Raw genomic sequence first — 72,089 nt, forward strand, 5'->3', positions numbered from 1 at the left:
AATCTTAAAAAAAAAAAAAAAGGCAAAACAAAAGTATAACACCATGAGGTTTGATTTCCTTCATTCTATCTCTATTTAATTCTAAATCTTCCCAGGACTGAGAGATATGTATTCACTAAGAAAACAATTATGTCATCCCAAGCAAATCTAGGAACACCTTCCCAAGAAATGTCTGGGTTTGCCTTCTTAGCTAGGGGGTTTCTGTATGATCAGAGTGTCTCTTGGCCTCTGGGTCTTCAATTCTTGCCTTTTCTCTAGTGGTGCTCAAAAGGCAGGGTTCGACTTTGTCTCTGGGATGGTAGCCAGCCAGATTTCCAGTTCTATGCTTTCTTCTTGCCACCTGCCTAAAAGCTGGTGGCTTCCCTCTCTCAAGATTCCTGTGTACTCAGGGAGCCTCTGGAGGCCCTAATCTCCTGCCTATAGGCCTGGACCAGACTGGGTCTCCTTGATAGCCCACTGCAGTCCGAACCTCTTTGATCCTTCATCATCCTGCAGTGGGAAGAAAAAAATACATAGTTAAGATTAAAAGCAGTCAACAAAACATCTTCTAGGAGAAAAAACAAACAAACATGTCTAGCTAAAGAACTAGACCTAGCACAGCACTTTCTCAGGCCGCTTTGTTTGTCAAAAGGTAGTCCTGAGGGGATGGCAAGAATGAGTTGGGAGTCAAATGGCTTGACGTGGCTGATGAAGAACTTTTGAGTTCCAGAGAGCAGCCTGAGAGGGAAGAGGAGAAAAATCAGAGCAAATGGGGAGAGAGGAGCTGAGCTCAAGGGTAAGGACAAGGTGGGTGGGTGGACCCTGTGCGGAGGGGCCTGTGAAAACTTCCTGTTGTTGGGAATGGCGCCTGGATCAGTGGAACAGGGAGATGGGATGTTCGGGGGAGTTCGTCCTGCAGTGTTCCCCTCTCTATCAGCACCATCATGCTGTCCTAGGAAAATGGACCTGAGCTGTGGTTTAGGTCCTACCTGAGGTGGGAGAGACCGAGGGAGGGAAGAGTTGGGCGCCAGGCACAACTGCCCAGGAATTGAGCCGTTCAAAGCGAGTGAGGTGTTGACTGGAACCGAGAGGAGGCAACAGGTTCAAGAGACTCGGGGCATCAGGGCCAGTCGGAGTGGGAGCCAAGTGGAGGGAGGGCGCGACCTTCACAGGAGGAACGAGGTCAGACAGCTGGGGAGGCGCCGGGCAGGAGGGAGTGAAGGGGGTGGAGAGAATGAGACGCTGGAGCTTCCTTCAGGGTGAGTACCGCCGCCGGGGGCGGAGGCGGGGGCGGAGGCGGAGGCGGTGGGCGAGGGCGGTGTGAACGCTTCCGACGGCCTGAGCCTCCGGGGGAAAGAGCAGACTGTCCCACAGGACTTCGCTCGGCAGAAGAGCGGGACGGGCGAGGGAGAGGGAACCTCTGGGCAGAACGGAGAGAATTGCTTGAAAGAGACAGGAGATCTTGGCCATTGCTAAGCCGCAGAGACCTGAGAATAAATGAAATGGTCCTGGCGCACCTGATCCGGCGTGTGCGGTCCAGTTCAGCCCCCGGCCACGTGGCAAGCACCCTCGGTGTGCTAGACCCGCAGCACACGGACCGCCCGAGGCTGTCCCAGGTATAAAGCTACTTCCTAAAGTTTGGGAACCCACCCGGGAACCGAGCGGATGGGGTGGGGAGTGGCTGCTGGCGAGAGGGCCGCAGGGCCATATTCTCAAATTCTTTTTTTTTTTTTTTAAGTCCCAGCTCCTCCGCGAGGGCTCTGGGGCTCAGAACCGAGGATGGACTCAGCTCCTTCTTTTTTTTTTTATTTTTTTATTTTTTTATTTTTATTTATTTATGATAGTCGAGAGAGAGAGAGAGAGAGAGAGAGAGAGGCAGAGACACAGGCAGAGGGAGAAGCAGGCTCCATGCACCGGGAGCCCGACGTGGGATTTGATCCCGGGTCTCCAGGATCGCGCCCTGGGTCAAAGGCAGGCGCCAAACCGCTGCGCCACCCAGGGATCCCATATTCTCAAATTCTGAGGGCTTGTCCCGCCCCTTGAATTTGATTTAGCAGGTCAGGGCCGGGCCTGAGAATCCCCATTTCTGAGGAGCTCCAGGAGCTGTTGCTGCTGCTGGTTCCGGGACTGCAGCGAGAACTGCCTGAGGCGATGCTGTGGGGCTGGGAGTGAGCCCATGGGAGAGCCCGGGCTCCCCTCCGCCTTCCTGCTCCATGAGTCTCCAGGTCTGACCGCGGGGCTTCCGTCAGTTGCTCTCTGGCCTTCTCACCATAACGTTAACCACCCCTTGCAGCTTCTGACTCTTAAGGCAGGGTCTGAAAGGCTGCTGCTTCTGAAGGGAGGTAGAGGAGGGGAGCCCTCTTCCACCTGTTCCCAGTCTCCCCGTCCCCTCAGCCTGCCTCCTGTGCCAGGCCCTGGGTCCCTGCTTCTCATAATAACAGAAAAAGGTTCCTAGTTTCTACTTGGCTGCTACAGAGAGGCCTCCCTCAAGTACCTGGAGATAGGGTCGAGTTCTGAAACTCTGAAATCCACCCTTAAAGGATCAACTCGGAAGCTGAAAGGATGGCCTTTGCTAACAGACCTCTTCAGTAACTTCATTAAAAGATTAATGAGAGAGAGAACACCCAGACCTGGAGGCAGTGGGGTTTGGTCAGTCAGAAAAGTCAAAAGGGAGTTACAGGAGCTAGCTGGGACAGAGAGTATCCCGGCTTTGGCCAGGGGCACATCAAGGAACAGACTTCTAAAAGTATGGTTTCATTGGCAAGCCCATTCCTGATGTGGCGATAGAGGCATCACATTTTTTTAGCCCAATTTTATAAGTTGCTTGATTCATCTACCTGTCGTTGTTCTGACTCTCATTTACCTCCTGGGGTAGTCTCTGCAGGGAAAGAAGACACTGGGTCTCTCACACTCTGGGAAAACAGTCCTTAGGAAAGTTCTAGTTCTTACTGTAGGTAATCTGTGGATATTTTGACTTTATACGTGTAAATTGCCCTGGGTAACATTGACATTTTCACAATATTAATTCTGCCAATCCATGAGCATGGAATATTTTTCCATCTCTTTGTGTCTTCCTCAATTTCTTTCAGAAGTGTTCTATAGTTTTTAGGGTATATTTTGAGAACCATTTGAATGGTAAATGGTTCTCCAACCTTTTATTTTCAGGTTGTAGGTGTCCTTCTGTCTAAAATGAGTCTCTTGTAGACAGCAAATAGATGGGTCCTGCTTTTTTATCCAGTCTGAAACCCTGCGCCTTTTGATGGGGTCATTAAGCCCATTCACGTTCAGAGTTACTATTGACAGATATGAGTTTAGTGTCATCATGATATCTATTTAGTCCTTGTTTTTGTGGATTGTTCCACTGAACTTCTTCTTAAAGGGGAGTTTTAAGAGTCCCCCTTAAAATTTCTTGCAGAGCTGGTTTGGAGGTCACATATTCTTTCAGTTCCTGCCTGTCTTGGAAGCTCTTTATCTCTCCTTCCATTTTGAATGAGAGCCTTGCTGGATAAAGTATTCTTGGTTGCATGTTCTTCTCATTTAGGACCCTGAATATATCCTGCCAGCCCTTTCTGGCCTGCCAGGTCTCTGTGGAGAGGTCTGCTGTTACCCTAATATTCCTCCCCATGAAAGTCAGGGACTTCTTGTCTCTTGCTGCTTTAAGGATCTTCTCTTTATCTTTGGAATTTGCAAGCTTCACTATTAAATGTCGAGGTGTTGAACGGTTTTTATTGATTTTAGGGGGGGAATCTCTCTATTTCCTGGATCTGAATGCCTGTTTCCCTTCCCAGATTGGGAAAGTTTTCAGCTAGGATTTGTTCAAATACATATTCTGGCCTTTATACATTTTTCAGGAAGTCCATTTGAGTCAGCCGCTAAGAGATGGCTCTGTTCTCAACATGCTGATGAAATAAGGTTTCTGAATCTGCCGGGTTGAATACTCCTACCAGAGCCCAGACTGGGACATTCACTCAGGAGACTGCCTAGTCTTCCCTACTATTTCCCAGGACATGTGGTAACAGGGTATGATGATAGGGAGCTGCAACCCACCTGAGGGTCTAGAGGAGGGTACTCGGAGATGATAACATATGAGTTGTATCTTAAAAGGCTGAGTAAAGGTTTGTAGATAAACAGAGATGGGCAAAGCATTCCCAGTGTGATCCAGGGAACAGAGAAGAGAATTAGCGATGGTGAGTTGTGGGAATAACAAATTTAAGTTGAAGAATGGGTGGAGAAATAGGTAGGGGTTAAATCAAGGAGAGTCTTGAATCTCACAGGTTAAAAAAAAAATGGGGGGGGTCATTTGAGTTCTTTAAGCAAGAGAATGACAGGGCAAATTTGGTTTTACCACTCCAGCTCTAGGGTTCAGTATGATTTCAAGGAGTGAATCCAGAGGCTGTTAGGAGGTTATAGTCCAAAAGAAAAGATAGCTACAAATTATTATAGTGCAGAAGAAACATTTCAGAAGCAAATACCAGCAGGATTTCATGTTTGGACACATAGTATCAAAGGAAGCTTCGATTAGGGACATAGAAGGTGAGGAGGGACACCCAGATTCTGGTTTGGGTGTCCAAGTAGATGGCAGTGCCATGAATTCACATATGAAACTGAGGGGAGAGCATCCCGGGGTTTGTTTTATAGACTCTAAGGGATATGGAATTAAGTAGAATGAAAGTAATAACGCTAGTTTTGAAAGTGCTAATTTTGAGGTATGTGTGAGATTTCCCAGTGGAGATGTTCAGCATTTGGTTTTATATAGTTTCTAGGTTCTCAAGAGGAAAAGTCAGTGCTAGACTTAAAGATTCGTAAGTTCTCCACATAGATGTGGTAAAGTCTGAGACTGAATGAGCTTGCCCAGGCAAGACAGAGGACAGTGGTCCAAGGAAAAATTTCTAGGCAGCAACTTTTAGTGGGTAGGTAGGCAAAACCCATGAGGTGGACCTAAAGTCCCACCATCAGAAAAGAGAAGCGGAATGGAAAGGCTTCAAGAGCCAAGGGAGCAGTTTCAAGGAGGGGGGCAACTCCCAAAAGAGATCCAGGAAATAAAGACTTGAAAATATCCATAGGATTCTGCACAAAGGTAGTCTTCGGCAGCCCTGGGAATGATGGTCCATGGGGTGTGGCAGGAGTGAATAAATGGGGAAGAAGAGAAGACAGAGTCTGGATCATTCTTTCACATGGCTTGCAGAGCTTCTCCATCCTGAGATGCTGGTGTAGACCACAGTCATTTCAGGGGGCCACTTTTTCTTTCTGCCTCCCCTCTTGCCTGGGAGTAACATGATTGAAAGCAAAAGCCCTAAAGTAGACAGGAGAACCTCCAAAACTGATACGGGTAGAGGATTCAGGGGTGTTCCTTTCCCCAATGTCACTCCACTTGCCCTACTGCTAACCCTTTGCATCTTTTTGCTTCCCTCCGTTTGTGGATGATAGATTCCAGTCTCTCATTTCAGCAGAGATCCCTTCCCATGGCGGAAGCAACAACCCAGGGGGCGCCACAGAAATGATGATAGCTTTCATTGATGCAACCTAGCTGGGGAACAGGAGTGAGACCATGTGTTAACCCTCTGAATCTGTGTGCTTTCCTGAGCCCCTTCCCCTTTAGTTAGTGGCTCTGTTCTGATTTCCTCATACTTGGTCTAGCCCCCCAATATTATTAAATATGAGATTCCTCAATACTCCCAGGGGCCCAGGCTTGTTCCTGATGCACCCCCACTGGACAATGGGGGGCTTTCTGGACAACAGACTGAGCATGTGACTTCAGACTTCTCTCAAGTACAGTCCTTTGACTTCAGAGTGAAGGGAAGCCCCAAGATGTCCTTCCCTCCTCAATCAAATTTGAACTCAATTAAAATATGTCCAATTCTTCTAAAGGAAGGCTCGTCTTTCATCCAGAATCTCCCCGGGCTCTTAAAAGCAGGGAAGAATGAATAAGAAGTGGGCCCCTTCCCTTCATAGCTCCCCACGCTGCACCAGGTCTCAGCCGGGATCCAGAGTCTTCCCCATTTACCACCACCCCAGAAGGAAAAGGGAGTTCTACTTAGCCTCTAGCCTTGAGCAGATTCTGCAAGTTCTGTCCCAGCCCACAGGGTGTGACCTCTTACCCAGGCTCTTTAAGCTTGTTAGAAGAGAAGACAAAAGAGCAGGAGGTGGTAGAGAACACTAGATTTACTGGTGGACCTTTTGTTTGTTGTATGAAAGATTTGAACAAACCCGAAAGCAAAGGGCCAATGGACTAGAGAGACTCAAGACACAGGGGAGAAAAAGTTAATGACAGAAGTAGGTCCTGGAGGAGAGAAGGGATGGGATCACTCACAGAGGGGCTGGCTCCAAACAGGAAGAGTAGACTCATTCTTGAAGAAACCAGCAATGCTGATGTAACAGAGAATCTGATGGGCCCAAGCACATCTGAATTTTAAATGGATCCTCAGTTCTTTAAGAAACTAGGGAATGTCTACATGGTGAGAGCCACTCATACATACTACATTTAACCCTTACAACAACCCTATGAGGTAGATATTGTTCTGATTTTACATTGGAGGAAGGAGCCTCAGAGAAGTCAAGCAACATGTCCTAGGATACACAGTTTACAAGCAGACCTGGGCTCTGAATCCAGGCCTGTTTTAGCACATGCTCTTTATATGAATGACCTTATGTTGCCCCATGGTGCCTTAGAGAAAAGTAGAAGGAGTTGTGTCTATTGGAGAAAGCCCATGTGGGTGGTATTAGGGTACAGTGAATTTTAAAATTTCTGAAATCACCACAGGGGTGTTATCTGCGTGGTATAAGCTTGTTCTGGAATCTAGTTCTGGATCCTGTTCTGGATTCTAATTTGTCTAGAAATTTGTCCAACTGCAGCAAATAGCATAGGCCCACGTAGGGCCTCAAAGAGTCAGGGAAGAGCCTGGTTAGAATTTGAATTAAAAATCCACAAACAGGGGTACCTGGGTGGCTCAGTTGGCTAAGTGTCTGCCTTCTGCTCAGGTCATGATCCTGGGGTCCTGGGATAAAGCCCTGCATCGTGCTCCCTGCTCAGCAAAGAGTCTGCTTTTCTCTGTCTTTCTCCCCTTCTCCACTGCTTGTGCTCTCTCACTTTCTCTCAAATAAATAAATAAAATCTTTTTTTAAAAGTTGGCAAACAATCTCCAGATTTTGTACCTTACATTCATTACAGAGAGTCTTTGTGATGGTCAAAAATATGGGAAGGCTAAAGAAAATATTTGCAGTCCTGGAAGTTCTTTTTATTTTATTTTATTTTAATTTATTTTATTTTATTTTATTTATTCATGAGAGACAGAGAGAAAGAGAGAGGCAGAGACACAAGCAGGCTCCATGCAGGGAGCTCGACGTGGGACTCCATCCCAGGACTCCAGGATCACACCCTGGGCCGAAGGCAGGCGCTAAACCACTGAGCCACCGAGGGATCCCCTATAGTCCTGGAGATTCTTAACCAGTAACCATAACTAAATCCCATGAATTAAATGATCATCTCTCAAACTGGTAATAGTGGCTGCATCTAGGAAAAAGGACCTAGGGGAGCATCCAGGGGATATTGGTTTATGTACATATTGCATCAAATACATTTAACATTGTATGTCTACATGATGGCAGACTTAGTTATTAAATGCAAAGTCCTCAGGTAACACCACCAAAAGGCAGGACTTTCATCTGCCACAGTTCTCCTTACACACAGTTTCTAGAAGAGCAGTCAGACACCAAGAGCAGTCAGACACCAACAACCCTAAGTGCAACGATCTTTGCGCTGCCGTTCAGAGATGCCCACCTCAGCATTGCTCTGTGGAACAGCAAGGAAAGATGCTCCAGGGAAGAAATCTCAGTTTTCTTTTGGAACCATGAATGTTCCAGGACTGAATGTGGGAAAGGGAAGCAGGTTTATGGGCTCACATGGCTGTTATATAGGCTTGCTGCTGAAGTTAGACCAGAGATCAAGAGATCAAAGGGTCAATGATGCGAATGCAGGAATTTAGTGATAAGTAAAAGAGAGAGTAAGGACACTCCAGGGAAAGGTTTTAAAGAAAGTGTCTGGAAATATTGGAAAAGACGGCTAAAAGGGTATGTTGGAGCCACTTTGTGGGAATTATGTACCTCCTCATATATTCTACCTTTTCCACAAAGCCACTTGGAATTGTCCCAGAAGAAAGAATTTTGCTTTCCTTTGCCTTGATGAGCTTAGACTTGGAATTCCATTAGCTACCCCTCCCCACCTCTTAATTTATTCTAAAATATTGCACACCTCCTGTGTGTTGAGCTTTGTTCTAGGTTCTTAGGAATATAGGGGTGAATAAGAAGGATAAGACCATTCTTTGCTTTCTGATGCAAGCAGTTAGAAAATAGAAAATATTAGGTATTACAAAAGATGAAATCAAAACCAGAGTGTTGAGTTAGAATGTGCAGGCTACTTTAGATTAGGGTGGTTAGCAAAGGCCTCTCTGAGGAGGTATGTTTAAGCAGAGACCTAATTGAGGAGAAGGAAACAGCATTTGAAGGCCTGGGGATGAGCATTCTAAGGCAAAGGGAACAGCAAATGCAAGCTCTTCCTAAACTAAGAAACAAGGACAATGGCTTGAGTGAAGTGAGCAAGGGGAGGGAGGCATGGAGGGAAAAGGCTGGAGAGATGGGCTCTGATGAGGGTGAGGAGCCTGATTTTACTGTAAGGGCAATAGAGAGCCTCTGAAGGTTCTAGACAGAAGACAGACGTGATGCTATTTATGGGTCAATAATTCTCTGTCTATGATGTGGAGAAGAGATTATAGAGGGCAGAGAATGAAATCAGAGACATCAAGAGGTTATTGCAGTATAATTCAGGGGCTAGGCTTGAGTTAGGTGGAGCTAGAGGTAGAAGGGGAGAAATGGTGAGATTCAGGATATGTTTTGGAGACACAGTTAACACAGCTTGCTGATAAATTAGGCACAAGATGTAAAAGAGAAAGGAATCAGGGATCATTTTGAGGTTTAGAACTGGGCAACACGAAATTTCTTTATTTGCTGCTGCTATTATATACCTTAAGAAAACTTAAAATTTTATTTTTTTTATTTTTAAAATATTTATTTATTTATTTATTTATTTATTTATTTGTTTGTTTATTTATGAATGAGAGAGAGAGAGAGAGAGAGAGAGGCAGAGACACAGGCAGAGGGAGAAGCAGGCTCCATGCTGGGAGCCCGACGTGGGACTCAATCCCGGGACTCCAGGATTGCGACCTGGGCCAAAGACAGGCCCTAAACCACTGAGCCACCCAGGGATCCCCAAAAACTTAAAAATTTAAATTATAAAAGGCAATATGTATTCATGTAGAACACCTAGAATACAAAAAGTAAAATTGAGAAATATAAAATATTTGTGACCCCATAATTCACAATTACTACTAATTTTTTGGTACATTCATTTTTTTCTAATCTTTTTATTTTGGAGGAAAACATTTTCCCATGTAATAAAATAATACATATTAATTAGGAAAAATACAGAAAAAATACACATGAAAATTAAAATCACCCAAGTATAACCAGAATTAATATTTTTATGAATGATAGATACATATGTAGTCAACTTACTTTGTTTTTTTTTTTTTTTTTTTTTTTTTTTTTTTAAAGGAGACAGAACATGAAGACTCCTTTTTTTTTTAAATTTTTATTTATTTATGATAGTCACACACAGAGAGAGAGAGAGAGAGAGAGAGAGAGAGAGAGAGAGAGAGGCAGAGGGAGAAGCAGGCTCCATGCACCGGGAGCCCGACGTGGGATTCGATTCCGGGTCTCCAGGATCGCGCCCTGGGCCAAAGGCAGGCGCTAAACCGCAGCGCCACCCAGGGATCCCTAGTCAACTTACTTTGAACACTCTTAATATATTGGTTTGTTTTTGGGTTTCTTAAAATTTTTATTTGCTATGAATTTTTTCTTGTTATCACCACAATTATTTTTAAAATATTATTTTATTGGTGTGTAGGCGCTTATTCTTGATCTCTGTGATATTGTCACATGAGCCACACTTTGCTAAAGGTACCCAGGTTGCTGAATTTTAGGAAGTTTGCCTTCACATTAACCTTCTTCCCCTCCCACTCCTCTTTAGAAATAATTGACTTGAATCTTATACTTGCCCAGAGAAACCTAAGCATTATATGGGGTCTTCTCATCCAAGCCTCCCTGTGCCACCCCTCTACCATCACCACCACCCATCCACCCCCATGAAGGAGCAGGGGCCAGCCTGGCACAGCCCTTGGTGGTGACCTGCCTGACATCATTATTTGCAACGCAAAAGAAGACATACGTGGATATGTTGCAGATGAATCGTTGCATGAGCTTTCAAGTATAACTTTTTTTCCAGGAATGAGTTCCATCCAAGTGACTAGTTTTAAAGCACATGCCCTCCCAATATTCCTGGAACCATCTGCTAACAGCACAGGCAGGGTCTTGGCCACTCACCATGGAAAGCCACTTGGAAGACCCTACCTCATAGCCCAGGCCCCTCCTGGAAAGGGACGTGGGGGTTTTCCTCCAGTCTCCAGCCTGGTTCTGAACTGCCCTCCCATCAACCCCACTCCTGACCTCATCTTCCTCCATCAGTCTCCCCACCTTTAAACAGACATGAGATAAGGCTGATTGATATTACTTGCTCATTTCAAGGAGGTAGATAAGAAAGCCCAGTGCTACCTGGAGAGAGATACTTGGTGCCTGCTTCATGATTAATCGACTGATTGATTGATGAAAGATACGTTCTTTTCATTTACATCATTATAATTACGTTCTTACCATAGGTGAAGAGTGCTGTGGTTGTTAGCCAGAAGAGAATTTGATTTATTTTTAAACTACAGATGAATCTGAGTTTTTATAATCATCAGAGCCTGAGCAACTGCCACAGCAAACATGCTTCAGCTGCATGAGTCTGAACTGCTGCAGAGTAGAAAGCTGACGGATAATAATACTTTATATTTGCACCATATGATATGTTTCCATGCACTCTCTCTCCCAAATTATCACATTTGCTCATGACAACAACTTGTTGAGACAGGCAGAGATGATATTTTTATTTCCAATTTATGGGCTTAGTTCATCAAACATTTATTGATCCCTTTTTATATACCAGGTCCAATGCAGGGCACTGATGCTATTGAGGGAAGGATTATATAGTTTCTACCCTCAAATTGCTCACAGTCTAGTGGGAGCCACAGAGATAGCAGCTAACTAAAGTATGATGTGGGGAGGAGTGTGCAAATGGCATGAAGCAAAATGTTATTGGCACCCAGAGGGAAGAGTAGGGAGGGCAAGGAGAAATAAATGTCACTTAGTACCACTAAGGGCCAGGTCCTGGGCTAGGGTTTTGATAGTCAGGTGTAGTCCATAGACTACTCACACTTAGGTTACCTGGGAGTTTGGTAGAAATAGAGAATCTCAGGCCCCACTCTAGACCCACCGGTTCAGAGTCTGCATTTTCACAAGACATTTGAGACATCTCTATGCCCATTAAAGGTTGAGGTGGGGCCTGAGATTCTGTAGGCTAGGTGATTTACAGATTTTATTTCATTCACCACCCAGCAAAATAGATATTATTAGCTCCATATTATAGATAGGAGATGGAGTTACATAATTCTGTCCATGTTGCACAGCTATGTCATGGAGCTGGAATTTGAACTCAGGCCTCAAGGGCTCCAGGCTACATTCACTACTCTGTACTGTTTGTTACTCTCTAGGAGTCTCAGAGAGGCTCCACAGAGGAGGTGATGTCTGTGCTAAACTTAGGAGGACCTCTTCAGGAGGAGAGAGGCATTCCAGTCAAAATACCACTTGAGCGAATGCTTGGTATAATGCCAGAACAGGGCCTGTTGCCAAGTAAGGTGAGCAAAGATGATTGGAATCAAATTCTAAAGGGCCTTGAATGCTACCCTAAGGAAACTGAATGCATCCTGTGAGCAGATTTGGCGGCCTGCTGTGAATTGTGATTATGGGCAGGTTGCCTGTGTCAGGAGCACAGCTCTACCACTTGCCAGCAGGTTGTAGGCTGAGTTCTCTGGAAGCAGACACCTAGATAGAATTTGGAACACAAGATGGAATCAATGTCTATGAGGGGAAGAGGGAAGAAGCAGAGCTGGCCAGAGGAAGAAGTCAAAATCTCAGGGAAGCTCTGAGTGAGGACGGCCTCTCCCAGCTGTCCTGTTTTGGGCTGAAAAGGGCAGGCCTTTATCCCACCTTGCCTGGCCACCAGCTGCCCAGGCAGGACATGACCTTGGATGATGTGGGGTCTCTGCAGCCGGGCAGACCCCAAGAGAGGAAGCTGTCTGTTGATGGTGGAGTGACAAGTCCTTGTCTCTGTCTGCCACAGGCAGTTCCCTTATTTCTGCATTTCTGTTCCTTTGCTGGCAAAATGGAAATATTAGTTGTAGACTCCTCATGGGGTAACTGGGGGATTATATGCCTGGCATATAACTCAGGATGCTAGTTATTATTATCTGCCCTGATGAGATATTCGCTGTATGCTTTCTCCTTTGGGAGGACTCAGATTTTTAAAATCTGAGGAATATAAGAGGGTCATGCCCAATTCCCAGCTTGCCACTGAGAATTCTTACTCTTTCCCCCAGTGTTCCAGGTCTTACCGTTTCTCAGGACATCCTGGTTGAGTTAAGTTGTGTGAGGCAAAAGGAAAGATTTGGGCAATTTAAAGCAGGGGAGCACCATGTCAGACTTGAAGTTTGAAAAGATCTTGTGAGTTGAATCATGGAGGATGGACTAGAGGGTATATTACCTGGGTATACACTATGTTTCTGTGACACAGAACTCAAAATAAGACAAACAAGAGAGTTTCTTTCTGAAAGTGAGTGGTCCATGTGAAAAAGTGAGTGGTCAAGGGCCACAGAGGTGGCACTACTCTATGAGGCCACTCAGGAATCCAGGTTCCTTTTAATCTTATTAACCTTTTAATCCCTTAGGACAGTGGTTCTCAAAGTGCAGTCCTTGTACCAGCAGTATCAGTATCACAGGGGAATTCACTAAAAATGAATGTGGATGGGGTCCAGCAACCTGTGTTTTAATAAGCACATTGGGTGATTCTGATGAACACTCAAGCTTGAGAAACACTCACCTAGGATTGTGGCCCCATCAACCAGGTCAAACCTGTGCGACCAGCCTACAGGAAGGTGGAAAGAAAGCCAGAAGAGGGCAAACCATTCCCTTTTCAAAGAAAATGCCTAGGAGCTTAACACATCACTTTTGCTGACCTCCTATTGGCTAGAACATAGTCATGACCACATGGCTTACCTAGCTGTAGGGAACCTTGGGAAATGTAGTCACTAACTGGGCAGTTTATATCCAGTGAAAACTGGGAGGTTCTCTACCAAAGAAAAATCAAGGAATGGATTCTGGTGGAGAATTAATAGCCTTTGTCACTATCGCATTAGGACAGGCAAAAAAAGTGAGGGTAGGACTAAAGCAGTGGGTATATTTGCGAGAGAAAGGAATGTAGGATTTGAGAAATAGATTCTCTTTTGATGACAGTTTTGATCTTATGGTGAGAGAGGAGGGAGAAGCAGATAGCTCCTAGGTTTCTCTGTAAGTAGACAACATTAATGTGATGTTAATGGGACAGAGATTCTAGGGGAAGCGAAAGGAGAGGATAATACAGCCTTGTACTAAACATAATGAATCTGAGATGACTGGAGACTATCCAGGTACATATCCAACTCTGTAGGCAGTTGGAAATACTTGTCCAAGGACCCTGGGAATGCTTGGTGCTGGAGGCAGGGAGTTGGCAAGTTCCATGGTAGTCAGAGCTTGGATGTGAAGAGGACTGTCCCAAGCGTGACATGAAAAGAGGGATTGGTGCTGGGGAACACTGGCACTCAAGAGGCAATCCCTGAAAGAGACATGAATAAAGAGTGGTCAGAGTGATAGGAGGGCCAGAGATCAGGAGATTAGAGAGGTCAAGGAAGAAAGAAGGAGCTGTAGGGCCAAGGCAGGTGCTAGTGCTAAATGCTGCAGCAGTAACACATAGGACCAATGCTTGGAAGTGATCTTCAGTGACAACTCAGAAAACAGAGATTCAGCTTAAAGGATATGCCAGGGTTCCATAGCTGGTGGCAGAGCCAGTACTAGCCGTGTGTTCTGGTTCTTCCTATTAGGAGGGACCCCGGCAGCCACTGTTGCTCTCTTCCTAAGACTATGCCCACACAGAAAGCCTCAGCATTCTTCCTGACACCGGGCTGGGCTCTAAAACTTGTTCTCTGGATTGTGATCCTCTGTTCATCTGTAGGACTGGTTTCCAAAATTATCGAGGTTCTTTCTGCCTCCTGTTTGCTTGAGCTGACCCACCCTGAGTCAATACACCAGGTTGGTTTATGGGCTTTTTTTTTCTTCTCAAGCATTCCACGGTCATGGCGCCTTTTGTCCTTGTGGCGTACCTTGCCCTGCATCTCAGCTTCAGAGCAATGTAAAATAGTTGTCACGCCCTTCTACCTACCATGTTCTGTCAGCCCACTGCTAGAAAGATGAGCCTGATGACTAGAAAGCCTGACTCAAGTGCAAATCCATGGCACTGCTGATCCTACCTGCCACAGATTTTTAAAGTGCAGGCAGCTTGCTTTGCTAAAGGCATCAGACACCTGGGTCAAGGACAAAGCCCACCAATGTGACTTTGTGCTCTAGGCTACCTGTTGGTCCTGAGGTTGCTCTTGAAGTTGGCACCATACAAAGTTGTTCATCTCCAAAGTGCTCAATTTGATTTTTATTATTTTATATTCCTAAATTTTTGACAATTGTGCATCAGGGGGCTTTCAAGTTAGCTGAATTCTATGGAAGCTTCCAGCATCCTGCTCCTGGCGAACATTTTTGCCTGTTGAAAGGATCCTGCAGCTACAGGCAGACTCTGACCATCTACCAACAGGCTCACTGTCAATCCTGAGCTATGTGATGACTGTAAAGTGGCCTGAGTTTTTATATATCTTGTGAGACCTCTATGGGAACACAGTCATAACGATACAGCAGTTCCCATCTTGAGTACTGTTGATAGTACTGTTGACTGATTTTATTTCCTATTAATATGAACTAGATTCTTGATGACCCAAAACAAACATTCACACATTCCTCGTTTCATGTAAAAGCAAAACTTCAAAACGTAGATCAAATAAACCAAGATCTGTTATGCTTCTGTGCACTCTTGTAACAGGTGAAACAGACAGGACTCTGTCAACTTTGACATGTTGGATGACCTTGAGAATTCAGTGATTTCCTATGTCCTAGAACAAAGGTTAGTGGTTGTCAGCAGAAACAAGGCATATATACCACTGCTAAATACTACTGCTAGTTCTAAAATATATATATTGAATTGGCTCACACTTCATTTTTTGCTGCTACCACCAAAGTCCAAGCCATCATGACACTATCACTGACATGGACTATTAACTAGTCTCTTTGCTTTCATTCTAACCCCCTCCACCCATTTTCTACACTAAAGCTGGAGTTGTCTCATAAGTGAATTGGACCATGTCATTCATCTGCTTAAAACTTACCTGTATTTCTTCTCATCTCAGAGAAAAATCCAAGCTCATCACCATGGACTAAGAGGCCATATGTGATCTGGCCACTGTCTGACTGTCCCATCTCATGTTTTACTGCTCTCCTCTCCCTTATAATAATCTGTCTACGCTAGCTCTCTTCCACCTTATAATGATCTATCCATACTGACTTTTCTGTTTCTTGAACACAGGGCCACCATGTGCAGACATGCAGGTTGTGCACTGTGTAACTCCAGGAGGGGCATTCAGTAGGCTGCAGGGTGAATGATGCCCCTGGAAATACACAGCATGGCAGCCCAGCTTATACATGCTGTGCTCTTCCCCACTGCAAGGTCTTGGTACTTGCTGGTGCTGCTTGGCAATCCATCTGCATGACTGGCTCTTTCTTGTCATCCACTGAACAAATATTCCACAGAGCACTACTTATAGCAAGCAGAACTGGCTACATAATTTGCAGAACCCAGTGCAAAATGAAAATAAGCTCAGTCTCAGCTTAAATGTCACTTTTCCAGAGGGGTCCTTCCTACCCAGCTAAGCCAAAGGAACCTTGATCAGTGTGTGAAGGCAAGCTAAGGACTCCCTCTCCTTTCCAGGTTAAAACATAGCAGTTTAAATTGCAGTTGAAACAAGGATCCTTGGTTCCACTTGCACTGTGATTTTAGGCTGAACATTCAATCAACATAAAAGGTTTTGTGTTTCTCTTTAATGAGGTTTTGGGCAGGTTCTCATATTTCTATAAATTGGCCTTCAAGGCAATGACAGGCCTCAAGCCAGGGAGAACTTCGGTATACAAAGATCAAAAAGGCTCCATTACAACATTGTAAATTGAAAAATGATACTACGGTTGGATTTTTTCTAATAAAAAACAACAATGCACATTTTATGGAGATAAAAATTTCATATATAGTAATGAATTCAATTGTATTTCAAAGTTTAGTAGAAATTACACAGTTACCAACTGGCTAGCACATATTTTCCTCTGCCTTTGGAAGTTCAAGTTTTTGCTTTTATGAATTAAAACAAAATTATTTAAGTATAATTTTATCCTTGAAAAGTCAACATTTTGTTGCTTGTAACACTGTGAACTCACTTATTTAAAATACAGTTAGTTCAATATATATTTATTGCCTTCATTCTCTAAGACATTTATTCATGTTGGATGACAAATTTCCAAGTATGATATTTGACTCAGAAAAAAAGGATGCAGAGAATAGCTTCTTTAAATATGAGATCTTCTCACCTTGTTTTTTTTTTTCTTCTTCTCACCTTGTTATGAGTTTCTCTCCTACTCCCAGGAATTCAATACACTCTGCCTGAATAACAGAAGAAGTAAAAACTTTAAGGATCTGTGACAGCAAGATAAGGCAAGCACATGTAATTTTCAGAGAGCCTACCATTCCCACCATCATCCTCTGACGAAGCAACACCATATGGGGCCTCAGATATGGTTTTCTGAAGTGAATTAGCCTTGGGTTACTGCCAGAAGCAAACTAGTAAAAATGCGATTCCTAAAAGCACTCGTAACCAAGGGAGAAACAGTTTCTGCCCCAAATTTTTGCTAATTTTGTAAAAGCAGACATTTAAAAGAGAGAGAGAGAGAGAGAGAGAGAGAGAGAGAGAGAGAGAGAGAGAGAAAACAGCCCTAAGAATGAAAGGAGTTTATACTTGTGTGATGTAAAGAATGAAAGAAAAAGCTAAACCTGCATACGGTGCCTCACTCAAGACAGCTTGTCTTAGGCTATTATGAAGGAGGCAAACCCCACTTCCTGCCTTTTTGCCCCACTTGCTTCCCAAAGGGTGTCCGATAAACTCATCTATACTAAAGTATAAATGACTAATAATGATTCATGGATTACCTTCTATAGTATTTGCTTTAAATAGGGAAATAGATCTTTTCCAAATGGCTGAAAGTTGAAAGTTTTTGTGGTAGAATTTCCTCAGAGCCTAGCAGTCAACCACAAACTAGTCAGTCTTGAGAGAGTTATCTGTTTGCTAGTCTTTCTCATCACTCAGTTGTAAAGACAAGACAGAGAGCTCCCCCAAATCTCTCACCCAGTTACTCCTAATATCAACATTTTATATTATTATGGTACTTTGTCGAAACCAAGAAACTAACATAGGTCCATTACTATTTTTTGGCGCTCTGGACTTTAATAGGGCTTCACCAGCTTTTCCATGTTTCTGTTTGATCCCACTGTCTTTTACACCCAGTCTCAATCAAGCTCTCATGCTCAGAATTCCACAAAAACAGCTCCTGTCAAGGTTATCAGTGACCATCTTTTAGTCAAAGAAGCTGCATGGCAGCCAGCAAGATGCCAAAGTCTTTCCTCGATACTCATTTCAGCAGCTTTGTTGAACGCAGCAGTTCACTCTCTCCTGCGAACCTGGGTCACTTGACTTTTCTCTTGGCCTCTTCACACCTCACTTCCCAGTTATTCTCGATTTCCCTTGCTCACTCTTATTCTTCTATCCTGCTAAGCAGTGGAAGGAACCAAGGCTCAGCCCGTGGTCTTCTCTTCTTTTCTCGATCAACACATTTCTCAGGTGTTCTCATCCAGTCACATGCTGGTGAAAGTCACCTATTTGTGATGACTCTGGTTCTTTGTCCCTAACCCTGATCCCTCTGAAGAACCACGGACTGACCTACCTAAAGCTGCCACTCAACACTTTCCTTGTGTTCTAATAGGAGTCTCAAACTTACACCTCCCACACTGAACTCTTGTGCCCTTGAACCTGCTCCTCCCCTGGTCTTCTCCACACGGCAGCTCCATTGCATCACTGGCTCAGGCCACAAATCTTAGAATCATTTGACTCCTCTTTTTTTTTTTCTACCCTACATCAAATCCATCAGCCAATCCAGCTCTGCCTTTGAAACTATCCTGATTCTAATCACTTTTCACTATATTCACTGCCAACCTCCTGGTCCAAGTCATCATCTTTCAACCCGGATAATTGCAATAGCCTCCAAACTGTTCATCTTGCATCTGTCCTTATCTTGCCCCTGCCTTCCCATCACCCCAATTTATTATCAACATATGGATACTTTTAAAGTATAAGTCTGATTATATTAGTGCTTTACTCAAACCTTCCAATGGCTTCTGTTCTTAGTCAAAGTAGAATCCAAAGCCATTACTGAGACTACAAGGTACTGCATGACCTGCCTCCTCCCCTCACTCTCTGATTAATTTCCTACTATGCTCTCTCCCATTTACCCCACTCCAGCCACACACACCTCCTTGCTTTTTTTTTTTTTTTTTTTTTCAATTTACCAAGCATGTTTTGCCTCAAGTCCTTGTACTTGCTATTGCCTCTGCTTGGAATGCTCTACCCCTAGATATCTGCCTGACTTGCAAGGCAAGGAGATAAGGTAGCAAGGTAGGGGGACCAGCTCCTCCAGGTTTTTCAGGGACTGTACTGATTTTAAATGAAAAGCCTTTTATCCTAGGATCTCCTTCAGTTCCCAGCAAATAGGGATAATTGATCACCTAACAAGGGTAGGTGTGTGTAGGGGGTTGCAAGCATTTAATATGTTGGTCACAGAAGGTCTCATGGACAAGGAGACGTTTGGGCAAAAGATTGACAGATGCGAGAGATTGGGTTTGCTATTCCTTAGTGTTGTATGATTCCTGGGTATCTGTGTACAGAATCTGTTGAGCACAGATAAAGGAAAACCTAGTGGTTATCAAAAATCCATCTTAAAATGTTGTTTTTAATGATTGAACTTTTAGATTTTATGAGATCTACAAAGAATAGTGGCCAATGAGGGTTTTGAGCACAGTAAACTTGGAATCTTGGCTCTACCGCATGACCTTGAGCAAGCTATTTAATTTTTCAAAGGCTGATTTTTCTCATTTGTAGGATGAGGATTATAAAAACCTCAAGGATTATTGTAAAGATTAGAAGAGTTATTATATATAAAATATTTTGAACCATTCTAGCACATAGCAAACCCTCAATTATAATCCATTATTTTTTTTCTCACCATGTTTTTTGGGGGATATTGCTATTATTCAATCTAAGTGCTATCGTATGCAGGACACAGGGATAATCAAGACCTACGGATAGGGAGTTATGGAGAAAGAAGGCTACAAAAGAGGGAGTATGAAAAATTAGAGTTAATTTAGATACTTATTTTTATTTTATTTGTTTGTTTGTTTTTAATTAGGTTCCACATTGGGTGTGGAGCCCAACATAGGACTCAAATTCATGACCCTGAGATCAAGACCTGAGCTGAGATTAAGAGTTGGAAGCTCAACCGACCAAGCCACCCAGGTGCCTCTAGGTAATTATTTTTAAATTATTTTTGAGATGACTGTACATTTATATTCAATTATAAGAAATAATAGAGATCCCATATATCTTCTACCCAGTTTCCCTCAATGGTAACTTCTTGCATTACTATGGTACAATGTCCCAAACAGGAAATTAATATTGATACAGTTCATAGTAGGTACTTATTTTGTTACTGAAACTAAGACTGTCATTTTCATGGGATTGAATGAGCAGTGCTTCCACCATGGGTGTGGGGAGGCTGTGGGCCAAAGACGATAGATCAAGAGTCCCTTCAGTGGTGGACTACTTCAGTTGGGGCTGCATCTTACTCTCTTTGCTCCAATCCACTTCATCAGACAGTGCTTCTGATAGGGTCACTTCTTAGCAATGTTCTCTTTTGTCTAGAGTATAATCAAAAGTTCCACTTACTCAGTGTTTACTATGACCACAGGCTCTGTGCTAAATACTTTTCATGCATTATCTCAATCTTCACAAAAGCCCTATAAGGTAGATGATGGTACTGTCTCCATTTTATAGATGATGAAACAGAAATCTAGTAAGGTGAAGCAACTTGCCCAGGTCATATGTCTAGAAAGTAGGAGAGCGGGGATTCAAACGTAGGACAGCCCGATTCCAAGGCTGTTCTAACCCCCTCTCCCCACAGACCCCTCCCACACTCATGACAGAATATAGTAGAAAGAGACTGGCCTATAACAAGTATTGTCTTTCCTTCCTCCATGAATTCACAGTTGAGTTGGGGAGGTAGACTATGAAAACCTACACGATCATACAAGGCAGCACATGGAAAGCACCAATCCAAGGTGCTCCAGGAACCCAGGGGGCAGAGCAGTTGGGAGAGGCTTTCTGTGGGAAGCAGATGGGGGAGATGGGCTGGGCCTTGAAGGTGGGTCCACATTTACACACGCGAAAGCCCATGTGCGGCCAAGCTCACATTCTGATGACACTCATGTTTGATTTCACCCTACCTTCCCACGTCTCCCTCCTCCCCTTTAACCACGCAGCTATGGGTAGACTTTCTTCAGAGTGCATAATAATCCTAAGAGCTAACACATGTAGAGTGCTCATAATGTGCTACTCACTCTTCCAAGTGTTTTACTTATTGTAACTCATTCAATCCTCACAACAACCTGTAACACAAGTACTGCTATTAGCCCCATTTTGCAGATGAGGATATTGAGGCATAGAGAGGTTAAGTAACTTGCCCAAGGTCACCCAGTTAGTAAGTGAGAGCCAGGATCTGTACCCACACTTTGAGTCTGGACACCCTGCTTCTGATCTCGGTGTCAGAAGTCCAGTATAATTTTTGCTTTCCTGCGTGTGAACCTTTACGGAGGTCCTGTCCTCTACTTTGCAAGTCCTTTTTACCCATCTCTATTTAGAAAACCTCGCCTAGTCAAAACTCAAGTTAAATAGCACAACAGCAATCACCATAAGGGGTGTGAGCACTTTCTGAGCAACAAACTTCTGTGATTGGCCAGAGCCCAGTGATCCATATTTCATTTTCACAATGATCCTGTGAGGTGTTTATAAATGAGGAAGCTAAGCCTCAAAGATATTGAATAACTTACTCAAAGGCTGAGGTTCCCATCCAAAACCTAAGTCTGCCTCTCTGTGGCTCATATCTCAAATCCCTCCCCTCACTGAAGCCCTCTTCCTGCCCTACCCAATAGTTATGCTCGTCTCTGCTTTGCACTGACCACATGAATCCTGCACCTATTTAGAAATCTGCACACATGCCCTTGATGAGCTTCTCAGTCACATGCCTCTGCAGCTAAGGGCGGCTCCAAATGGCTGGGGCCACAGGGCACACTTCATAGAACTTATAAACTCTATAAAGATTTTGAAGCTGGAAAGCACCCAGAGATAATCAGACCCACTGCCCATCGCAGGCTGAGTCTCATACAGTGACCCCTGGTCATTTATTCATTCAGCAAGGAATGCCTGCTATGTGCTAGCATGTCCTAAATAATGGGGATATAGAAATAAAGAGAACAGGCCAAACCCCTCATCTCCAAAAGGTTCCATTCTGGTTGGGGAAGATTGACAATAAACAAGTTAAAAAAAAATATAGGGACGCCTGGGCGGCTCAGCGGTTGAGCTCAGGGCATGATCCCATGGTCCTGGGATCGAGACACATATTGGGCTCCCTGCAAGGAACCTGCTTCTTCTCCCTCTGCCTATGTGTTTGCCTCTCTCTGTGTGTCCCTCATGAATAAATAAATTTTTTAAATCTTTTAAAAAAGTAAAAAATATATAGGATATTAAGCATTAGCTATATGCTAAAGAGAAAAAATAAAGGGCAGAAGGGGAAACAAAGAATGGTGTGTGTGTGTGTGTGTGTGTGTGAGACAGAGAGACAGACAGACAGACAGAGAGGTCTTAGGTTGGCCAGTGATAGCCTCTGAAAAGGATTTCTCCCTTAAAGTCTATCATCCACCGTTTGCTTGTATGTATCTAGCTACAGAAAGGTTGTTCCCTTAAAAGGCATTCATTCCATTTTTAGCAAGCTCTGATTGTTCTGAAGTTTATTGAATCTTCTCCCATGACTTCTACCCTTTGCCCTGAGTTCTGCTTTCAGTTACTATACCCAGCAAGCCTAATCCATCTCCTAGGACAGATAGCCCCTCCCCTGCTCTAGGACAGCTGTGTTTCCTTCCAGTAGTTTCCCCCAAACCCTCATAGCCTCAGTTCCTTCAGCTGCTTGCTGAATGACATAGTTTCAATACCTACCTCCCAGGTGGCGGCCCTCCTTTCAATGCACTGCCCTTTATCTAAGAAAGGATCATGGGTTGATCAGTGCAGAATATTCCAGAGTATTGCTCTCTGAATATGGACTCTGTACTACATAAAAACAAAACAAAACATGTTTTTAAGCTCTATCCTACTTAGAGCTCCATCTTCACTGGGAGAGCCAGTCTACCATCTTCAGAAGCTGGAAGCTAGGGGGAGATGTCCTGGAACCAGTGGAGGGGTAAGCCTTTCCTTCCTCAATGGACTTACATTCAGTGGGGGCTCTTACAAGGAGGCAAGAGGGAGTCCAAGCATAATTACTGAAATTTATTGATTATTAGATACATATCTTTTTCACATTTAACATCTCTGAAATTAAGAAGAGCAGCAAGGTGAGGAAGAACCTGCACTAGTTGGTGGGCAGAAGTCCTGGCAAGTAGGTATAACACATTGTTTTGGAAGGGAGCACATTGTTGGAGGAAGGGAGCAGAAGCCAAATAGCTTGTTGTAGTTTTTACTTATCTACTTAATTTCTTTTCTTATGAATGATTTTAAGCATCTTTTTATGTATATAAGAGCAATTTATATTTCTTTTATTTTTTTTAAGATTTTATTTATTTATCCATGAGACACACACACAGAGAGAGAGAGAGAGAGAGAGAGAGAGAGAATGAGAGAGAGGCAGAGACACAAGCAGAGGGAGAAGCAGGCTCCATGCAGGGAGCCCAACATGGGACTCGATCCCGGGTCTCCGGGATCACGCCCTGGGCTGAAGGCAGGCGTTAAACCACTGAGCCATCAGGGCTGCCCCTATATTTCTTTTAAATATCCTTTGTCAAACTTCCAATTAGCTTAAGGATGTTTTCCTTGTTGATTTCTAAAACTTTATATATTAAGGAAATTAACCTCTCGTGTCATACGGTACAACTGCTTTCTTCCCGTTTGTCATTTGGCTGACTACTTTATGCTATTTTTTTCTATGTAGAAAGTTTTGTGTTTTGAGTGGTCAAACATATCCATCTTTTCATTTTGGGCTTTTTTTCTTCTCCTTCTCCTCCGTCTTCATATATGTCATATTTAGGAAAGGCTTCTCCATTCTGACATTATAAAAACAATCACCCATATCATCTTCAACTATTTTTGTCATTTCACTTTTTACATTTAAATCTTTGATTCATCTGAATGGACAGTGTGCCATTCATTCTGGTACACCATTTATTGTTCATTTACTGTATGCCAGGCATAGTGTTCAGCATTTATATACATTATCATATTTAATAGTAATAATTATTATACCAATGGAATATTATGCCAACAGGGATGTTGAAGCTTAGCAAGGTGAGCTTGGACAAGATCATCTAGTAAGTGTCAGAATAGAACCCAACTCAGCCTGAGTTTGATACTTATGCTCTTCACTATAATATTTATAAGAGAGGCATCCTATTGTCTGAAAATCCCCAACTTCATCACCACACATTTTAGGAAAGATTGTTTTCAAGTATGTGATGACTACTGCCCATTCTATGAAGTGTAAGACACCCTGAGGTGGACTACTGATTGTCAGCCAAAGTCACTCTCCAGCTGTATAACTCATGCTCCTGCCTGGAAAGCTGAGGATTCACATTCTTCTCATAGCAAAATTATTAGATTAAGTTAACCAGACAGAACTGTGACTATTAAATCCTTGAATGTAAGAGTCCCTTGAACTTCCCCTGTCATGGGATAGTATAGATCCCAAAGTTTGATTGGGGTCCAACCTGCAAACTGAGCATAATTATTGAAATTTATTGATTCTTAGATACATATTTTTTCACATTTAACATCTCTGAAATTAAGATGCATTTTCTGATCAATGGTATCTTATAATTGCTGCTGGCCAGGCAACAGACAAGATGCAGCAGTGGCTGCCTGCACATATACCAACCTGCTTTAGATTTCTAAGGGCACATATGGACAACAGCAACTCATCATCTTTTCACTCAACAAACAATTTAAGCACCATTTTAGGAGGTAAAAAAATCCTGGTTGTTTTCTGAAATCTTCTGTTGACACGTTCTAAAAAGATTAAGGAGGACCTGTATTAAGATTTGGGGTAGAAAGTGCAGTCATTGGCTTGGAAGAAAATCCTTGGAAGAACTGTTGAAATAAATCCTGCCTTAGGGGCACCCGGGCTGCTCAGTCAGTTAAGCATCTGACTTTGGCTCAGGTCATGATCTCAGGGTCCCCGGATTAAGCCCCATATCAGGCTCTCCTCTCAGCAGGGAGTCTGCTTATCCCTCTCCCCCTCTCTCTCTGACCCTTCCCCTGCTCATGCATTCTCTCTCTCAAATAAATAAAATCATAAAAGATTAAAAAAAAATAAGTCCTGCATAACTGACACTCCTGGTGGCAAAGAGGACAGTTGTGCTTGGAAAAACAAGACATATATATACCCAACCTTGAAATGAAATGTATTTCAGAAGATTGGACTCCAAATGAGACATTTGAGGAATACTTCAACCTATTTATTTCTCTTGTATTTTCCTTCAGTAGTATGCACAATTGATGTGATAGAGTCTGTAAACTTTTTTTTAGTAACTCATAATCAATTAATTTTTTAAAACTAATCTAATCATCACCAATAGTGACTCCATCCTGCATTCCTGGCTTGATACTGATGGAAGTAATTGCTGAACAATCTTGGAAGAAATGGCCAAATCCATGATTGCTTGTGGAGTCTCATATAGAAATAATCCCAAGTCCTGGAACCTTCAGCATGAAAAATTTTTCTCATAAGGATTCTAAGAGTCTTGGTGGAAGACTAAGTCCTTTGACTTTGAAGTTCTTTTCCTGTGTGCCTCCAGTCAAGTCTGCTGACATGTTCTTCAGGGGTTTTCCCTTGTGACCGGTTAGTGTGACTCAAATTTGGTGAATCCCCCTTTCTGGCTCCATGGGTATTTTTCTGGTATCCTTAAAAACCTCCTTAAAAGCCTATTCCTGGGCAAGAGATAGTAGCAGTAAGTCAGGAGCTGCTACTATGCCACTATGTCTTCCTCAAAGAGCTATTAGAGTTCAAAAAGTTCTTTCAGTTATTATAAAATAAAAATGCTAAGTGATATGAAAGCATTGTGTCCTAGTTCTGTTGATGGCATTCCTTCCCTCTTTGTCAGTGGTACTAAGCCCTGGTGCATCTTGTAATCAGTGGCATCTCAGATTGGATGAAATAGGGGAGCTTCAGCTTTGGAGAGGTATAGGTAATAGAGCCAGTTAGAGAAGTACATGAGCTCATTTGGCTGTTGTTTCATAATTCTCATTTTGAATTCAATCTGTAGGAGACTAACTATATCAATGGATCTAATGAATTTCCTATGTTTCTACATTTTGTATTATGTTGTTAAGCAGGGTGTTCCTGTACTTACTTGTGTAACCAGGATAATAGGATTTTACCATGGTCCTTATTAAATTTCATCTTGCTGGCTCTGGCCTGTTATTCCCATCTGTCAAGATCATTCTAGATTATGATTCTCTAATTTACAGTATTAGCTATCCCCTCCTCTAGCTTTCTGCCATCCATAAATTTGATAAGCCCAATTTCTGTACTTTATCCAGCTTGCTAATAAAAATGTTAAGCTAGTCTGGTGCAATTTTGTAGACTCATGGCTGGCATCAGTGATTCCTTCGGGTTGGCATGAATCTACAGATGAAATCTTTCTGTATAGGCATTTTACCCAGTTGTGAGTCCATCCTTCTGTAATATAGTCCAATTTTTAGGCACCCAAGCTTTGATCTCAGAGTAGACCCCTCAAACCCTGGCTATATGACACTGGGCAAATTACCTGACAAATCTCTGCTGTTTCTTCATCTGTAAAATGGGACATTTTTTTTACTTTATAGGGATGGGTTGATATTAAATGAATACTCACAAAATGCTTCACATGGTTCTTGACATATAATAGGCTCTCAATAAATAATAATAGTTCTATCAGTTTTTTCAGATTTCTCCATCTTGCCCAATGCATATCATGAGATACATTGTCAAATGCTTAGGAAAAACAATATAAACTAACTTCATCATTCCACTGTTCTAGCAGACTGACCAAAAAAAAAAAAAAAAAAAAAAAAGGAAATGAGGCAAGTTTAATATGTGTATTCTTTTGTGTGTGTGTGTGTGTATTTTATAATTTATAAATTGACTATTTTCAACAATGGGTTAATACAGCTAAAAAAAAAAAAAAAGGAACATACAGATTTATTTGTAGTGACTCCAAGGTGACTCTTAATGATCAACACTGCATTTTTAAGTGCTTATAGACTTTGTTGACTCTTTCCAAAGTTTTGCTGAGAATCCATATAAAACCAACAATTTTATATTTTCTTAAATCCCCCTTTTTGCCATGTAATAGCAACCAATATTTGCCTATCTCCAGGTTTCCAGTGATTGCACCATTCTCCAGGACTGCTTACAGATTGACATTGGTGTTTGTATGATCACATCTGCAAATTATTTTATTATCCTATATGTATTTCGCAGGATTTGCATAATTAAACTCATTTGAGGCAGCTGGTACTCTCTTATCATCTCCTCATTTATTTTGGACTTCATTTCCTTATAACTGCTGTTGTTCTGTCCTTAAGAGTAGTGGTTAAAATCTTTAGGAGCACCTGGATGACTCAATAGTTAAGCATCTGCCTTTGGCTCAGGTAGTGATCCCAGGCTCCTGGGATCAAGTCCCGCATCAGGCTTCCCTGAGGGAACCTGCTTCTCCCTCTGCCTGTGTCTCTGCCTCTCTCTGTGTGTCTCTCATGAATAAATAAAATCTTAAAAAAAATCTTTAGAGCACATCACAATCACTTAGGGAAGCAGAGCCTGTTATAAACACACATTCACAGCCTGCTCCCAGAGATTTAGGATTAGTACATCTGGGATGGGAGCTGAGAATATACATTTTAACAAATATTTTGGGGTTTTTTTTTTAAGATTTTACTTATTTATCATGAGAGACACACACACACACAGAGAGAGAGAGAGAGAGAGAGAGAGAGAGAGGAGACACGGGCAGAGGGAGAAGCAGGCTCCATGCAAGAAGCCGGATGTGGGACTCGATCCCAGGACTCCAGGATCATGGCCTGAGCCAAAGGCAGACGCTCAACTGCTGAGCCACCCAGGTATCCCATTAACAAACATTTTGATGTATCACCCCGTAGAAACACTTTACATAGTGGAAAATTATGGGAAGTTATTTGGTAATTTATGATTTTTTATAAGGTTCTTATGCAATATTCTTATGTTCTAATATATGTTAGCATTACGTATCTCTCCCAAGAATTGATCATAGTCTTCCCTGGTTGGTCATTTTAGTCTAAACATATATTGTAAAAATATATGGGCCAAAGGCAGGCACTAAACCGCTGTGCCACCCAGGGATCCCCAAAGCTGGTGTCTTTTAAAAATAATTCTCGGGCAGCTCTGGTGGTGCAGTGGTTTAGTGCCGCCTGCAGCCCAGGGCTTGATCCTGGAGACCCGGGATCGAGTCCCACTTTGGGCTCCCTGAATGGAGCCTGCTTCTCCCTCTCCCTGTGTCTCTGCCTCTGTGTCTCTCATGAATAGATAAATAAAATATTTTTAAAAATAAAAACAAAAATAATTCTCTGTGAATGAATAAAGGAGACGTGGTGTGTGTGTGTGTGTGTGTGTGTGTGTGTAATGGAATATTATTTAGCTGTAAAAATGAATGAGATGTTGTCATTTGTGACAATATGGATGGACCTATAGGGTATTGTGTCAAGTGCCAGAGAAAGACAACTCCCATATGAGTTTATCTATATGTGGAATCTAAAAAGCAAAGCAAAACAAACAAAAAGACCCTTAAATACAGAGAAGAGGGGTGCCTGGGTGGCTCAGTCAGTTGAGTGCCCTACTCTTGGTTGTGGCTTAGGTCGTGATGGAGGGGTCATGGGTTTGAATGCTGTGTTGGGCTCCACACTCAGCACAGAATCTGCTTAGGATTCCTTGCCCTTCCTCTCCCTCCCCTCTACTCCTCCCCCTGCTCTCATGTGTTCTCTCTTTCTCTCAAATAAATGTATAAAATCTTAAAAAAAAATACAGAGAACAAACTGGTGGTTGTCAGAGGGGTGTTGAGTAGGAGGATGGGCAGAGTAAATAAAGGGGGTTGGGAGGTATAAACTTCCAGTTATAAATAACTCATGAAGGTAAAAAGTACAGCATAGGGAATATAGTCAGTACTATTGTAATAACATTGTATGGTGACAGATAGTGACTACACTTACTGTGCTGAGCACTGAGTAATTTATAAAATCATTGAATCAACATATTATGCACCTGAAACTAGTAAAACTATATGTTAATTATACTTCAATAAAAACTTAAAAATAATAAAGTTAGTTGTTCTTGGCTATGGGCCATTCCTATCATTGTTAGCGTGTGTACTTTAACCAGCTTGAGCTCATTGAGGTGCCCTGTACAGAGTTCTATCTTGATTCCTCCAGATGCCCATAGGATAGTAGTCTATACCCTGGTGGCATTCAACCAGTCTTCACTGATAATGAGATGAAGGCTGTGGATAACAGAGAGAAGAGCAATATGGCTACTTATTAGAATGCTTATAGGAAACCTGACTAGATAGTGGCAATATACTGGTGCTCTGCCATTTGGAAGTGGCTGAGGTGAGAAGGGGTGGATCTGGACCAAAACTGAGGCCATCCAGGCTTCTGAAATTGCTGACATCTGACTTCCTTTAGACCTCTCCCCTCATGCCCCCATCACACTTCTTCTTCTCTCTCCCCTGGATCTTGTGTACACTTTCATTATTGCATAGTTCACACGGTATTTTGGCTGTTTGTTCACGTCTGCCATTCATTATATTTTTGCAAAGTCAGAAACCATGTCTCCTTTATTGAAAACAAAGAATGCAAAACAAATAAAGGAAGAACCTGTACTTTACATTCAATGAATATTTGTCAAACTAAGCCAAGGATAAGAAGTATTTGACAGGCATGTCATACTCCCGGTCCTAGTGTTGGGGCAGACATTGCTAATGGATCTTAGAGCTCTTCCTTCCTGAGCTAGAAGCAATTTCAGGGTAGCCCAGGTGGCTCAGTGGTTTAACGCCGCCTTCCGCCCAGGGTGTGATCCTGGAGACCTGGGATCAAGTCCCACAGGCTCTCTGCATGGAACCTGCTTCTCCCTCTGCCTGTGTCTCTGCCTCTCTCTCTCTGTCTCTCATAAATAAATAAATAAAATCTAAAAAAAAAGAAGCAATTTCAATATTCTTCAAAACATGGCTTTCCCTTAAATCGAACAGAAGTAGCTTGTAAAGTGAAACCTATTCGCCAATTTTAAACAAAATGTAAGTTCCTTTCTCTTGTAGTTCAGTTGTTAACTCCCTTTGTGGAATAAAAGAAGAAAACTCACAAATATAAATTAAGCACTTAGAAATTCAAGATGGTATGATGAATACTAAGGGAAAATACAGAGAAGAACATTGGAAGGAAATGAGTAGCCAGCATCTCACAAAAAGCAGGTTTCTGGGTTTTCCAGCTTCTGAGACTCTAGAATTATACCAATGATATGATAATGAGAATGATACTAAACTTAGGCTCTCATCTCATGGGATTAGCAAAGTTTGAACCCTTTTAAGTAATGGTTCTAACATACCACTGAAACAGGGATTTTAGTTGGATCCAAAATCAATATGTAAGTTGAGAGCCCTGCCTTCAACATCAGGAGGCAAGGGCAGTATTATTTGTGCTAAAAGAGAGATAAACAAAAGCAAGACCATCTGGGAGAATTTTCTTCATTTGACTCTCTTCACTTCCCCTTCCTTCTATAAGTATCATTTGAACCCTAATTATTATCTGTCACTTATCAATCATGAAATTTCCATTTTGTTCTGATAAAGTTCTCTTTTGTGTATCTACATTAACCTGTCAAAAGTGGGGCTGCTCTGAAGTAGAGCCAGACCCTCTCTGTCTCTTTCTCTCAAACATGGCCACTATACTTATTTTCTCTTTTAAGTTCTTATTTTAGAACTCAGTGATACTGAGAAAAATACCCTCTTCTCTTAACTCTTAGATTGAGGGCTGAAGGACACAAAGGTACATTTAGGGTATTTGTAAGCTCTGATTTTTCTGGAGTCCGTCTGAGAGGGAAGTTAGATTTTAATAGGCTGTAATATGGAAATGCTTATTTATTAGACGCTGTTAGTGTCTCAAAAACAAAAAATGTTTTACCGTAAAGGTTATTTTTAACTGTAATTCCTTATAAGTATAGAAAATGTATTAAAGAGTCACATCCCTCTCTGCTTTCAGAAACAGCTTCACTGGTTTGATGCTGTCACGGGATTAGCACCAAGAGTGTAGATGTTTTTTCACAAAGCTGTGAAGAAGTGCGAAGAGCATTCCATGAGCTGCTATTGTATGTTGGACTAAATGTCTCCATTGTGCTTCTTCTTGAGCTTGTGGACATATCTTGATAGTCCTGTCTACTCTCCACTCATGGAGCTGTCAGATGCCATTCATGGCTTTCATAAAGAGCCCAGTTTTCAAAATGCATGTTTTCTTTCAAGTAATTACTTCTAAGGGTTTACTGGATAGAAAATCAGAGAATGAGGTTTCTTTGAATTGTGTATGAAATAAGAGTTAATCAATACTGAATGAGGCCTTGAGGACTTTCTTTTTTTTTTAATTTTTTTTAAATTTTTATTTATTTATGATAGTCACAGAGAGAGAGAGAGAGGCAGAGACACAGGCAGAGGGAGAAGCAGGCTCCATGCACCAGGAGCCCGATGTGGGATTCGATCCCGGGTCTCCAGGATTGCGCCCTGGGCCAAAGGCAGGCGCCAAACCGCTGCACCACTCAGGGATCCCCTTGAGGACTTTCTGTTAAATGAGGTACAGTAAACTGGAGCACCTGGGTGGCTCAGTTGGCTAAGCATCTGCCTTTGGCGTGGGTCATGATCCCAGGGTCTGGGGATCAAGCACCACATCGGGCTCCCTGTTCAGTGGGGAGTCTGCTTTTCCCTCTCTCCTTGCCCCCTCGCTCATCTTTCTCTCTCTTGCTCTCTATCTCAAATAAATAAGTAAAATATATTTTTTAAAGTACGATAAATAAAGTGATGAACTTTCTGCCATATAACAGGATTATGTAGTCATTTTACATTTACTCATGGATTCTAGGGTGGTTGAGTTTGCTGGAAAAGTAATTTCTGGATAAAGTGTTGTGATTTTAAAATAATTTAGTGGTTGTTAGAAAATTTAATTTTTTTGAAAACATTTCTTAGAAAATTTTAAATATGTCCCTAAAGAGTTTTATCTAGTTCAGTTTTTACAGTCTATTTAAGGGAATGTTGCAAAGATTCTTTTCCTGAAGTATAGAAGAATTAAAAAAAAAAAAAACATATGGCTGCTTTTCCATATGCTAACTGTCTTAGAGCAGGTCATGTTGTTTTTTTAGTTTCTAAGCATACAGTTCAACCAAGCCTAGGAAGATCAGGGAAGGACTTCAGTTGCAGGAATAAGACAGGATAGGGATCAAACCAACTTCCTACTAGGAACAACCAAAACTACCCACTAAAACAAAACAAAACAAAGTATTTTTTTAAACTTCTTAAAAGCATCAAAGATCTAGGAAATTAGTTAAAAACTCTAAAACCAAAGGGAAACACAATCTCTGAAAGTTAAGTGGTACCTGAAAGCTATTTTTGAACTAAGAACATTTGCCAATTTAGGCAAACTTGAACTTAGGTTCTGAGAGCTTCTCCAGGGAGACAGAATCAAAGCTTAGGGCCTGCCCTTCCCCTCACTATTATGGGTCAAACCCTCAGGGCTAGGGTGAAATGAAAAGTAAATGTACCTCCCCTCTCAGGCCCAGAAGATTACAGGATAAGTTGCCCTTATGATGAGCAAATCAGGACAATTGATAATGGTAGGAACCTGCTCTGACAAGTTATAACTGCAAGTTGGTACTTTCATAGCTTCCAAGTCCATATCACTTTGGCGATCAATAAATAAGTAAAAACAAAACAGAATCATCAAAGCATCTCAAGTTGTAAATTTAGTGTACAGTAATTTAGTTTATAGTGCCCCTGTGTGCCTAGCAGAGCAAATGAAAGTTTTTTCTGGAGAAAATTTGTGTCATCCTAGGATTCAAAAAATCCCCCTGAAATAAATTTTCAAAGACAATAAGCAGCATATAGTAAAAAATGTCTAAGCCTACAGGGACAAACCATAAAGAATGAGAACTGGATAAAAAGACCTCCAAAGACTTCAGATTTTGAAAATATTAGACCAATCTATAAAACCAACTATGCTTCCTAAGTTAAAAAAATATAAGGAGAAGAGGTAGCCCTGGTGGTGCAGCGGTTTAGAGCCACCTGCAGCCCAGGGTGTGATCCTGGAGACCCGGGATCAAGTCCCACGTCAGGCTCCCTTGCATGGTGCCTGCTTCTCCCTCTGCCTATGTCTCTGCCTCTCTCTCTCTCTCTCTCTCTGTCACTCATGAATAAATAAATAAAATCTTAAAAAAATATATATATATATGGAGAAGAAAGAAAGAAAGAAAGAAAGAAAGAAAGAAAGAAAATATATGTACAGAAATGGAAACAATATAAAGTGACCTAGCAGATTTGAAAAAAAAATAAACAGAACTCAAAATATAAAATATAATAACCAAAACTAAAAGCTCAGTAGACATAAAGAGTTTAGACACAACTAAAGATAGAATTAGAAAACTAAAATGTGGCTTAGAAAAATTAGTAATAGTTCAGAGACACACAAAGCAAATAAAAAAGAGAGGTTAGAGGCACGGGGAACAGAATGAAAAGATGTAGTATTCATTTAATCAGACCTCTAAAAGAGAAGAAAGAAGAGCTTAGATAAAGGTAACATTTAAAGAGATAATGGCTCAGGGTTTTTCAGAATTGATCAATCAAAAATATCAACCTGTGGATGCAAAAATGGTGAGCATGAAAAATAAAATGATATCCACACCAAGACTCATCATGAAACTTAAACAGACCAAAGACAAACAAGATCCTAAAATCAACCAAAGAAAAAGATGATCTTCAAAGTAGTGGTAACTAGAAAATAATTGAATTCTAAATAGTGACAAAAGAAGTAACAAAGGAAGCCATTAATGTATGAGTGTGATGAAACCATTAATGTATGTAAATAACTGCCAATCCATAGAATTCTACACCCAGCAAAAGTATCTCAGAAATAAGTTTAAAATAAAGTCATTTTTAGGCAGATCAAAGCTGAGAGAGTTTGCCACAAGTGTATTTGAATTTACGACCTTTCCTTTAAGTAGAATGAAGGTCATCTCACAGGGAGGCCTGAAATAAAAGAAAAAGAGCAAAGAAAAGGGTAAGCATATGGGTATATTTAAGTAAACATCAACTTTATAAGAACAATAATAATGTCTAAAAGGACAAAATAAACGATAAAAACAAGATAGAATTTTTTAAAAAGATTTATTTATTTATTTATTCATGAGAGACAGAGAGAGAGAGAGAGGCAGAGACACAGGCAGAGGGAGAAGGAGGCTCCATGAAGGGAGCCTGACACGGGACTCCATCCCCGACTCCAGGATCACGCCCTGAGCCAAAGGCTGGCACTAAACACTGAGCCACCCAGGGATCCCCAAAAAACAAGATGGAATTAAAATATCTGACAATAACATGTCAGGGAGGGTAACGTAAATGGAATTAAAATGTTTTTTGGCTTTTAGATTATATGGGAGAAGGGTAAAGGTATTGATTATTAGACTTTAAGGATGTTTATTAATTTCTTGGATAATCACTAAAAAATAGAGAGTATATAACTTTCATACTAGTAGAAGGAAAAGGATGGAATAATTTTTACTGTTTGTTTTGTTTTGTTTTACCAATCCAATAACACAAAAAAGAAAGAAAAGGCAACACATAATAGATGGGACAAATATAAATGAAATGGCAGTTTTAAATCCTAATATATAAATAACTACATTAAATATAATTGTATTACTGAGCAAAAGAATATATACCATATGAGTCCACACATATAAAGTTAAAAAAAAAAGAACTAAAGGAAATTACTAAAAGGGGTTGTTTGTGATAAGCTGGATAATGGCCCCCAAAGATGTCCAGATCCTAATCCCATGTTAACTTACGTGGCAAAAGGAACTTTGCAAATGTGTCTAAGTTAAGAATCATAAGATAGGGAGCTTATTCTGAATTATCCAGTTGAGCCCAGTCAAAGGGGTCCTCTTTAAGAGGGAAGTAGGAGAGTTAGAGTCATACAGAGGACAGAACAGAAGCAGAGGGCAGAGAGGACAGAAGATGCCATGCGGCTAACTTCAAAGATGGAGGAACCGGTTACAAGACAAGGGAGTGAAGGCAACCTTTATAAAAGCTGGAAAAGGCAAGATAACAGATTTCTCCCCAGAGCCTCTAGAAGGAACACAGCCCTGCAGAGTCCTAGACTTCTGACCCCGTTCTAGGATAATTTTAAGCTACTAAATTTATGGTAATTTGTCATAACAGCAATAGGAAAGTATGGAAAGATATACTATATATCTATATCTAATTTATATCTCTATTTGTCTATGTAACAAAGCAACAAATAAAAGCAAGGAAATGATGATTATCACATAAGTCAGTATGGTGTTTCCTCCGGTGCTCAGGAAGAGAGAAAAGAGGGGCCAGGCTCAAAGGCACTGGCAATTCTACTTCTTGACATGGGTAGAAGTTACACATGTAGTAATTATTCTGAAACTATACACGTTTTACGTAGTCTTTCTGTAATAGCAAATATTTCATAATAATAAAAAAATGTAAAAAATAAATACAAAGACCAGGAAGCCTGGAATTAAATATTTACAGAACATTTAATTAGTAATGTGTTTCTAATAATTGAGAAACAAAATAATAATAATAATAATAATAATAATAATAATTGAGAAACAGATTATCCAACCTGTATAACATCCCTACTCCTTATAGTGCTTCTTAAGGCCTCTTGACATTTCACCCCTTCTTTGCTCCTTTATACCCCCACGTAGTTGAGAATGGAAGGAATCTGGAGGACAAAAGCCATGTGTGGGCCATATCACTTATTAACTATTCGGACTTGGCAAGTTACTGAAATTCTTGGTTTCTTAATCTATAAGATGGAGGTAATAGTCTAGATTTCTCTATGGAGTTGTTAAAGGAAAGAAATAAGGTAAAGCACCTAGGACAATACCTATCTAAAAATGCCATTTCTTTTTTATTTCATTTATCCATCCCCCACTTCCCAAATAATGTTTATGGAGCACATGCCTAAAACCAGGCCCTTTTGCTAGGTTTTAGAGATGCAAAGCCAAATAAACCATGGCCCAATCTTCAAAAGGTTCTTAGTTTAGTAGAGGAAGCAGATGAAAAGTACCTAATTGTAATGCAAAGAATTAGCAGTACAATTAAGGTATGAACAGTCTGCTGAGGCCTCATAGGGGGAGGAGTCATTAACAGGGCAGGTGGTGAAGTAAGGGGACTAGGTAGGTGGAGAAGCCTGCCCAGAGGTAACAGTTGAACAAGGTCATGAGGGATGAATAGGAATTTGCCAGCCAGAGAAGATGAGGAAGGAATATTTCCATAAAGGGATCAGTATAGGCAAGCTAGGAAGGAGATACTGTACAGGGAAATGATGAATTGGTGGGCGCTAGAGATTTGAGAAGGGAGATGAAGTTTGGAGTAGTCAGCTGTGGTCAGAAGTCAAAAGGCCACACTGACCATGTGAGAGTTTGGATGGTCTCCTCCAGGCAGTGGACAGCTGTCGTGAGCAGGGCCATCTTACGACAAGATGGTCAGAGCCATACGTGAGAACTGCCACGCTGCCTCTGTGCACATATGTGGGAAAGATTCTGAGGACTACTACCTGCAGTAGTCTGGATAAGAGGACTTGAATTAGACCGTAGCCTTCAAATGAATAAAGGGGACAAAGATTCCAGAGACATCTAGAAGATAGATTTGAGTGGACTGGTAGCCTATTGACTCAGGGTGAAGGTAATTACCAGAGTTCTAGCTTGTGCTAATAATGACAATGAATAACAATAACATTAGCCAAGTTTGAGGAGAGCAGGTTGTGGGTGAGGATAATAGGAATTTTATTTTTGATTTACTGAGTTTGAGGTGCCTATGGAACATCCAGGTGGGAATTTCTAGCAGGGAGTTGGACTTAGGAGAAATGTGGACGTGAAGATTTGGAAGCCATAAACATATAAATGGAGGTGGAAGCCAGAGGAGTGTGTGGGATGGAGCATGTGCTCAATATGTTTGTTGAATCTGATTGGGAAGAATGAATAGTATGCTCACCTATGTGCCTCTTTCCTTAGCATGTATTTCCGGCCTACATTAAGAATATTTCCATTAAATATCTTCCCTCCACCCAACATCATACTGGTCTCTCCTCATAGTAACTACTAATGACTTGAGTCCATGTTTAAAGTTTCAATTTAGATTGTTGGGTTTTACCAAAATCATTTAAGAATGTGAGACGTGTGGAAAATTCTGTTAGAGTATTCTGACAGGCAAATCTTGCCCCTGAATACTAATTAAGTAAAAGAGTTTGCACAAAATATTTAATGTGATAGCAAGAGTTCTGAGGATGTCAAGATTTGTACTCTTCTCAGATGGATATTTGATAAGCAACTTGCTAAAAATTTTCAGCATAAATAAAAACTTTCTGATGTTTAAGAATGTTTCCGTCTACAATTGTGATTTCAAGAATGTAGTTTGGCAGTTTCAGGCTTTTTGAAGATGGAGTCATAGCATTTTTAGCCCTGGAAGGAACTTTAGAGGTCATTTAATCTAATCCTTTAAGATTTCCCTCACCTGGGGTAACTGGCCAGGTCTCTTCATCCCTAGATCATTCTTTCCTCTTCACACCATCCTTCTCCTCAATGGGATCCAATCTTGCTAAATCTTTCATGATAAAAATGAACTAAATCTCAGCTGTCCAAATGAAAGATTTTAATTTATTTATGAATTTAATGCAGATCTGTGACGCTTGGAGCTAGATAAGAACAAAAAGCCAAGTGTGATTAAGATTCTTCCTTTGCCTCATTCTGTCTCAGGCTTCTTGGCAGAAGGGATTATCGGAGTTCCACAAGGACAGACCTAGCGGATAGGACAATGACAAAAGTCTGATCTTGAGTAGGGTTGTCAGATTTAGCAAATATAAATAAGAGGATGCCTAGCTAAATTTGAATTTCAAATAAATAAGGAATAATTTGTTAGCATAGTATGGCCCACACAAAGTATCTGGGACATATTTACACTATAAAAAGGATTCACTGGGCAGCCCCGGCGGCGCAGCAGTTTAGCACCACCTGCAGCCTGGGGTATGGTCCTGGAGACCTGGGATCGAGTCCTGCGTCAGGTTCCCTGCATGGAGCCTGCTTGTGTCTCTCTGCCTGTGTCTCTGCCTCTCTCTCTCTCTATGTCTATCATGAATAAATAAATAAAATCTTTAAAATAAAATAAAAAAGGATTCACTGCTTTTCTGTGATTGGAATTTAACTGGGAGTTGTGTATTTTATCTGGCAACTCTAATCTTGAGGTCAAGGACACAGGCTTTCAAGAGATGATTGAGGCAGATTGAGTTAGCCAACTAAAGGTAGCATATGTTTTATGAAAGTACATTTCAAATCATTCTGGAATCTACTACTCCTTGTACAAAAGTGAAGGAGGTGTCATGCTGTGCCCCTGCCATCCCATTCCCCCCAGACTGTAGTACAATGTGAGGCTGATCTTTCATGAGATTAACGGGAAGGGTGGAGGGGTGGGAGGCACGAACGTAGAGTCTCTATATCTGTGTGTTCTAAAGCAGCTATATTCTCTTGTGTCTTTAACAGTGCAGATGAATTTTGCAGGCACGGAATCAGAATTCATTATATAATCAGTGATTACAAAACCAAAGCTAAAATGTGGAACAATACAATTTTCCACCACAGAAAACCATAAAACAGAACTATTCTGCAAGACAGTGCCTCACCCTGGCGTCCAAGGCCAGGACCCCGCACGTAAGCCTCATTTAACAAAAGGCTGAGGGTTAAAGTCTCATCAGGCAGTGGGGAACCTCTGCCAGAAAACAGGGCTGAGTGATAAGAGCAATGAAATGTCAGCCTGTGTTCACCTATTAGCGGAGTTTGGCCACCCGCTCAGCGGCAGTGAGATGTCATGACAATACTAGCTCTAAGGGTGATTTTCAAGTTGGCCACACAAGCAATGCCAAACCTAGGCTGAGAGTCCAGGTATGAAGCTATCTCTCCCAGGGGGCTTGTGTGTCCTTGGTTGGAAGTGGTGGCAGCGGCAATGGCAGTAGAGGTGAGACGAGGGTTGGAAGTGGTTGGGCAAATCTAAGAAGGGACATGATTTAACTAATCAATAGAATTGCAGAATAGCTGCAAACATATTGGTAAAGTTGTACCAATAGCCATGGCTGCCACATGTACTCACAGCGGCATTGTGAATCAATCACACAGTCAATTTAGTTTTACCTTTTACTGGTGACAGAAATGTTCTTTTTTTTAAAAAAAATTATTTATTTATTCATTCAGAGAGAGCGAAGAGAGAGGCAGATACACAAGCAGAGGGAGAAGCAGGTTCCACGCAGGAAGCCCGATGTGGGACTCGATCCCAGGTCTCCAGGATCACACCCTAGGCTACTGGCGGCGCTAAACCGCTGCGCCACGGAGGCTGCCCGACAGAAATATTCTTAAAGGACATTCAAACCTGCTATTTAAAAAAAAATCCAAAAAGTAGTGAAAGGGAATAAAGGGGAAAGGAGAGAAAATGAGTGGGAAATATCAGTGAGGGTGACAGGACATAAGAGACTCCTAACTCTGGGAAATGAACAAAGGGTAGTGGAAAGGGAGGTGGGTGGGGGGTTGGGGTGACTGGGTGACAGGCAGTGAGGGGGGCACTTGACTGAGCACTAGGGGCACTGGGGGCACTTGACTGAGCACTGGGTGTTATATGTTGGCATATCAAACTCCAATAAAAAATATATATACAAAAAAAATCCTCATGCAGTCTTTTTTTTTTATTGGTGTTCAATTTACCAACATAGAGAATAACACCCAGTGCTCATCCCGTCAAGTGCCCCCCTCAGTGCCCACCACCCATTCACTCCCACCCTCCGCCCTCCTCCCCTTCCACCAACCCTAGTTCGTTTCCCAGAGTTAGGAGTCTTTATGTTCTGTGTCCCTTTCTGATATTTCCCACACATTTCTTCTCCCTTCCCTTATATTCCCTTTCACTATTATTTATATTCCCAAAATGAATGAGACCATATAATGTTTGTCCTTCTCCGATTGACTTCACTCAGCATAATACCCTCCAGTTCATCCCCGTTGAAGCAAATGGCAGGTATTTGTCATTTCTAATGGCTGAGTAACATCCCATTGTATACATAGAGCACATCTTCTTTATCCATTCATCTTTCCATGGACACCAAGGCTCCCTCCACAGTTTGGCTATTGTGGACATTGCTGCTAGAAACATCGGGGTGCAGGTGTCCCAGCGTTTCATTGCATCTGTATCTTTGGGGTAAATCCCCAGCAGTGTCCTCATGCAGTCTTAATGCAGTCTTAATGTTGCCTAGAGTAAAAAATAAATGTTGAAAACCAGGTCATAGTGGAATTAAGAATATGATTAATTGTAAAAATCATATATGGCTGCTACAGTCAAATATCACCTTGAGGGGTGCGTAGGTGGCACAGTCAGTTGAGTGTCTGACTTGATTTTGGCTCAGGTGGTGATCTTAGGGTCATGAGATGGAGCCCCACGTGGGGCTCTGCACTTAGCGGAGAGTCTGCTTAAGATTCTCTCTCCTTCTCCCACTGCCCCTCCCCCAAATCATTTGCTCTCTCCCTAAAATAAATAAATAATTAAAAAAAAATCACTTTAAACAACTATGTAATAGTTCTATTTTTTGAAACTTCAGTGAGGGAGGAAGTGAATGGTATGTGAGTGTCTGCTATGGGCCAGGTTTTTCTGGGAGCTTTTTATCATCTCAGCTAATTCTTTTAATCAAAAAAAAATACATTTTTTTGTGTGTGAGATGTAGGTAATATAAAAATTACCACTGTAACCATTTCTCAGTGTGCAATCAGTCTCAGTAAATACACTCCTTATGTTGTACAACCCTCACAGCTATTCCTCTCTAGAACTTCACCATCCCAAGAGAAACTCTGTATCCACTAAGCAAGGAGTCCTCATTTCTCTCTTCCCTCAGGCCCTGGTAATAACCTCTATTCTATCACAATAAATTTGCCTCCTTTAGGTACCTCATATAGGTGGAATCATACAATACTTATCCTTTTGCATCTGGTTTATTGCAGTTCATATAATGTTTTCAAGATCCACCTATGTCTACCACAGAGTATCTCATCTAATTCTTACAACCTGCCAAACAGGTTTCTTATTACTCTAAGGAAATGACCCTGTCCCCAAGCATGCAGGCTCTGTCTACGGAATTAAGGTTGAATGGTCTATTCTGGTGGGATTGCCCTATTGACAGCATAAAGTATGGCCACACCTGGGGGGCCAGGAGCCCAAGCCCTGAGAGCCATCCTAGAAGAGGGTGTGGTGATGCAGTAGCAGGGGTTTCTAGGTTCTTCTAGTCTACAAGGAAGGAAGAAATGGGCTTGGGTGAGGAACAGAACTGCCTGGTGAATTTCCAGGGACAAAGTCAATTTGCCCAGAGCAGCACTTCTAGGCCCTGAGCCCAGAAATGAACCTTGTGCCTCATCTTTCCTCCCTCATCCCCAATATGGAATTCACAATATAAATTATACCAAACCAGGGGCACTTGGGTGGCTCAGTGGTTAAGTGTCTGCCTTTGGCTCAGGTCACGATCCTGCATCCTGGGATCCAGCAGGGAGCCTGCTTCTCCCTCTGCCTGTGTCTCTGCCTCTCTCTCTGTGTCTCTCATGAATAAATAAATAAAATCTTAAAAAAAAAAAAAAAAGAAAAGAAAAGAAATAATACCAAACTATTCAACAATGCAAGGAGGCCCTACAACAGACCCATTACTTTATGCTTAAAAAAAGCCTTTTGACATAATTTTGTCATAATTTTACACTTAGAGAAAAAGTTGCACAAATAATACAGAGCACTCCTCTGCTTGCTTCCCTTGGCTTCCCCAAATGCTAACATCTAGCAATAACCAATGTACAATGATCAAAATTCAGAAATTAAAAAAGCACAATATTATTAACTAACTACTGACTTTGTTCAGATTTCATCAGTTTTTCCACAAGTGTCCTTTTCCTGTTCCATTACCCTATCCAGATAATACCATGCTGCATTTAATCACCAAGTGTGGTTGGAGCCAATCTATGATATCCCTCTCTCTGACTTTCGTTGCCTATTATGACCTTGACATAATGTTTGGAAGCACTAATCGGTTGTTTTGTTGACTGTCCCTTAATGTGAGCTGGTTCAATGTCTCATGGTTGAGCTGAAATTATGCATTTTGGGCAAGCATACCTTTCTCAGTGCAAAATAATCAGGGGTCCATGTGTCGAAGTGTCTTTATACTGGTGGTAGTCACCTCAATTACTTGGATAGGGTGGTATCTGCTGGGTTTCCCCACTGTGAAGTTACTCTTTTTCTCTTTGTAATTAATAATTACGATGAGAAAACTATTTTGAAACTATGCAAATATCCTGTTTCTCCTCAAACTTGTGCCTGCTAATTTTAGCCTCCATCAATGAATTGCCTGCAGCAATTATTACCATGGTATTCTAATGGTGATTTTCTGGTTTTTTTTCTTTCTTTCTGTATTAAGTGAAATTCTTTTATAAGGAAGACCTGTCCTTTCTCCTACATGTATCTATTTTCTCCAACATTTATTTGTACCATTATGGACTCTTGGATATTTATTTTACACTTTGATGCTTGAAGAAATTAATCAAATGTCAAATTATTTCTAAAAAATTCCCTTTTCTCTCTTATGTTCATTTTCCATCCCTTCTCCCATTGTCAGAGGCTTGTTTGGTCACACCTTTGGTCTATCTGTTGAGCCATCTTGCTCTCACATGCAGGAGTGATTTCAGGGAGAGGTGCCATTCAAAGGATGGTTTGGGAAGCCTCTTCATGCTGGGGTAGGGGACAGGCTGTGAAAGTGTGTTCTCAATTCTGCTGTGACTCACCTGGAATGAGCTGAGCCTCTGAGGTCCATTGGAGGGTGGGAGAGGGGAAGATCCTCACCTCCAATCAAAATGGGTAGAAAATGGAAAGCAATTGTGCTTAGGAAAGCCACGAGGTTGAAAATGTCTCACACCTGACATTTCTCAAGTCCCATGGCTCAGGTCTGAAGAAAATGTGATTATATAAGTCAAAGTCTCTAACTATAGAAAACCAGGCATTGGTTATGGATAGTCTCAAGGCCACCCTCTGTAATGAATACGTTTACTTTCTGTGTGCTGATTCGGGCATATGAGGACAAGGTGATAATCTGGGTAAATGGTCCTCCTTCATGAAAAGATTCACTTTGACAGGAAAAAAAAAAACTTTCTCCCAAGTACACCTTAAAATTATTCCTTTATAAGGCTTACAGTCAAACTGGGATTTAGTAATCCAGTCAAAACCTGGATTCAGGGTGTGAATGAGCTTTATTGACTATCTGTGTGTCTGCAAATCACCTTGTAATCCCCAACCTGATGTGGTGCATTCCTGTCGTATTGAATCAGAGGTCCCCAAAAGAGGCCCGGGTGACTATCTTGTTGGCAGAGAAGAATCCAGGCTCAGTGCCCTCTGCTGTGGGCTTACAGCTCTTCAAGAACTGAAAACCCTTCTGCTTGGTCCTCTTTGCCTTACTTTCACAGAAGGGATAAGGCTTTAACCTTTCCTCAGGGGCACGCTGGCCAATTTAGGGCAGACAGAACTGTATTTGGTAGTCACTCTGGTTTGCTCTGTCACTCAGTCTACATGGGGGTGCAGGTGTCTGCCCACCTATCATTTGTTCAGTGTCTTCTATGTGCCAAGCTCCACACAGAGTGCTTTACCACTGTGATGAAATCTTCAAGTATGTGCTATTTGCCCATTTTACGTGTGAGGAAACTGAGACCCAGCAATTCCCACCACTAAGGAGGCCAGGGCTAGGACTGAAGTCTCCTCGGCTCCAAAGTTGAGCTTCCATCTATCAGGTCGCACCACCTTTGGGAGGCAGTATGTCCAATTTCAGACCTTCTTTCATTCCCTCTTGTAATTGTTGGATCTTGTGCACTTGGAACTTTTTTCCTTTGGCTTTAGGCTTTTGGTCTCAGCTCCACAGCACCAACCAGGACATGGTACATAAGCTTCCCACTAGAGAGGTACTTTCCTCAGCAAGCGTGGGTTCCTCATGACAGGGCCAATGAAGGGGAGTTTGGTTTGATATTTCCCTTGACATTTCCCTGAATTCCAGAGTGCCAAGAACAAGAGCAGAATCACCCCTTCTTTGTGTGTGTTTTAATAATACAGTCTTCTTTGTATTTCCTAAGCATTTACAAAGTGCCAGGCAATGTGACAAGCAACCTCACACACATTATCTCCCTTGGTACTTCTGACAGCCCCAAAGGAACAGTTCCCCAGTCTCTTGTCCAGATTCCATCCAGAGCCCCAGCATGCTCCAGAATTCAGAATTCTTCAGATTTCTGAGAGGCAAATCCATATATACCACATTTTTGATAATACCTCCTCCTAAGGTCTAGGGCAACGTCCATCATCAAAAAATTAATATTTCTGCAGCAAACATACAGATCGCCATGTTTAATGGGATAAACAAAACTATATAAGGTGTTACATCAGTTCAGGTTTTGCCATCAAGTGAATTTGTTGTAAGTTTTTTTTTTTTTTTAAATATGTTTTTCAGAAGTTTTGCGTTTCACAGAATTGCTGATACAGGATTATGGGTCTGGATTATTACAATTCCCACTATACAGATGAGAAGAGTGAAGTTTGATATATTAAGCACCTATCCAAAGTCACGTTGTAAGTGGTATAGGACCAGGATTTGGACCTCGTACCATTGCCCATTTTAACCTCTTTTAATTTCAAACGTCCACATGGCAAGAGATACAAGTACTCAGATCCGACCTCCTTCCCTTCCACATGAGAAACCACTTATTGCTGACATTCAAATACATTTTTGGTGGGAACGATGAATAGATTTTCTTATGAACGTACAGACTCTAGAGTGTTTCCATATTGGGACACCTTCTCAAAGAGCTTAACAAAGCAAAGCACCAGTCATGCTGGGGAGGGGAGGAGGAGGGTGTGTGGCTCTTCCATTCTCACTAAAAAAATACGCTATCCTTTCCCATTCTTTCCAACATCACGTGCTTTCTTCTTTAGGTCTACTCTGCTCTGACTTGTGGGCTGACAGCCTCAGTTCTCTGTTTGCACAGGCTGCAAAACTGCTGGCATCTCCCATCCCTGGCTGCTACTGCCACTGCTATTCCTCGTTGGGTCTTTCCCTGTCCTTGGGTCAGATCTCTCTTTACCATGTCATGAGCCCCATTGATCAAGGGTCAAGCCCCAGTGACCAACCTGCCATTCCTTGCGAGCCCAGCCACAATAGCCACTTGCTAACTAACTAGCAGCAAAGTAGGATAATTTCACATAAACATCCTCAGCCTCATTCTAGAACTTAAAGTTTTGTCATTCCAACTGAAGTAAACAAGTCTGTTTCAGCGAATTGGAGAGGACCGAAATGAGTGTGTGCATGTGTTACTGCTGCGCTGCCAAAGCTTCAGCCTTCTCCAAGTCACCAAGAATGTGAATACCTGCCCAGCCACTCAGCAAGACATCAGACTCCAGGGAGCAGAAGAGAAAAAACAGGGAGAGATTTACTTCTTGGCACTTGAATCTCTGCATTTCAGGGAGGCTGTGCCTTGACTAACTCATTATCTGTGGGTACCTGCTCTGGATAATGAGGTCTGAGATGGTGATTGTGAATTGACACACACTTGGCTGATTCTATCTTTTTATATATTATATATATACATATATTTTTCAATTAAGTATATTGTCCTTCTTTGGATGTGTTTGAAGCATATCCACATTTTGATGAGGCAGAGCAACTGCTGGCATTTGTAGGTTTTTTTGGTCAAGAGTCTGAGCACAAGCAAAGAAAAACTGAACAGAAATGGATCTGTCCCTTTTTCAATTTTGTTTTTCCACAGTGATTTCTCTTCTTGTGAAATTCTGTTTATTCTTGATGATCTTATGAAAGATATTCCTTTGTTCTTTAGAGTTGTGAGAAAACAAACCATAGAAAGTTAAGAGGAACATCACTGATTTTCATTAAGGGCTGATGAATACTTGGGTCGAATCTCTTCATTAGAGAGATCAAAGGAGAATAATACATTTTAACTCAAAGTTCTTTTTTTTCTTCAAAAAGAAAGAGAATAAAGAAAAAAGAAAAAGAAAGAAAGAAACCTCAGTGAAAACAAGGATTTCCTAACCCAATTAAGGAAATCTGCAACAGTCTGCTCTACCAGCTAATTTACTTAGAGTTGTGTGTTTGTTTAAATTACACATGGCGTGGTGGGTTTTGCCCTCTCTGTATTTTTTACAGCTCAAGCCAGTGACATACCAGCAAGGATTTTCATGAGCATGATTTCTTCCAACAACGAAGCAGCCTCTCCTTTATTCCTTGTTTGTGTTTTGACCTAACTATGTATTCCCAGAGCCACAGTCCCCTCAGAGCCTCACGAGCCTTTGTCTCCAGCTCATGTTTTCTGCCCTCGACATTGCAGTTGGGGACTTATGGTTTCATCCTCAGCGTCTCTATTTTCTTACTCTATGCCCTGTCCCTTCATGATTATCCATTGCTTGGACTTGATGGCTTACACGGGAGCTGGGGACTCCAATGTGTATCCAGCTCCGTTGAGCTCCAGAGCTAAGAATTCAACTGCCTCTATTTGAACTTCTCTATTGGGATATTCCACAGGCACCTCAAACTCAACGTGTCCCCAAATATATTTGTTATCCACAGCTGCCCTTTTCTCACCATCACCGCCAACCCTTCTTCCTCTTCTTCAAACCTATTCTTTCTCTTAGACTTCAAACTTAATTGTTGGTCCCAACATTTGCCCACATCCTAAGTCAGAATCATCCTTGGGTTATCCTCCATGGCTCTTTCATTCCTCAGACCTGTCAGGCATGCTGTTCTGGCAATTCTGCTTCCTAACCAGCTTCAGAAGCCATTCCTTTTCTTCATCCCACTGCCATTGCCTTAGTGAAGATCTTCCTCCTCCCTCACTTGCTCTGTAAGACTAAGCACTAACTCCTACAGTCCTGGGTTAACCTCCCTCTCAACCACCTCACCCTCACGCCAAACTAGCCTTCATATTGTACTCAAACTTCCTCAAACAAAATCTCATTCCTTTCACTTTCTTAAAACTCTCCAGTGTTCCCCTTTATTTACAGATAGGTCCTGCCTCCTTAGCACAATATTCAAGGCCCTCCATGTTCTGGCCCCATTATTTTCTTCTTCTGCCACATCTTGCCTTGCATGTTTAAATAATCTGATCTTTCTCACTGATCTTGAAGATAACATGTGGCTTCAAATTTTGGGTAAATGAAATTCCACCTACATAGAATGTTCTTTTCCTTTGTCTACCTAGAAAACACTTACATAGTCATTCATATCAACAAACAGTTTTCAAGCAAGGGTCTACTGTGTGCCTTAGGATGGTGCTAGGCATTGGAGACAAAAACTTAAAGGTGTGTTATTTTCTCCTAAACATCCCTTTGAAATATCACTTCTTGAAGTTTCCCTCAAATATTCCCCCACCAATCTCATTGCACTTACATGATGTGATTTTTGTTCGTAAGAAACAGAAAATATGAGCTGACCAACTGCCACAATGAAATTGAATGAATAATCAGAAAACACCCCCCCCACCACCACCACCAAAAAAGTCCAGGATTTCACAGGTGGATTCTATCAAACACTTAAAGAAGAGTTAATACCTATTCTTTTCAAACTATTCCAAAAAACAAGAGGAAAGAAAACTTCCAAATTCATTCTGAGTCCAGTATTTCCCTGATACCAAAACCAGATAAAGACACTACCACACAAAAAAAGAGAATTACAGGCCAATATCTCTCATTATATGATGTCAAAATTCTCAACAAAATATTAGCAAACCAAATCCAACAATACATTAAAAAATTCATACACCACAATCAAGTGGGATTCATTCCCAGGATGTAGGGTGGTTCAGAAAAATCAACATGATACATCACATCAATAAGAGAAAAGATAAAAACCATATGATCATTTCAATAGATGCAGAAAAAGCATTTGACAAAGTACAACATTCATGATAAAAATGCTCTGCAAAGTAGGTCTAGAGGAAATATAACTCAACATAAGAAAGACTTTATATAGGAAACCCACAACCATCATACTCATACTCAATGGTGAAAAACAGAGCTTTTCCCCTAAGGTCAGAAAGAAGACAAGGATGTCCACTCTCACCACCTTTATTCAACATAGTACTGGAAGTCCTAGCCACAGCAATTGGACAACAAAAAGAAATAAACGGTATCCAAATAGGTAAGGAAGAAGTAAAACTCTCACTATTTGCAGACAAGATGATAGTATACAGAAAACCTTAAAGACTCCACTGAAAAATGATTAGAGCTGATCAATGAACTCAGTAAAGTTGCAGGTTACAAAATCAGTATACAGAAATCTGCTGCATTTCTATACTCTAATAATGAAGTAGAAAGTGAAATTAAGAAAACAATCCTATTTACAATTGCAACATAAACAATAAAATATCTAGGAATAAACTTAACTAAAGAGGTGAAAGATCTGGACTCTGAAAACGATGAAACACTGATGAAAGAAATTCAAGTTGACTCCAAGAAATGGAAAGACATTCCATGCTTATGGGTTGGAAGGACAAATATTGTTAAAATGTCTACACTACACAAAGCAATCTACAGATCTAACACAACATCAACATTTTTTCACAGAACTAAAACAAACAATCCCAAAATTTGTGTGGAACCACAAAGACCTCAAATAGCCAAAGCAATATTGAAAAAGAAAAACAAAACTAGAGGTATTGGAATTCCAGTCTTCAAGTTATAATACAAAGCACGAGTAATTAAAATGGTATGGTACTGGCATAAAAACTAGACACATAGGTCAGTGGAACGGAATAGAAAGCCCAGAAATAAACTCACAATTATATGGTCAATTGATCTTCAACAGAGAAAAAATGAATATCTAATGGGAAAAAGTTTCTTCATCAAATGGTGTTGGGAAAACTGGATAGCTACATGCAAGAGAATGAAACAGGACCATTTTCTTTCACCCATACACACATCAAAAAAACCTCAAAATGGATTAAAGACCTAACTGTGAGACCTGAAACCATAAAAATTGTTGAAGAAAGCAAAGGCAATAATTTCTCTGGCATTGGCCATAGCAACTTTTTTCTAGATATGTCTCCTGAGGCAAGGGAAACAAAAGCAAAAATAGGTTATTAAGACTACATCAAAATAAAAACCTTCTGCACAGCAAAGGAATCAATCAACAAAACTAAAAGGCAACCCACTGAATAGGAGAAGATATTTGCAAATGACATATCTGATAAAGGGTTAGTATCCAAAATATATAAAAAATTGATAAAACTCAACACCCAAAACCCAAATAATCTAATTTTAAAAATGGACAGAAGACAGGAATAGACATTTCTCCAAAGAAGACATTTAGATGGCCAACAGATGCATGAGAAAATGCTGAACATCACTCATCATCAGGGAAATGCAAATCAAACTATAGTGAGATATCACCTCATACCTGTCAGAATGGCTAAAATCAACAACACAAGAAACAACAGGTAGTTGGTGAGGATGCAGAGAAAGGGGAACCCTTGTGCACTAATGGTGGGAATGCAAATGGGTGCAGCTGCTGTGGAAGACAGTATGGAGGTTCCTCAAAAAAATGAAAATAGATCTACCCTACCATCTAATAATTGCACTACTCAGTATTTACCCCACAAAATACAAAAATACTAACTCAAAGGGATACCTACACCTCTGGGTCTATAGCAGCATTATCTATAATAGCCAAATTATGGAAGCAGCCCAAGTATCCTTTGATAGATGAATGGATAAAGAAGATGTGCTATCTATATATAATGGAATATTATTTGGCCATTCAAAGTAATGAAATTCTGCCATTTGCAACAACACAGAGAAAGCCAGAGAGTGTAATGTTAAGTGAAATACATCAGAGCAAGACAAATACCATATGATATCAGTCATATGTGGAATTTAATAAACAAAACCAATGAGCAAAGAGGGAAAAAGAGAGAGAGAGAGAGAGAGAGAGAGAGAGAGAGAGAGAGACAAACCAAGGAAGAGACTCTTAATTATAGAGAACAAAATGATGGTTCCCAGAGGGGAGGTGGGGGGGGGGTGGAGGAACAGGTGACATAGGTGATGGGATTAGAGTGCACTTACCATGATGAAAAAAAGTATTAAAATATTTTTTAAAGATTGGCTTTGAGTTAATTGAAAGATAGATTATCCTGAGAGGGTCTGACCTAATCAGGCAAACACTTCAAAAGCAAATCCAGGCCTTCTCTGGAGAGATTTGAAGCAGCATAGATGCTCTCCTGTTGGCCCCAAAGAAGTAACATGCTGTGTTGTGAAGGGGATCCCAAGGCAGGAAGTGGTGGTCAGCCCCTAGGAACTGCGGGCCTCAGTTCTACAACCAGAATGCACTGAACTCTGCCAACCAGGGAGCCTGGAAGAGGGGCCAAGGCCTCATCTGAGATTGCAGTCCTGGCTGACATCTTGACCTGAACCTCCTGAAACTCTGGGCAGAGAACACAGCGAAACTGTGCCTAAGCTTCTGACCTACAGAAACTGTGAGGTAATAGATAGGTATTGTTTTAAGTCACTATGTGGTAATTTATTTGGTAGCCAAGTCTAAACTAAAGAAATCTGATAGGCTCGTGTTGAATTCTTGCTTTCTTGTCACTATTCATATTAAATAGGACTAGGGGGTATAGCTCAGGGGTAGAGCATTTGACTGCATATTAAATTGGACTTAACCTCTCTGAACCTCAGTTTTCCCACCTGCAAAATGGGGATTGCAATGCCTATCTTATAGATTATCTCAGTTCCTTGAAAGCAGGGACCATGTCTTTCCCTAGTATCTTTGATGCCTAGCACTGTGTCTACACATAGAAGGGGCTCAATACATTTTAAGTGGATGAATAAACGGTGCTCAGGATGTCTTTAAATCAAATATGAGCACTGGGTATTATACTGTATGTTGGCAAATTTAATTTAGATAAAATTTTAGGGCAGCCCAGGTGGCTCAGTGGTTTAGCGCCACCTTCAGCCCAGGGCGTGATCCTGGAGACCTGGGATCTGAGTCCCACGTCGGGCTCCCTGCATGGAGCCTGCTTCTCCCTCTGCCTGTGTCTCTGCCTCTCTCTCTCTCTCTCTCTCTCTCTCATGAATAAATAAATAAAATCTTAAAATAAATAAATAAATAAATAAATAAATAAATAAATAAATAAATAAATAATTTTAAAAAACAAGTATAAACCCAAGCCTTTTCTTCTCGAATTTATTTCTTATTTAGTGCTGATATAACCCTAGCTCACTCATATGTTAAATTAGGAACCATCTAGATGATCCCTCAGGTGTCATCTAGCTGCAAATTCTGTGATGTTGATGGATCTTGAAATAAGGTCCTAGGATAACAATCTTAAAGTTGCAGAAATGTTAGTATTCTTAGTGAGGACTTCAAAGGAGTATTTGTTAGTAAAATGCTCTCTTCTTCTGAGTCTCTCTCCTGAGCCAGCCACTGTCTCCTACCACAATCAATTATTAATATCCAGATGCCTCTATCGAGTGTTTGTAGTATTAGTGCAATGTTTTGCCAGGTGTAAATGCAAAATATATATTTTTTTTTATTTATGATAGTCACACACACAGAGAGAGAGAGAGAGAGAGAGAGGGGCAGAGACACAGGCAGAGGGAGAAGCAGGCTCCATGCACCGGGAGCCCGACGCGGGACCCGATCCGGGGTCCCCAGGATTGCGCCCTGGGCCAAAGGCAGGCGCCAAACCGCTGCGCCACCCAGGGATCCCGCAAAATATTTTTTAACAAATGATAAAGATAAATTTGGGTTCCTTATTTTGGATATTAATATATAGTTTAATCAACCACCTTTAAATTCCTAGTAATAGGAGAAATGTTATCACCCAAAAGTAGAAATAAAGAAGTACTTAGACTTAACAGTTGATGTAATTTTGTTTTATTTGCATTTTATTCTGCAGTGGTATAGGAGATTCAGTCACCAACACTGACAGAGGGAGGCAATAAAGAATCCTCCTATAATTGTTGTGGCTGGGGTTTGCACAAATGAAACACACACACATTTAATTATAAACATGGGAGTCGGAGCCGCTGCCGCCGCCGCCGCCAAGTCCCGACATGCACGCCCGATTCCTTTTGGTTCTAAGTCCAAAATGGCAACGCTCAAGGATCAGCTGATTCAGAATCTTCTTAAGGAAGACCATACCCCCCAGAATAAGATTACAGTTGTTGGGGTTGGTGCTGTTGGCATGGCTTGTGCCATCAGTATCTTAATGAAGGACTTGGCAGATGAACTCGCTCTTGTTGATGTCATGGAAGACAAATTGAAGGGAGAGATGATGGATCTCCAGCACGGCAGCCTTTTCCTTAGAACACCAAAAATTGTCTCTGGCAAAGACTACAATGTGACTGCAAACTCCAAGCTGGTTATTATCACGGCTGGGGCACGTCAGCAAGAGGGAGAAAGTCGTCTTAATTTGGTCCAGCGTAACGTGAACATCTTTAAGTTCATCATTCCTAATATTGTCAAATACAGCCCAAACTGCAAGTTGCTTGTTGTTTCCAATCCAGTGGATATCTTGACCTATGTGGCTTGGAAGATAAGTGGCTTTCCCAAAAACCGAGTTATTGGAAGTGGTTGCAATCTGGATTCAGCCCGGTTCCGTTACCTAATGGGGGAAAGGCTGGGAGTTCACCCATTAAGCTGTCATGGGTGGGTCCTTGGAGAGCATGGAGACTCCAGTGTGCCTGTATGGAGTGGAGTAAATGTTGCTGGTGTCTCTCTGAAGAATCTGCACCCTGACTTAGGCACTGATGCAGATAAGGAACAGTGGAAAGAGGTTCACAAACAGGTGGTTGACAGTGCCTATGAGGTGATCAAACTAAAAGGCTACACTTCCTGGGCCATTGGACTCTCTGTGGCAGATTTGGCAGAAAGTATAATGAAGAATCTTAGGCGGGTGCATCCAATTTCCACCATGATTAAGGGTCTCTATGGAATAAAAGATGATGTCTTCCTTAGTGTTCCTTGCATCTTGGGACAGAATGGAATCTCCGATGTTGTGAAGGTGACTCTGACTCCTGAGGAAGAGGCCCGTTTAAAGAAGAGTGCAGATACACTTTGGGGGATCCAAAAGGAGCTGCAGTTTTAAAATTTTCTAATGTACCATGTCACTGTCTAGACTACAACAAGATTTTAGTTGGAGGTTGTGTATCTTGTCCTTATTATCTGACCTGTTACTCAAGTCGTAATATTAAAATGGCCTAAGAAAAAAACATCAGTTTCCTAAAGTTACACATAGGGTTCACAAAACCCTGCAGCTATGTCCTGATGCTGGATGATACCTGTCTTGTGTAGTCCTAAATTGGTTAATGTAATATCGTTCCACCATCTCAGAGGCACCACTGCCAATGTCATATATGCTGCAGTTACTCCTTAAACCAGATGTGTTTTTACTGTGTTTTGTAACTTCTGATTCCTTCATCCCAACATCCAACATGCCTAGGCCATCTTTTTCAGTCACATCCTGGGATCCAATGTATAAATTCAATATTGCATGTATTGTGCATAACTCTTCTAAAGGATCTTATTTTGTGTACTATATATGTCAGAATATAGTGTACATTGCCATATAATGTAAAAAGACAATGCAACCAACTGTCATACCAACTAAAATACCAAATAAATTTTGAACAGTGAAAAAAAAAATAATTATAAACATGATCATAAATATTGACTTACCATTGGGATATTTGGCAACTGTCTTTGGATTAAGATCCCAGAGGGATGGTTGATTACTATCTAATAGATCTAATAGAATCCAATAGGGATCTAATAGAATGTTTATCCTCAGAGCTATTTTTCAACATTAAGGGATGTCCCTGGCTGATCCTACTTCTTCACAAGAGGAGACAGGAAAATGCTTTCTTAAAAGAGCAAGACTTGTGGGGAAGGGACATGAAGAGTTCTGTATTGTACACAGCACAGTATCTATCCTGAGCCATAAGTCATATGTTAAACTTCTCAGTTCAGAGTCAAAGGCCATGTTGCCCAAGAAGTGCCTGATGATCATAATATCTGAGCAACAGTTCGTGCAGAATGAAGTCCAGGGGGATGACTCTGTGTGTGTGTGTGTGTGTGTGTGTGTGTGTGTGTGTGTGGTGAGGAGGAATGTAGTTTAAGGGATTAACCAATTCTCACTAATCCACCACTGCTCCCAGCAGACCCTTGGCTGTCCCAGGGTAGAAGAGGTACAACAGAGGATCTTACCATGAGTAGTAGGGTCCTGAGGGAGGAAAAGGCCCTCTGTCACTCAAAATGGCACCACCTTGCCCTCTAAGGGAGGAGAGGAACTGGTAGCCCTGTGCAGGAAGCAGAGAGAGAAGTGTGCATGGTCATCCAGAGAGAGCAAGGAGAGGTTAAATGTGCTTATATCTCTAAAGATGTAGAGACCTCAAATAGGCTGCCAACCCCACTCCTCCAAAGGGATGACTGTAGGCAGAAGAGCCCAGGATGGTATAACTCTTCCATTGCCTACCATTTCAACTGCTACATTCAGGAATCAGACCTAGACAGCATACCAGCTCCTGGGGTAACCTTGATTTATGAAGGGCACCCCCTTCCCCTTCATGAAGGGGTGTACTGTGGCATAACAAAGGCCCATGTCCTGGGCTCTGAGACCTGAGTCACTTGCCGGGTGTGTCAGTTACAGAGTACCTTCTTTCTAAGCCTGGTCTCACCGAGTTAGCACAATAGCCTCAAGACATATTAATTTTTTATTCTTACTGTGATTATTGTGCTATAGAGGAGGCTACTGAGTCTCAGTGAGATTAAAGGGTTTTCCCAGGATGATAGTCAGCAAATGGTAAAGACCATTTTGGTCTCCAGGTCTCCAGAGCTTGACCCTATAATCCTGTGCTCTGTCTTTCTGACATTTCAGGGTAGGAAAGAGAAGCAAGGATCATGTCCATCCCCAGGCAGGGACCTCAAGCCCCTCCTCATTGCCATACTTGCCTGGACCATATTAAAAGTCAGTTTTGGCAGCAGCCCTTGAGCCTGTCCTCAGCCTGATTTGCTAGTCAGGTGGTTCTGTGGGGTCCTGGCTGGAGTCTGGGGGCAGCTTGCCTGGTGAGAGAAGGCATGTGGGGGAGGTAAGAGCAGGAGCATGGAAATGGATGCAAGATACTTAGTGGGAACATCGCAGGGAGGCTGCTAACCCCAGGTAGGTGTGGGAAAGATGCCTCTCCCATCCTCCTGTCTGGAAGGTCTAGACATGAACTGTGCAGCCTAACAGACCTGGGCTGTACCCCACCTTGAGAAGTACTAGTTCTTTGACCTTGAGCATGGTTTTCTAAGTCTCTGATTCCTCAAAAGTAAAAGTAGGAAAAATAATTGCACCTCCCTGACATTGTTAAGAGGATTACATGAGATAAGGAATGTGAAGCACTTAGCATAATGCCAGACCTAGTGAAATAATTCCATATTGATGTATAAAGCATGCCGTGGAAGACTCATTCATTCATTTATTTGACAAGAATTTACTAAATGCCCAGTCTATGTCTAGCAGTATGCTAAAAACTCAATACTGGGGCTTTACCGACACCGATGTCTTTAGCATAAAATCACACAAAGGTCCTTTATCCATAAATATTATAGTCTGAGTTGGTTTTATAAACATGGAAAATGGCTTTTGATGCATACATTATTCCTTTATTTATAGCATGAGGATATAGCTGGGTGCACATGGGATGTGGAGTGAGTGATAATGTACGCTTAGTACATTCTGTACTGGGCCAGCTGCCTCCTTACTCCAAGTCTTGACTTCTCACCTGCAAAATGGGGAGAACCATGCCTTCTCTATAGGACTGTTGAAAGGAGTAAATGGAAAATGGGTCAGGTACAGCCATCTGACTTAGGGCAGGTGCTCAATACATATTAGTTGTCTTTACATTGCAAAACATTTGGATGGAATTCTGTAAGCATGTAAGAAGCTAAGAAGTCACTGCTTCATCCTAGCAACCAGGAAAAAGCTGAACAAACTGAAAAATTGGCAACTCTTTTTAGATCCGTAAGAGAAGTGAGGTCAAAGGGCAAACCACTGCCCCCCAAGTTGGAGAGAGTGGCAGACAAATACAGAGAATTACAATTGACTGCAACAGAAATGTCTATGGGGGGACGCCTGGGTGGCTCAGTGGTTGAGCATCTGCCTTTGCCTCAGGGCATGATCCTGGAGTCCCGGATCGAGTCCCACGTCGGGCTTCCTACATGGAGCCTGCTTCTCCCTCTGCCTGTGTCTCTACCTCTCTCTCTCTCTCTCTCTGTGTCTCTCATGAATAAATAAATAAAATATTTTTTTTTTAAAAAAAGGAAGAAGAAATGTCTATGGGAATCATGGGAACCAGTGACAAGGGAGAGAAACTGGAGCCATAATTGAGAAATTGCTGTAAGCTCTGTCTGTACAACTCTGAGAGTTAAAAACTCAAGGGGAGCCAGTGACCAGGGACTCCCACATTTTTGTGATTTTACTTCCTGGAGCTCTACCAGATTCTTACAGTGAAAATTAGAGGGAAAAAATCCCTCAGGCTCTAGCAGGGAAGAGGAAAAGGAACCTTTTTGAAATACTGCAGAGCATTCTGTTCTTCTTAACAAAAAACAGACTATTTAACCAGAACATCACTTGCTGGGGTATCAGACCCTGACTGACAGAAAGAAATACCCACTTCAAGGGCCCTCCAGCTGTCCTGTCCCACCTAAAGTGGAGGGAGCCTTGAGAAGCACTTCTGAAGTTCACAGTTTCCAGGCACAGCCTCACTAAAAGACCAAAACCTAGTCACAGGACTACAGAATGCTCCCCCTCCCCATACACCCACCATATCCCTAATGCCTATTTGCAGCAGTTCCTTTTAGCTAGTATATCACGTCTGGCTACCAAGAAAAATATAGAGGGTATGGTAAAAGACAAAAAGAAAAAAGTTTGAAGAGACAGATCAAACATTAGAACCAGACTTTGTTATGGCAGGGATGTTGGAATTATCAGCCTGGGAATTTAGAGCAACTATCATTAATATGCTGAGGGCTTTAATGGATAAAGTAGTCAGCATTACAAGAATAAATTGGCAATGTAAGCAGAGAGATGGAGACTCTAAGAAATATTTTTTTTTAAGTGCTGAAGATCTAGAACAGGCAACAAAACAAAACAAAAACACTTAACAGAAATGAAGAACACCTTTGATGTGTTTATTAGATTGGACATGCCTGAAGAAAGACTATCTCAGCTTGAGGAGATATAGAAACCTCCCAAACTCAAAGGCAAACAGAAAAAAGACTAGAAAAAAAAAAAGACTCAGAACAGAATATCTGAGAACTCTGAGACAATTACAAGATAAACATAGGCATAAATGGAAATACTAGAAAGGAGAAGAAAAAGAGGAACAGAAGAAATATTTGAAACAATAATAACTGAGAATTTTCCCCAAATTAATGTTAGATATCAAACCATAGAACCAAAAAGCTCAGAGAACACCAAGAAGAATAAACAGCAAAAGAAAAACCAAAAAACAGAAAATAAATCTGGGCATATCATTTTCCAACTAGAGAAAATTTTTAAAAAATTTTAAAGCTAGAGGGGAAAAAAAATCTATAGAGGAGCAAAGATAAGAATTATATCTAACATCTCCCCAGCAACCATGTTAAAAGGGAATAAAGTAAAATAGTTAAAGTGTTGAAAGAAAAAAAAGTGTTGAAAGAAACACCCTCCCCGCTCCCCCCCCCATTCTGTACTTTGTGAAATTATTCCCCGAAAGTGAAGAAGAAATGCTTTCTCAGACAAACAAAAATGGAGGGAATTTGTTGCCAGTAGAATTGCCTCACAAGAAATGTTAAAAAAAAAAAAAAAGTTTTTTAGAGAAGGAAAACAACATAGGTCAGGAACTTGGATCTACATAAAACAAGAGCGTAGGAAAAGGAAAAAGTGAAGGTAAAAATGAAACCTTTCCTTTTTCTGATTCTTAACTGATATAAGAGCTAACAAGATCCATATGACCTCACTCCACTCTCTGGAAAGTTCACTTGGGATTCATCAGGGACTTGGGAATTCCTGCACATCATCACAGTGTATTCCTGGGTGACTCTGAGCCTCCAGTGCCCCTATTATTTCAGGGAGGCACCAACTGACTTGGGAAATCTAGCCTTGGCCTTCCAGGGTGTCAGAGCACAGAATCATTCCCTATGCAGGTAGCTCAATATCCATTTCCCACAAGGTTCGAGATTCTTGGCAGGGGAGGCAGCCGTGCAGTGAGGCCCAAATGAGAGACAATAGGGAGGAGAGGAATCACCACTCTGCAGGGACTCTCCCCACTGCCTTCCTTCTGCTCACCTGCCACACTCCTACCTCAACATCCTTCACCAGGCTACTCCACAGTGTATTTCTGAAAATTAAAATGCTTTTCTTCATTCATTCACTGAATATCAGTTGAACAACTACTCTCTACCAGGCACCTAAAATAATAAAATCAATCACCTATACCAACAAGAACAATAAGGGCACAGATTTGAGAGCAGTGGGGAGAGAAAGGGAACATGTTCCCATGTGTCTCTTATGCTTACATCGATAATTAAATCTTTTCTGGGGAAGTGTCTTCCTTCCCTTAATCCTGCTTTCCAGATGAAAGTAGAATAGAAATCTCACCATCTGGGATGCCTGGGTGGCTCAGCGGTTGAGCATCTGCTTTTGGCTCAGGGCATGATCCTGGAGTCTGGGATCTAGTCTCATATCGGGCTCCTTGCGTGGAGCCTACTTCTCCCTCTGCATGTGTCTCTGCTTCTCTCTGTGTGTCTCTCATGAATAAAAAAAAATCTTTAAAAATAAAAACAGCAACACCTCACCATCGTACTTGAATAAAGCTAAGCATCTGGCTATCCCATACATCAGTAAGTCCACCATATGTCTACCTACCTGTCCTGTGACAACTGACAAGATCACAGGCCACATTTTGGTGTTATCCCTCAGCCAGCTCTCATTGGTTGGTAGGAAAGCCAGAGTCTGCCAATATTTTTGCTCCTATGTTTCCCCAATAGTTGTGTGATTCCCTGGCCCATCCTTCAGAATATGCCACAGTCCCCATGCACAGGTGCCTTCCATTTTAGTCTGTGACAGCTAAAGGCTAAGGAACCCCTGTTCACCTTTCTGCTGGCCACTAGATTTAAGACACACAGACACTGCCATCCTAGAACTGACTTAGTAGGTCATGACTTAGGCTACATTTTTATGTTTACTTTCCGTATTTTATTTTTAATCATTTATTTAAAGATTTTATTTTTAAGTAATCTCTCCCCCAATGTGGGGCTCAAACCCACAACTCCAAGATCAAGAGTCATATGAGCCACTGACTGAGCCAGCTGACTTTTTGCATTTTTAAAGGCATATTCTGAGTTGTCAAGAAAGTGCCTGCATGAGCACACACACATGTGCATACATGTGGCCATGCCCCTTCAGTATAAATTATATTTTGGGCCAGCCTCTTAGATCACGAAGAACACGCCCTAATTTACAGCTGCCACAGGCAGGTCACACTGAGAAGCAGGCACCAGGATGAGGGAGAGTCTTGGCTAGAAGGGCACACATGGGCTATTTGGTCCTCGGGACGGCTGAGTCTCAGCTCTCTTGAATGCACGTCCTACCAAAGAATTCTGACAAGCTTTTCCCTGGATCAGTCAATGCTCCATTTATTGTCATAAAAAAGTATATGACCTTGTGATCTTATTCCAGACCCTACTTATAGCAACACTATACCTAATAGCTGAGGGATAATTATACTCCCTTGCTATTTTGAAGAATCTTTCGTCAAAGATTTCAGGGAATTTGACCAATCAAATGATCTCAGCCCCTGCTTCTCCCATTGGACAGGTGGAGAAACTGAGGCATAGTGAAGCCAGAAGAGCATAGTCAAAAGGTGAGTCAGAAATGAAGCAGGGCCGTACCTAGTTATACCTGCTTCCTCACCTGTGGCTTAACCCCGGACTTCCTGGAAAGGTGTCGCTTCTGTATGGCTTATCTGTTGAATAAGCGTTGCAATGAGCTTTCCGATGTTTCCCAAGTTCTGAGATGGTTGTGTCTCGGAAAAGGAAGTAAGCTCTGTGTGATTAAAAGGGCCTCTTGGTCAACACAGGTTTCCTGTGCAGGCTTACTTGCTGTCCTTAGAATTAAGCCTCTTTCCACTGTGATCCCTTTCAGCAGTTCATCAGTGAGATTCCTGCTTAGGAAGCCCCGCAAAAGTCACATCCCTTTCCGCATCCTTCTCCTATCCCAGCTTATAGCAGCAACACTTTTTGGGATGGTGGGATCATCTGTTTCACTTTCATTTCCGCGAAGATAAGGGTTAGTAAACCTTCCCCTCCCCCACCCCCACCCCCCACCAGCCCTGTGCCTGGATTCTCTTTCCCTGGGCAGCTCCTTGTTCCCTGTTCTGCCCTTGTCTGAAGGGAGAACTGGGAGCATTGACACTTTTCCCTCTATCGAGAATGAGATATACTTGTCAAGATCACACAGAATTCAGGGTCTTATAGAGTTAGGAGCAAAGGAAAAATGCTCCTAAGGATAAGAAAACAGAGGAACCTCTGATTCCATCAAAACAACCATTACAGTAAACTCCAAAACAACGGCTTCTATTGCCAGCTGGCCATCATGCCTTTCCATTTTCATAGTAAGCAACTGTATGAATATATTTTTAAAAGGTAGGTGTGAGTGAGAACAGGTTTGGTTGCCATTTTTTCCTTTGGTAGATAATAAACTATGAATGCTTGCTTTAAGAATATTTGTAAATGTGCCCAGAGGTTAGTGAAAAATGAGAACATTTGATACAGCAAATAATACCAGCTTTGTGTATTCTCTCAGAATTTTCCTAAGCTTGAATCCTAAACTGGAATAATTTTCTCCTATATCCTCAAAGACTACATAAAATGAAGAGCAGAGAACCTCGGTATAACCTAGGAAGTAATGTTTACAAGCAAATAAAGGCACTCATCAGTTATCTGTAGATAAGTAGACTTTAAGAAAAAAATCATATTAAAAAAAAATCTTTGAGTAGCTCAATAGTTGACAAAACCCAAGCATTTAAGCAAGTCCTAATACAGAGGACCCTGATCATTTTTTGTAACTTGGTGACTTTTAGTTTGTACACTTTTTTTTTTTAAAGATTTTATTTATTTATTTATTCATGAGAGAGAGAGAGGCCTAGAGACAAAGGCAGAGGGAGAAGCAGGCTCCATACAGGGAGCCCGATGTGGGACTCGATCCTCGGACCCCAGGATGAGGCCCTGGACTGAAGGCGGCGCTAAACCGCTGAGCCACCCGGGGTGCCGGTTTGTACACATTTCTACAGGACAGAGCTATCTGACTTTTCAGACCTCAGCCAATAGAAAATAGAACTTTTGAAAAAGGGAGATTAGAGCAAACAAGACCAGGTAACAGAAGTGACAGTGAGGAGTGACAGCCAGAGGAGAAACAATAAACAAAACCAAAACCATAAGTGTGATTCGTTAAGAAACTAGTTAGACCATGTTCATCATCCTTCACAGGTAAATCCCTTTTTAGAAAGGTAGTTAGGAGGGTGAGCTGCAAGCAGGTGAAATATTCCCTAAGGTGGAATGTGGCATGTGACTTTGTCATCAAGGAAGGATTCTGAGGCTTACTTAACACCCTTCCACTGTCATGCTAATAGGTGGGTGAGGCGCTGGCTTCCTGCCTGATTCACAGTTTTACGGGCAGCTGCTGGCTTCTTAGGCTGCTTCCCCTCCAGTAAAAAAGGGGAAGAAGCTCACAGTACTTGGTAGGGAGCCTGGGAGACCTTTGATGGCAGGTTCCAAAACGAGGCCCGCCTTTATAATAGGGCAATTATGCTTTAGGCTGATTGGTGCAGAGACGCCATAAAGGCACCTTTTTGGAATAAAGACAAAATAGCACGAGGGTGTTTATGTTTGGGGGTACTGAGACAACACCTAGAGGCACAGGAAGCCCACAGGAACCCTGGGGGTGGGCCTTGCACACCCAGAACGCTGCATTAGTCCTAGCTAAGGGGGGAGCATCCAGGAGGAGGCGCAGCTTCCGGTTGACCCCTTGTTAGCTTCTGTGTCCATCTACATCCCCTCTGGGGGACCTGCTCACCCAGGCAGTCTGCCAGACTCCCTGGTAATGTGGGGCAAGCAATCAAAGGACAGGGACCGTCAGGGCCAAGTCCCCAGAGGCCCCACCCCTGCCGTTCATCCCCTGCCCACTTTCCTCCTGCCTCCCACTGCCATGCCATCTTCCAGACTGTATGTTAGCTTCTGGAGATACCAACGTGAGGGTGGGAGGCAACTTCTTAAAAATGCCAGTGGAGGTTCCCCCTCCCCAGTCTTCTTGATCCCATCCGTGCTAATAGGAAGCACGGTTGAGCACCTGCCATGTACCTCCTCCCAACTGATGTGCTGGGACCATAGTTCTTTCTCCAGTCACCCACTGAAGGACATTTTGGTTGCAAGTTTTGGTTATGGTGAATAAAATCATTGTAAACATCGTGTGCAGGTTTTTGTGTGGAAATACGTTTTCAGCTCCTTTGGGTAGATCCCAAGGAACACGATTGCCAGATCACAAGGTAAGAATATTGTTCAGTTTTGTAAGAAACCATCAAACTGTCTTCTAAAGTGGTTTGTCCCACTTTCTTTTCCCATCAGCAATGAATGAGGGTGCCTGTTACTCCACATCCTCCCCAGCACTTGGTGTTGTCAGTGTTCTGGGCTTCCATCATTCTAATAGGTGTGTAGTGGCATCTCAATGTTTTAATTTACATTTTCCTGATGACATATGACATGGAGTATCTTTTCATGTGCTTATATGTTGTTGGTATATTTTCTCTGGTGAGGTGTCTGTTAAGGCCTTTGACCCAATTTATCATCAGGTTATTTTTATATTGTTGACTTTTAAGAGTTCTTTGTACATTTTGGATCACAGCCTTTTGTGAGATATTCTTTTGCAAATGTTTTCTCCCAGTCCACAGCTTGTCTGATTGTTCTCTTGACAGTGTCTCTCACAGAGAAGTGTTTAATTCTAATGAAGTCCAGCTTATCAATTATTTCTTTCTAGAGTGTGCCTTTGGTGTTGGACCTAAAAAGTCAACATGAAACCCAAGCTCATGTAGGTTCTCTCCTATGTTCTCTTCTAGGAGTTTTATAGGTTTGCATTCTACATTTAGGTGTGTGATTCATTTTGAGTTAATTTTTGTGAAGGGTATAATCTCTGTTATCTAAACTCATATTTTTACCTGTGCATGTCCAGTTATCCCAGCACCATTTGTTGATGAGGACCATTTTTTTAAAAAATTGGTTTCATTGAGTTGCAAATTTATTTCACTTATTTATATTTTTCAACTTGTGCCTTTGAGTTAATTTCTCCTTGGAGATTTTTACTAACGTGCCAACCCAGGAAATCTACCCTTTAAGCTTTAACCAACATTTAGGTTTTCTTGCTATAATTAAAGTTAAAAATGTGTTGTCTAATCTGCCTTGAGAAGAAACAGGAACCCCTCTGGAATTCTTAAAACGTTTTGTAATAATCTAGTTAGCCTGATATTAGAATTTTCCTTTGTGTTTACAATTTAGATTTTTCCCCTTAACTTTATTTCATTGTGTCTGATTATATCTGTTCTACAGCGCTACTTAATTTCTCAGTCTTGCTTTGTATTTTGAACTAATACATGTTTAACCACTGTATAATTATTCGGCATCACTCCAACTACATTAGACAGCCCCTGCTTTTCTAGATCTCCTACTTCAGAGCCAGCAGGGGTGTCTGTGGGCTAAGCTCTGGTCTCTCATATAAAGTAACAGGGCTTCAAGGCTTCCTTAGTGGGAAGTGGAGCCTGTCCCCCACCGGCGTTCCCACTGTGAGCATGTCCCCAAGCACAGAAGGAAGTTAAAATGGTTCCTGGTCTCCACCTGCCAAAGTTTGACCATCCCCTATGGTTAGAAAAGCCTTGAAGAGACATATAACTTAACACCTTTATGACAGGAAAATGAGGGGCAGATATGTGATCTGTGGTCCTTCTTTTCCACCTCCACTTGCCACTTCTGGGAAAATAGAAAATGTACTATGAGCAGCATGTACCTAACTGTTTTACAGAGAAGACCTGGAAATTGTACACATAACTTCGCTCATAGGCTCATGGGAAGAACCTAGTCACATGACCACTTAACTGCAATGAAAACATCATCTTCAGATGGCTGTGTACTCAGTTAAAGCCTGTCACTGTGGAAAGAAGGGGAGAATGAACAGAAGGACAATCAGGTGTCAGCCATAGGTATGAAGACCCGTTCCCGAGTAGAACTAAAACCCCAAAGTCCAGGCATCAAGAACCCAAAGAGTCAGACAAATTCTCTGAATAGCGGCTGGTTTCTTCACCTGGCTTCATGTCCTCTTAAACACATTGGATGGCCTCTGACACTGTGGCTACTGGAGCGTTATTTCTAAGAGCCCACAACAGCCAATGGATGTATTCCCCACCAAGATTTGTTGAGGATTTAATTCTTTGACATTTTTTAGGCTTTCTGGCACACTTGATGAATTTTAGCTGGTCTCCCTCTGTCTATGGTGACCTTATTTTTAGGAAAACAAAGCACATGTGCACTGACACATGGTTTGACAATGGAATAAGACAGAGGACTTTTCCAGGACTTTGAACAGTCCTGGAAAAACTGGCACATATGGTCACCCTGCCCATGCTCATATATTCTGTTACTCCTGTAACACCTCATTGAAGGGCCTTTGGAAATCATTTCTTTCCCAATAGAGTTGTTATCCACATAACTCCACACTCCTTCTTGGCAAGCCACGCTGATGCAAAAACACATGGCATGAAAGCATGAAAGAAATAATAGTTGCCTAAAATAGATTGCTTTTCCAACTAAAATGTTTAAAAGTCAATATAGAATGCATCTTTTCTAATACAAAGAGAAAAGGAGAGATTTTGCAACCACAATAGTCATTAAACAATATTGTCCTAGAATAAGACAGAGTCAGAAATGTTCAATAACATTTGTCCAGTAACATTTGTAAGGGAGGGCAGAGAAGAGACTCAGACAATTAACTGAAAATAAAGTCTTATTGCTGGACTAGTTACGGTAAGATTTTCAAAGGTGTTAAAAATATTGATCAAACCTTCATTGTTCCTCAACCTTCCTCAGCTAAGAAATCCTTAGCCTGGCACTCAAAGGCCTTCAAACTTAAGGTCCTAGTCTCATTTATGAGCACAGATGCAAAAATACAACTTAAATATCTTTAAGATAATGTATTATGACCAAGTAAGTTCAATTTTAGGGATGCAAAATGGTTCAGCAGCAGAAACTCCATTCCTCTAATTCAATATGTTAAGAGATTGAAGAAGGAAAGCCATTTGAGTATCACAGTAGATACTGAAAAGCTTTTGATTAAAACCAATCCCTATTGCCATTAAAAACTGGAAACTTAGCTACTGGGAACACACAGCAAACATGATACTTAGTAGTGTGAAGTAATATTTCCACAAAGACAGGGAAAAAGTGGTTTATCTTCTACCTGTGGTACTATACACTGGAGTCTACTAAAAGTCTTACTAAATCAATAAAACTTTACAAGAAAAGTAGTATAAGGAAAAGGATCCAATTGTCACTGTTTGTAAACAATATCATTGTCGAGATACAAAATGCAAGATAATCATGCAAGATAATCAAATGAGAAATTATTAGGCTGTTAAGAAAGATACAAAGTTCCCACATTATTAATCTATAAATTCAATTCAGTTCTAGTTAAAATGTTAATTGAATTTTTTGATAGCGCTTGATGAACTTGTTTTAAAGTTCATAATATATGGACTATTTCTAGAAGCGCAGATAAGAAACTGATAACATTAGCTGCCTCTTGAGGGAGAATTGAATGATAAAAGATAGAGAAGGAAGACTTATTTACTTACTATTAACTCTCCTGCCTTTTTTATATAGTACCATGTATTGTTATTCCCTAGACAACAAACCAAATAAAACTAAAATGTAGAGAGAAATCTATTTTTTTTAAAAAACATTAAGATGTTTTGAAAAAAAAAAAGCATAATGACATCAAATAGGAAAATATGCAATAAACAAAGCCAAAGTAAAAGGCTTTGAAAAAACAACAACAACAACAAACAAAATAAAAGGCTTTGGTATCGAGACATAAATAGTTGAACACATCAATGGAGAAGAATAAAGAGTTAAAAACAGAGCCATGTACATATGGCAGCTCACTTTGTGATAAGAGAAGCATTTTAAATCAATGGGTAAAAGAATGGACTATTACATAAATATTGAACTTTTCAGTTCCCTCTCTGTAAATGGGGACAATGCCTTCAAGACCTTCCTGGGCAGATTAATTGAGATGATATATAAAGTATGAGGCAAGGTGCCCAACTCAACAAATGCTACTGGTAGTGGTAGTCATAGTAATACCATGATGAGAACTAGTAATAAAAGATAGGACAGTGTAAAAGCCAAACCATGTGATGTATATTATATACATTTATACTTGTAGGCTACTAGGAAGCTGCAACAAATCCCAAATATTTAATATGGCCTTGCATTTCTACAGTGATTTTTGCTTTTTTGGAGTCAGTCTTCTCACATCATCTCATTTAATCCTCTTGACACCGGATCAACAGTTTTTTGGTTTTCTGGGTTTTTTTAACCTGTCCAAGTACCATAAACAGGGCATAGATAGCAAATGCTCAGGCTTAGCAGAGCATAGACTTAAGGATGGTATCTAGTGCAGTACTGTGAACTCCTTCCTCATTTTTGCCTAAAGATTTCCCCAGGGAGTCTCTGAAGTTGCCTTTCCAAAGGCGGAGGTGGGGTGGAGAGGGGGCTTCAGTGGTTGTCATCTTGAGCAGCGTTTAAGTTGTGTCTGCAACGGATGGGTGTGGGTGTTGATGGCCCGGATGAGTGAGCAGCAGGCCGGGCCAGCACCTCTCAGCAAGGTTGTGATGGGTCCGTTAGCATGTGGCACAGAGAAAGAAGACGAAGCGGGTGTTTCTGATGACTGCCCTTTCTGTGACATTCCTTTGTAATATCACCTTCCGCCTTTACTTGGTTTTTCCTCTGGATACTGCGTTCCTTTGTTAGGATTTCTAGCAATGAATGAAGAGTCAAAAGCAGGCATCTTCACAGAGGTCTTGACCTTTCCCCCAGTGTAAGACTGAGTCCATTTCATATTTCTAACTTCTTTCTCTATGCTAAGTGTCCACTTCTCCGTAACCTACCTCCCACCTGCTAAGCTTTCTTACCCATGGCCAACCCATCTCAGACCCTGACATCCCCTGCTGTCACTCATCATAGTAGGGTATGAACTCACAAAGGCTCTCTGGCCATATGTATCCAAGGGCCCAAGGAACTCTGTGGCCTGCAGGATTTCCAGAGTGCTTCAGTGCTCTGGGAATCTGAAAGCCATCAGCTCTATTCAATTTAAGAGGGGTAGGAGGGGTCACAAAATGACTTAAAAAATAATTGCTCTGGCATCTTTTTCTTCACTAAATGACATTCTCAGCTCTCAGCTGGGAGTTGAACTAAACCCAAAGTAGGAAACTGATATTTTAATTTGAATTGAAACCAAACTCAAATAACAATGTTGTTCTCTCTTTGAAGTTTGAACTGGATCTGACCTGGACAAAATCCAGAAAATTTCTTACCCTATTCCTTCTCTCCAAAAACAACCCACAAGATGAGCCTAGATCATTCTGAATTCTAAACCTGCTTCATGTTTTGTTATATTTTTCCAACTGAGTAGAATAATATGTTAAATAATTTTTTAAAAACTCTTTTATTACCCTGATGAAAATATGACTTTTTAAATACAGATTCTGGGATCCCTGGGTGGCGCAGTGGTTTGGCGTCTGCCTTTGGCTCAGGGCGCGATCCTGGAGGCCCGGGATCGAGTCCCACGTCAGGCTCCCGGTGCATGGAGCCTGCTTCTCCCTCTGCCTGTGTCTCTGCCTCTCTCTCTCTCTCACTGTGTGCCTATCATAAATAAATAAAAATTAAAAAAAAAACAACAAAATGAGTTAAAAAAAATAAATACAGATTCTATCTTTGCTGCTGAAAGAATAATAAAAGGAGTGGGTAAGCTTCAAAAGTTCCCTTTGGTAATCAGAAAATTGTTAAACACCAATAGAGAATTTGAAGTTCTATACTGTTTTCCCAATTTTTGTGTTTCTTTTTCCAAGTGATGAGTTCAGGAGCTACACAGAAAATCTTTCTAACTTGGTGAATACTCTATCACCGTATTTTTGCTAGGTCTTTAAGGAATTTCAGTATGAGAGGGTAAGTGATAGTAAATGTAGATTTTTTTTGAGTCAGTGGTAATATCCCCTCAAGAGCTGACACAAATCTACAACATGGCAGGAGCTCAGCACCTATTTGTTGAATGAATGAGCTGAGAGAAAGGTTCCTCAGCCTTTTTCTATTCAACAGTGCCCTTGAGACTCTGTAGACCTTTGGTCTTGATTTCAGATTTTTTTTTTTGGTTCAGTCTTTTGGTCTTCAAGGCTTGTCTGTGGGTCTCTCAGCGCTGCAACCACCTCCCTCATTCCCTGTGAATATCTCTGTTATTCATTTCCTTCCTGACTTGTTAATTTTTCACAAGAATTTGTATTACGTGTGTGTGGCTTTTCTGAATATTTGATCTCTAATATGCTGTTATCTTTTTTGAATAACTCTTTATTAGAAGTTTCAATGTTGTTTTCTTTCTTTTTTTAAAAAAAATTTATTTTATTTTATTTATTTATGATAGGCACACAGTGAGAGAGAGAGAGAGGCAGAGACACAGGCAGAGGGAGAAGCAGGCTCTATGCACCGGGAGCCTGATGTGGGATTCCATCCCGGGTCTCCAGGATCACGCCCTGGGCCAAAGGCAGGCGCTAAACCGCTGCGCCACCCAGGGATCCCCGCAATGTTGTTTTCTTATACAGAGTTGTGGTTGGTTGGTTGGTTTAATGCACAAACATAAAGGGACTATGATTGAAGAAATGTCTTTTTTTTCTTTAGACACCTGACATAGGCTAGCTCTTACACTGTGCTCAGTTTGACTTCACACTTTTAAAAATTTATTTCTTCCATATTTATCTTTTATCTATGTTTAGCACTAGTGCCTTCCCTTGGACATAGCTAACGGGTATTTCCCCAAATTGTACATGGAAACTCTGAAAAACAGTGGACAGGAAGAGAAGTAACCTTCCCCCCTCTCCTCCAAACATACCTTCTGCCTTCAAGTTGCTCTTCTTGGCATAGCCTCTCTTTTCTTCCCACAGACAGTACTTTCTTTCTGTTTCTAATATTTCCAATCTCAATTCTAACAGCCAGTGCTGCAATAAGATTCACTCCAGTGAGAGGCGACAGGGAAAGCCGAGGTGAGTAAATACACAAGTGTACATCTCTTGCACAGCAGCTATGTCTCTCATCTATTTTCCACTGAGACAGTGCTCCCAACCACTGGGTGCAAGCCCAGGACTGTCCCTCAAGGTGCCCCCCACCCAACTAAAGGTGAACACATGATCTGAAGTGAGCAAATGAGAACCTTGCCCCATAGAAATTAGATCTCACACCATGTGACACAATGATCCAAAATGGCAAAACAGGTTCATCTCAAAGGGCAGAGCTGCTCATTACTTCTCATTCCCTGGATCTCTGGAGCTGCCCTACTTCCTGTCTCTGCTGAGGCCTTTTCCTGTGATTCTCTGGGCTGGCGAAAGTCTTTCAATACATCTCATTTTGTCTCAGTGATCCAAAGCTGATCTCTGTTGTTCGCAACCTAAGAACCACGAGTAATACAAGTGTTTGCAATTCTTTGAGAGTTTCCTCTGTTTCTTCTTTCTTGTGTTTCCTCCAAGACTCTGCTGCTGTCACACAGATCAGTGTGTATCCTTAACCCTCCGCCACCAGATTGCTGATTGCTTAAGTCCACTTTCACTGGCTCCTTTCCAGATGCCTGAGCACCCACCTTTGCTTCTCTTGATCACCACTTTTTTTTTTTTAGAAAAGTGGAACTATCCTGTTTATATTAAAATCAGCTGTCACTTGGGGATGACAGGGTACATTTCACTGCCATTTGGAGACCAGTTGGAACTCTAGCCCTGTTTATTTACTTAAAGAAAAACCAGCTAAACCAGAATTAAATCCCTCTGTTAGAATTCCTCCCGCTTCACTTTCCACCTGGGCTCTCTCTGGCAACAGGTGACCTTTGGGTGAAGTTGATACAAAACAGTGAGAGACAGGATTCCCAGTTGGATGACATTTTTAGCACAGAACAAGTCTTTGTAAGGCAGCACTGTGGAGAGCTTTCACAGGGAATGTCAGGCATCTCGTCTGGGACCCACACTGCCTGCCTCCCCCTCCCTCTTGCCTCTTCCCCTCTCCCAGCCTCTATTTCTGCTTCTCTGTACCTCTGGCCAACTGAGGTCCCCTTTGCAGGGCAATGCCTTTGGGAAAGTCTCTAGGACTCCTCAAAGGCCTCAGATCGGAGTCAACACAGCCCTTCTGCTTAGCTGTTAGCAGGGCCTAGCTGATCGGCTTGGTGGCCCTCAGCAACAATAGTGGTGGTTTTTGTTTTGAGTAGTCAGCATCCACCCTGGCAGTCTTGAATCTTCCAGAGCAAAATGCTCTATATAGCTTGGTGTGAGCTTCTGGAGGGCAGGGTCTGGGTCTGGCTCCTCTCTCTCCCGACTGATGGATTAAACAATTGACTACAGTACAGCAGAGCACACATACTATTTAATTTTAATCCCTGATCAGCATAGAGACACAAGAGTCACCTAAGCAAAGTGGAGAGAAGGAACATTCCACGGCCTTCCAGAGGAGGAAGGGTTTCATAGTGAGGGGTTAAGAGTATGACACTGCACTCAAACAAATCTGTTTATAAGGCCTGGCTCTGCTATTTAGCTGTTAATTTAAGTAAATTACTTATATTTTCTGAACCTTGCTCTAACTTGGGGATAACATTAGTACTTATCTCCTAGATTTCTTTTTTTAAGATTTTATTTATTTATTCACGAGAGACACAGAGAGAGAGAGTCAGAGACACACGGAGAGGGAGAAGCAGGCTCCCTGCAGGGAGCCCAATGCAGGACTCGATCCCAGGACCCTGGGATCATGCCCTGGGCGGAGGAAGGCAGACGCTTAACCACTGAGCCACTCAGGTGTCCCTCTCCTAGATTTTTTGGTGACAATTAAATGAGATAAAGCCAGTATGGAGAGTGGTGCATAGTAAGAGTGCAAAAATATCAGCTATTGTTATTACAGGTAGTAAAATCATCAGTAACTAGCTTTTAGGGGAGGAGCAATCCTTGTGTGTTTGGCCAACACTGGGGCCTTTCTGGAAGCAAAGTCCTTCCCAGAGACATGGGACTACAGACCACAGAGAAGGTACCCCCTTCCCCTCTCCCACCCTGCATGTCGCAACGGAGACCAGCATAGGATACATCAAACCAACAAGAGTTTGCCCTTCGCCACCAACATCACGCTATTGCACAAGCCCTGAGGTTTAGAACTAATCCCAGGGAGAAGAGGAGAGGGTGAATCCTGTAGTTGCGATCCTGTAGTTGTGAATCCTGTAGTTGAAGTTTGTGAATAGACAGTCCTACTTGCTACACCTGCAAAGGTCTGTCCTGGCAGAACTGAAACCATTGTCGAACTATTTGGCTTGTGAATGCAACAGTCCCCCCTCCCACAACCTCCTCACCGCCATCTTTGCTGTCTCTCCTCAAGTCTGGTCAGAGGAACAGCAGGACCCTGCTGCAAGGGTTCACTGGCATTCAGATAGAAAAGTCTGGACCAGGGGCACCTGGGTGGCTCAGTCAGTTAACTGTCTGACTCTTGGTTTCAGCTCAGTCATGATCTCAGGGTCATGAGATCAAGCCCCACATTGGGGTCCACACTCAGTGCAGAGTCTGCTTGATATTCTCTCTTCCTCTCTTTCTAGCCCGCCCCACTTTCTTTCTCTCTCTCTCTAAAATAAATAAATAAAATATTAAAAAAAAAAGGCCTGGTGTTGATTCTGTACATAAAGGATTGCTGGTGGGGGATGGACAGGAAGACATGGACTCTGCAGACGCTCCTGAGTGAGAACTGTAGGGGACGTTCGGAGGGAAGAAGGTAGAGAGGAATGGGGTTTTGAGCCCAGAT

The 72,089-nt window shown here is 41.7% G+C and overlaps 1 protein-coding gene and 1 long non-coding RNA gene across 3 annotated transcripts; both read left to right on the forward strand.

The window, feature by feature from the left end:
• Window positions 1–1,406: 1,406 nt before the first annotated feature.
• Window positions 1,407–25,635, forward strand: LOC129495795 (uncharacterized). Its single transcript, XR_008661612.1, has 3 exons — window positions 1,407–1,595; window positions 19,657–19,773; window positions 25,139–25,635. It is a non-coding gene; the product is annotated as an uncharacterized LOC129495795 (long non-coding RNA).
• Window positions 25,636–51,965: 26,330 nt separating this feature from the next.
• LOC129495708 (L-lactate dehydrogenase A chain) lies at window positions 51,966–53,576 on the forward strand. Of its 2 annotated transcripts, XM_055303397.1 has the most exons (2): window positions 51,966–52,722; window positions 52,992–53,576. In XM_055303397.1, exons 1-2 carry the CDS (start codon window positions 52,036–52,038, stop codon window positions 53,148–53,150), a joined length of 846 nt encoding a protein of 281 aa, XP_055159372.1. In that variant the 5' UTR covers window positions 51,966–52,035; the 3' UTR covers window positions 53,151–53,576. The 2 variants fall into 2 exon arrangements, with proteins under 2 accessions (XP_055159372.1, XP_055159371.1); XM_055303396.1 differs by having other exon boundaries at window positions 51,966–53,576.
• Window positions 53,577–72,089: the final 18,513 nt, after the last annotated feature.

Source organism: Nyctereutes procyonoides, unplaced genomic scaffold (genome assembly GCF_905146905.1).
Source record: "Nyctereutes procyonoides isolate TBG_1078 unplaced genomic scaffold, NYPRO_anot_genome, whole genome shotgun sequence".
NCBI classification, from domain to species: domain Eukaryota; kingdom Metazoa; phylum Chordata; class Mammalia; order Carnivora; family Canidae; genus Nyctereutes; species Nyctereutes procyonoides.

Coding starts and splice junctions, on each gene's coding strand:
- LOC129495708 (XM_055303396.1), top strand. CDS start 52,036: ATGGCAACGCTCAAGGATCAGCTGATTCAGAATCTTCTTAAGGAAGAC.